This window comes from Salvelinus alpinus, chromosome 9 (assembly GCF_045679555.1).
Source record: "Salvelinus alpinus chromosome 9, SLU_Salpinus.1, whole genome shotgun sequence".
Lineage (NCBI taxonomy): Eukaryota > Metazoa > Chordata > Actinopteri > Salmoniformes > Salmonidae > Salvelinus > Salvelinus alpinus.
Genome location: NC_092094.1, coordinates 32,957,430 through 33,013,152, shown reverse-complemented (window position 1 = coordinate 33,013,152; position 55,723 = coordinate 32,957,430). Strand labels below are relative to the sequence as shown.

Below are 55,723 nucleotides of genomic sequence, written 5' to 3'. Positions count from 1 at the left end.
AAATATATACAGTGGGGCAAAAAAAGGTTTTAGTCAGCCACCAATTGTGCAAGTTCTTAAAAAGATGAGAGAGGCCTGTAATTTTCATCATAGGTACACTTCAACTATGACAGACAAAATGAGGAAAAAAAATCCAGAAAATCACATTGTAGGATTTTTTATGAATTTATTTGCAAATTATGGTGGAAAATAAGTATTTGGTCAATAACAAAAGTTTATCTCAATACTTTGTTATATACCCTTTGTTGGCAATGACAGAGGTCAAATGTTTTCTGTAAGTCTTCACAAGGTTTTCACACACTGTTGCTGGTGTTTAGGCCCATTCCTCCATGCAGATCTCCTCTAGAGCAGTGATGTTTTGGGGCTGTTGCTGGGCAACACGGACTTTCAACTCCCTCCAAAGATTTTCTATGGGGTGGAGATCTGGAGACTGGCTAGGCCACTCCAGGACCTTGAAATGCTTCTTACGAAGCCCCTCCTTCGTTGCCCGGGCAGTGTGTTTGGGATCATTGTCATGCTGAAAGACCCAGCCACGTTTCATCTTCAATGCCCTTGCTGATGGTAGGCTTTGTTACTTTGGTCCCAGCTCTCTGCAGGTCATTCACTAGGTCCCCTGTGTGGTTCTGGGATTTTTGCTCACCGTTCTTGTGATCATTTTGACCCCACGGGGTGAGATCTTGCGTGGAGCCCCAGATCGAGGGAGATTATCAGTGGTCTTGTATGTCTTCCATTTCCTAATAATTGCTCCCACAGTTGATTTCTTCAAACCAAGCTGCTTACCTATTGCAGATTCAGTCTTCCCAGCCTGGTGCAGGTCTACAATTTTGTTTCTGGTGTCCTTTGACAGCTCTTTGGTCTTGGCCATAGTGGAGTTTGGAGTGTGACTGTTTGAGGTTGTGGACAGGTGTCTTTTATACTGATAACAAGTTCAAACAGGTGCCATTAATACAGGTAACGAGTGGGGGACAGAGGAGCCTCTTAAAGAAGAAGTTACAGGTCTGTGAGAGCCAGAAATCTTGCTTGTTTGTAGGTGACCAAATACTTATTTTCCACCATAATTTGCAAATAAATTCATAAAAAATCCTACAATGTGATTTTCTGGATTTTTTCCCCCTCATTTTGTCTGTCATAGTTGAAGTGTACCTATGATGGAAATTACAGGCCTCTCTCATCTTTTTAAGTGGGAGAACCTGCACAATTGGTGGCTGACTAAATACTTTTTTGCCCCACTGTATATTGGTGCAGTGAAATTTGTTGTTTTACAGGGTCAGCCATAGTCACCTTTGAATTAAATTAGGGTTAAGAGCCTTGCTCAAGGGCACAGACAGATTTTCCACTTTTCCAGCAAAGGTATTCAAACCAGAAACCTTTTGGTTACTGGCCCAACACTGTGACCACTAGGCTACCTGCCACCTTGCCAACCTGTCAACCCCACCCTGACCCTATCCCTTACCCACACATCCCAGTTCAGCCCTACATAGCCTCAACACTAACCCCAACCATAACCCTAGTTTCATGTCCACATCGTAGCTTCCCACTGGGCACAGATGTCAATTCAGCGTAATTTCATTGAAAAAACATGGTAACAACGTTGATTCAACCAGTGTGTGCCCAGTGGGTAAACCCTTACCCTTACCCAAACCTCAACCATAACCCGAGCATCATGTCCACATCCCGGCTCAATCCTAACCCTAACCCTAATTTACCCTATGGACCACTTGCCAGCTGGTCAGCGCATGCTCGCAGTACATGTCCTGGTAATCCATCTGGCCCTGTGGCCTTGTGTATGTTGACCTGTTTAAAGGGCTTACTCACGTCGGCTGCAGAGAGCATGATCACACAGTCTTCCAGAACAGCTGGTGCTCTCATGCATGTTTCAGTGTTATTTGCCTCGAAGCGAGCATAGAAGTAGTTTAGCTCATCTGGTAGGCTCATGTCACTGGGCAGCTCGCGGCTGTGCATCCCTTTGTTGTCTGTAATGGTTTGCAAGCCCTGCCACATCTGACGAGCGTCAGAGCCAGTGTAGTATGATTCGATCTTAGTCCTGTATTGACGCTTTGCCTGTTTGATGATTTGTCGAAGGGCATAGCGAGATTTCTTATAAGCTTCCGGATTAGACTCCCACTCCTTGAAAGCAGCTCTAGCCTTTAGCTCAGTGCGAATGTTGCCTGTAATCCCTGGCTTCTGGTTGGGATATGTACGTACAGTCACTTATGCACTTATGGATGAAGCCAATGACTGATGTGGTGTACTCCTCAATGCCATCGGAGGAATCCCGGAACTTATTCCAGTCTGTGGTAGCAAAACAGTCCTGTAGCTTAGCATCTGCTTCATCTGACCACTTTTTTATTGATCTAGTCACTGGTGCTTCCTGATTTAATTTTTACTTGTATGCAGGATTCAGGAGGATAGAATTATGGTCAGATTTGCCAAATGGAGGGCGAGGGAGAGCTTTGTATGCGTCTCTGTGTGTGGCGTAAAGGTGGTCCAGAGATTTTTTCCCTCTGGTTGCACATTTAACATTTTGATAGAAATTTGTTGAAACGGATTTAAGTTTCCTTTTATTAAAGTCCCCGGCTACTAGGAGCGCCGCCTCTGGGTGAGCGTTTTCTTGTTTGCTTATGGCGGAATACACCTCATTCAATGCTGTCTTAATGCCAGCCTCTGACTGTGGTGGTATGTAAACATCTACAAAAAATACAGATGAAACTCTCTAGGTAGATAGTGTGGTCTACAGTTTATCATGAGATACTCTACCTCAGGCAAGCAATAGCTCGAGACTTCCTTAGATATCGTGCACCAGCTGTTATTTACAAAATACATAGTCCGCCGCGCCTTGTCTTACCAGACGCCGCTGTTCTATCCTGCCGGTGCAGCGTATAACCAGCCAGCTGTATGTTGATAGTGTCGTCGTTCAGCCACGTCTCCGTGAAGCATAAGATATGACAGTTTTGAATGTTCCGTTGGTAGTTTAATCTTCCGCGTAGGTCATCTATTTTATTGTCCAAAGATTGCACGTTTGCTAGCAGAATGGAAGGAAGTGGGAGTTTATTCGATCACCTACGAATTCTCAGAAGGCAGCCCACCCTCCGGCCCCTTTATCTCCGCCACCTCTTCACGCAAATCACGGGGATCTGGCCCTGTTCCCGAGATAGCAGTATATCGTTCGCGTCGGCCTTGTCAGGCTCGTTAAAGGAAAAAAAGGATTCTGCCACTCCGTGGTGAGTAATCACAGTCCTGATGTCCAGAAGTTATTTTTGGTCATAAGAGACGGTAGTAGTAACATTATGTGCAAAATGAGTTTAAAAAAAAGTTACAAACAATGCAAATAAACAAACCAAAAAACACAATTGGTTGGGTGCACGTAAAATGTCTGCCTTCTTCTCCGGCGCCATCTTTACATCTTTAATACGTGTTCTTATCTGTCTATTGGTTTTGTTCCCATATTGCTTATTGCATGGACAAGAGATAAGGTAAATGACGTGAGAAGAGCTGCATGTGAGTAACTGTTTGATAGTGTACTGTTGCCAGTGGCAGAGCTGCTGCATACGCTCACTTTTTTTTACAGGAATCCTTACATGACGCAGAACTATGGCAGGGGTAGAAGCCAGTCACCATCTCGGTTCAACCCTAACACTCAACCCTAACCCTTATCCCAGCTTTATGTCCACATCCCGGTTTGTGGTGTAGCTATAGTCATAAAAGGGGAATCCAGTGTGAAGAATGTGTAAACCCTGGGCTCGTTTATGTACCTTCTGTCCTGTATTCTTTCATTGTATATCCTGTTTCTTTTACGGTTATCTCTTAGCCCAGGGTTTCCCAAACATGGTCCTGGGGCCCCATAACGTTGGTTTCCACTAGATTCCACAGCCACAAAGTCAAAATTAGCTCTATCTAAAGACCGCTCTAACAATGGAAATACATCTCCTCAAAGATGGAAGGCAGGCGGGAGAAGGCGAGATCAGATTGGATCATTCTAGTCAATGAGAGGGCAGATACGTGTGTGAATAACAGGCCATAGAGATAGATAAAGGACTCATCTTTCTATCTGTGCCATTACAGTGTCTGCGACAGCATGGGCAGATCTCCATTTTAAAGTAGTCAATTCTCTTCTTCTTCATTGGCTGGTTCCCAACTTATAGCAATCCCCATCCAGTTGACCACTTTAAAATGGTAGATGCCCTCAATGGCAGAGTCCATGCTAAAACGCATAGTTCCAATACACAGTGCCTTCGGAAAGTATTCAGACCCTTTGACTTTTTCCACATTTTGTTACGTTACAGCCTTATTCTAAAATCAATCTACACACCATATCCCATAATGACAAAGCAAAAACAAGTTTTAATAAATGTTGCTAATTTATTACAAATAAAAACTGAAATATTACATTTACATAAGGATTCAGACCCTTTATTCAGTACTTTGTTGAAGCACCTTTGGCAGCGATTACAGCCTCGAGTCTACTTGGGTATGATGCTACAAGCTTGGCACACCTTTATTTGTGGAGTTTCACCCATTCTTCTCTGCAGATCCTCTGAAGCTCTGTCAGGTTGGATGGGGAGAGTTGCTGCACAGCTATGTTCAGGTCTCTCCAGAGATGTTCGATCAGGTTTAAGTCTGGGCTCTGGCTGGGCCACTCAAGGACATTCAGACACTTGTCCTGAAGCCACTCTTGCGTTGTCCTGGCTGTGTGCTTAGGGTTGTTGTCCTGTTGGAAGGTAAACCTTCGCCCCCAGTCTGAGGTCCTGAGAGCTATGGAGCAGGTTTTCATTAAGGATCTCTCTGTGCTTTGCTCCGTTCATCTTTGCCTTGATCCTGACTAGTCTCCCAGTCCCTGCTGCTGAAAAACATCCCCACAGCATGATGCTGCCACCACCATGCTTCACCGTAGGGATGGTGCCAGGTTTCCTCCAGATGTGATGCTTGGCATTCAGGCCAAAGTTCAATCTTGGTTTCATCAGACCACAGAATCTTGTTTCTCATGGTCTGAGAGTCTTTAGGTGCTTTTTGGCAAACTCCAAGCGGGCTGTCATGTGCCTTTTACTGAGGAGTGGCTTCCGTCTGGCCACTGTACCATAAAGGCCTGATTGGTGGAGTGCTACAGAGATGGTTGTCCTTCTGGAAGGTTTCCCCGTCTCCACAGAGGAACTCTAGAGCTCTCTCACCCCCCTGACCAAGGCCCTTCTCCCCCGATTGCTCAGTTTGGCCGGGCTGCCGGCTCCTCCAAACTTCTTCCATTTAAGAAAAGTGGAGGCTACTGTGTTCTTGGAGTCCTTCAATGCTGCAGAAATGTTTTGCTACTCTTCCCCAGATCTGTGCCTAGACACAATCCTGTCTCGGAGCTCTACGGACAATTCCTTCCACCTCATGGCATGGTTTTTGCGCAGAAATTCACTGTCAACTGTGGAACCTTAAAATAGACCCGTGTGTGTCTTTCCAAATCATGTAGAATCAATTGAATTTACCACAGGTGGACTCCCATCAGGTTGTAGAAACATCTCAAAGATGATCAATGGAAACAGGATGCACCTGAGCTCAATTTAGAGTCTCATAGCATTGGGTCTGCATACTTATGTAAATAAGATCATTTTTTATACATTTGCAAACATTTCTTGGAACCTGTTTTTGCTTTGTCATTATGTGGTATTGTGTGTAGATTGCTGAGGATGTTTATTTATTTAATCCACTTTAGAATAAGGCTGTTACATAACAAAATGTGGAAAAAGTCAAGAGGTCTGAATACTTTCTGAAGGCACTGTAAAGCAGTTTTTTTTTTTTAATTTGCCGAAATTTCACACATCCTCTTATATCAGTGCATTCGTAACAACCGTAACAACTTCTATTAGATCAAATACGCCTTACGTAGCAAATTAGCAAATTCGACACTCTCATTAACCTCCAAACAAATATTCCGCTCTTCATGGACTGATTTTCATGGACAGAATTTGGCCGGAGTAAAAGCTCTCGCTTTTCCTCTTTCTCTCTGCTATATTGTAAAAATTTAGAAAAACAAAAAATTACTTTTTGTCTTAATTTAAGGTTAGGGTTAGGCATCTAACCCTGTGTCCCTGTTGTCGCTAGGCCTACTGTTGCGAAAACTATGAAAATGAATTGAACTGAACTACTATATCTGAAGTGTGAAAGACTCATTTGGCCAACCTAACCATACATCAATAGAGAATTCAAACGTATTACCTCTTGGTCAAAGGAAAGACAATGAAATAAACAACAGATAAAAACATCAGACCACTGGGACAAAACATGTTAAAGTTGCATGTCTTGATGCGAAAGAAACGCCCACCTGTTTAGGAAAGGTGCTGGCTAGCAGTGTAGAACACTTGAAGTTGCATGTCTTTACAGTCTTTAGTTTTACAGTTTTATGGGTTTTGTCAGGAAATTATGCGTACAGCCTTGTTTGTGGAATTAATATGGGATTGCGTTTTTACCTCGAGCCGCCAAACCAAGTAACGCAGACCACCAGAAGCCGACCAAAGTGAAAAAGGGATGTGGATGGGATGTGGCTTTTGTGGTTTCGATTACTTCTGTAGTCTGGTGCTTTGGGTCGTTGTTTTGAAGTTACTGCACACAACAACCCCCCCCCGCTGGCCTGGCACAGGAGCAAAACGCATCAGCACACCGCATTTGGGTCCGCAGGCTGGGTCACCACTCACACACACATAGGCGTGGAGAGATTGACAGAACACACTGGGTGACCCCCACTCTCGGGAGCAGGGGGGGGGGGGGCGTCACCACATGACACGTGGACCTATCATTCCACTCGCTGTCATATGTATATATGTGGGTGGACGTTGCGTTACTCCCTAGTGCAGGCCGCACCCGATGTGTCGTGTCCTCATGACGGGATGGTCGAGGGGGCTGCGTGACCCTGCCCTTGGTAGCGGGATTGTTCCTCCTCTCCTCCTCCTCTCCTCATTTTGTCAAGTTATTTTTCTGCCAATCTCTGAATAGTAGTATAGTGTTTTACAGACATGATTCATAGCAAGCAGACAGAATGGGACTCCATGGGTGACCTGTGAAAGGATTAAGGTCACCAGTCCTGAAACACAATGCAGGACAGACTTAGATGTGACACAGTCAATAATTACACAGTCTCTAATTCTGATTCTGAATTGAATATATGATTTAGTTTATCAATAATTCAAAAGCTATTCATTTAATTATTATTAATATTTTCTCAATTGATCTGATATTCTCTGATTTAACAAAATAACAAAAAGTTTTCATATGATAATGACATTATACAACACCTTAGATTTCTACTTGTACCTCTCTTATTCTATTCAGTAAATGTATTTAAAACCCCCAAAACAATCCTGTTTGTCATATAAACTTTACTTTAAAAAGTGAAAGGAAGAATTTTATTGAAAGGAATGAAAACCTAATAAAATATGAATCCGGTCAAATAAAACAGGTCAATGTTTATAGTAAGTTCGTGATAGAGATCAAACTCACCCCTTAATCCTTCATCCACAGATGAATCGCTGCATCTTCCTTGAAACCTTAAACCCTTCCCCATCCTCGTCCAGTGCCGGTTGGTGCCATTTAAGATGAGGGAGGATGATAATTTTTTTATGAGCATGGCCTTATTTCTATTACATCATATTGGATGACTGTCATTCATATTCCATTCACCCAGTTCAATGTAACAGCGATAGGTTTAGGCTACTACATGATACTCAAATGTTCCCTATACACATCATGAGGCTAGGCTACAATCTAGCCTATGAATGAAAGTTACAACATACTGTAGGTGCACACAGGTCAAGAGACAAATTTGATGTGACAGACAGTGACACATGGACAGACAGTGACATTCAAAACCGCCTGCATCTAGCTGATATAGGGTGTAAACTTTAGTCCAACAGTTGCAAATGAGAGTTTCTATTGGACAAATTCAGGTAGGTTTATCTCCGTTTTGTTCCGTTTGCTGCCGTTTAAGAAACGTTTTTCAACAGAATTGGTGGAATGAATACACACCTGATCATGCATAAAAACATAGATCACTTTCATAGCAGCCACGTTGTTTTCCTTCTCGCATCTATGTGCTCTCCTCCTCTCACCTTCGCTTGTGGACTTCAGTGCACAACATATCAGCATGTACTGTATGTGACCAGGCGAAAAAACCTTTCCAAGCCAAATCACAACATACAGCCTACATAGTTGTCACCATATTAGCTAAAGTAACGTCATAGTCAGAATAGCTAATAGAACTAGCACGTTAGTGAACTCGCTACAATAATGCAGTAACTTTACAGTGTACAGTCAGTAAGCAGTTACACCGGCGGCCCCGGAGGCAATAAATTAGTAAAACTAAAAGCTTACCTTGACCTTTGAAGAGTTCCTGTGTTGCGTTGGATAGTCATAGCCAGCTAGCTAAGATAGCATCCCTCTGTTTGAGCAGGGTGTTTCATTAGGCTAAACTAGCTAGCTGCATTTGCTAGCTAAGTAAATGAAACTGAAAGTGAACAAAAAAAATGAAATCTCTGTCTACTTCTCTCTTGCTTCTCCTTCATTTTGGATGATTTTTTTTATTTTTACGGTTCAACTATTGCCTTTCTCTCTCTTTGAGTCAACTACTCACCACATTTTATGCACTGCAGTGCTTTCTAGCTGTAGCTTATGCTTTCAGTACTGTATTCATTCTCCGATCCTTTGATTTGGTGGGCAACATGTCAGTTCATGCTCCTCCGGAAGTTGTCATAATTACTGGCAGTGGGTGAGAACCATGAGCCTGCTAGGTTTTGTATTGAAGTCAATATACCCAGAGGAGGACGGAAGCTAGCTGTACTCCGGCTACACCATGGTGCTACCCTACAGAGTGCTGTTGAGGCTACTGTAGACCTTTTTTGCAAAGTATAGTTTTAATAAATTATTTGGTTACGTGAATATATTTAGTATAGCTTAATCTAAAAAGGATAACTTTTTTAATGTTTTACTTAAAAAAAAAAATGAAATTCACTGAGGAAGGTCCTCCCCTTCCTCCTCTGAGGAGCCTCCATTGCCCTCATCCTATACTCTGAACTGTCTAGCCCTGTCTGACAGCACCTCACACACGCAGCAGCCTGCATTGTGTCTGCAAGCTTTACTTTCATTTCCATCAAAGTCCATTGTTTAGTTTAAATTCTGCATTGCCTCTGCTTTTCTCAGATAGAGTGGATCTTCTTTGGTTACTATGTACTGAACAAAGACAACACAACAAAACCAAACTATGACGTGTGTGCGCTTGGGCATGTGTGCGTGCATGCGCGTCTGGAGAGGGCCGTCCTGTTCAAGGAAGTACTGTATTTACCTAACAAACAGAGGAGGCTAAACGACATGCGAATCTAGGCCTACATAAAGCTAATTAGAAAAAAGTTAAATAAAATAATGCACTGAGACTGATATTAAATTGTCAGTATGTATGAGTTTAAAGATGTGTCAAGTGGCTTGGATATTATTTACTTGCACTACACTACTAACTGTAAGTATTATTTGCGATGTTAAAACTTTGCAGCTGTTCTCTGCAATGTGGCCTCAATATCAGAGTGTATAAATACCCAAAATGACAACTACAGAACAAACGGCACAGGTAAGTTTGTTCATGTTGCAATGTTTTTTTCTATTTTTATTTAACATTTTTACATTTTCATGGAAATTATGCGTTCAGCATTGCAGTGTATTTGGGAATGCGTTTTCTTCAGCAGGCCCCCCATGAGCCGCCGAAACCAAGCAACGCAGACAACCAGAAGCCAACCAAAAAAAGAAAAGAATGGTTCTTCATCTGGCGGCATTCTAGGGTACATTTCGTTTAAGTATTCAGGTAAGTAATATAAGCTTTGTGCTTCGGATGAGCTTCATCTAGTCGTCTCAGGTGTCTTCAGGTGTCTGGTGCTTGGGTTCGTCGGTGCGTCAAGGTCGCTGCGGATCAGCTGATCTGCAGCTCCTGGCTCTGCTCACCAGGCCCGACTGACCAGGTCCTGCGAGGTCATGCTGAGGGTCAGTACCTGCTAGGGGACAGACTCCCAACACCCCCTACCAGGACATGGCCAGGGACCCAGTGACCTGCCCTTGGGAGCAGGCTTTTCATCTCCTGTCCTCCTCCTCCTCTCCTCCTCTCCTCCTCTTCACTGTGGGACAAGACTTGGTTTAGTCACAGTCAGTCCACAAGACAACTCTGACCCTACAATGTAGTATGTTTAGAGTTTCATTTAAAAATTCTATACATCTTTATTGTCCATAAAGGGTTATTCATCACCGACACATGCATGCTGTCAATGTGAGATACTTACAAGAAAATACACAGCAAGCAAACAGAGTGGGAACTCCATAGTGACCTGACAGAGGGTCACCAGTCCTGCAACAAAAGGAAGGATGCACATAGATGTGAGTGACGCAGGCGACAGTGATACATCCCCCTGGTACAGCATTGATGTTTAACAAATGCTCTTACCATGTATTATAGTCTTGTCAAAGTTATCTTGTACTATAGACATTTGACTCTAAAGAAAAAACAGTAACCTATTCTTGTAACTGTAAAAGTACAACAAAACAAACACAATATTTGGGTTTGATGATATTGAAATGTATACAAACGGAATGGCAAAGCACATAAAACAAATCACTCTCTATACAAGCTCTTAGATCTCGATGGAAAGGAAACTCACCCAAATCCTTAAGCGGAGGGCTCCGCAGGATACAAAGGACAGATCAAACATTGTAACCTCCTTTTATACCTTGAAAAAACCCTCCCCTCCTCCTCATCTGTCATTGCAATTCTGAGAGCCACAGGAAAGCAGCTAACACCCTCAGCCTGCATTGTGTGTGTGGGCGTGTGGGTGTGATCGGGCTGAGCACAGTGGCTCTTTGCCACACAACGTTTCTTCGTTCCCTTCAGTTTTGTTTCCAGCAAAGTCTGTCTAAGTTTCGTTTCTCTGCTGCCTCTCCTTTACTCAGATAGAGTTTATTTGGTTTCTAGGTTTCTACCCAGCTAGCACATTTGGTTCGTTGGAAGTTGTGGGAAAGTACGTTTTGGGTTTCCCATTGGATCTGGGAACGTAGCCATAAGTTACGTTCTGAGAACGGAAGTGAAGATTTGGCCTGTTCTGGGAACATTTATTTTTAGGTTGCAGGGAGTCTTGTGAGGCTTGTGGGGGTCATAGAGCAAACCCCAAATGGTTCGGACGCTACAGACGTGTTCGTGAGAAGACCTATTTTCAGGATGTCTCCTGGTCTAACAAAAACCCCTGTAACTCTTCCACCGCAGATGCGGAAGACGCAGCCCATGCAAAAATATGTATCTTATATTATGCTAATTATATTTACGCGCGGGCAAGGACATCAACTGTTTTCTAAAATAGAACCATGACGAAACCTGTAGGAAACGTTATGATGAAGAACTGAAATTCCCACAGGAGACCGTTGTTTCTTAACGTTCTCTGAACTATTGAGAACATTCCCAATGTCAAATCAGTTGGAGATCATTACCAAAATGTAACGTTATTTTGTCAAGTTCCTTAAATGTGCTGAGAATGTTCCAAAGCAAAGCAACTATTCTGCACCATAACCAGAAAGTTGTGGGAAGGTATGCAAACCATAGGACAACCACGCTATCACCAAGCTCTAAGAAACATGGTTCTCAGAATAAGTACCTGTTCTTTTTAGAAGGCAATACAATACAAAGCTCCTGACATCAAATCCTGTCTTTATATACTGTAACTTTCACATCAGCAACTTTACATTTCAAATTAACTTTTTGTTCCACGCTTTATTATCTGTGGAAAACAACACTTATAAACGTCCTAAAATTAAATAGACCTACTGGGCACAGACCTCAATTCAATGTAATTTCATTGAAATTACGTGGAAACAACGTTGATTCAACCAGTGTGTGCCCAGTGGGAAGTCAGTTCCTATGGCCATACCCTAAATTGAATGCGTGCCGTAACCCCATATTAATTATCATGTGATCAGTGTGTCAATTACAATAAACTGCAACAACCAACTGTTAAATATTATGTTGTTGTGAGGATGATCATTTTAAGTATTTCTTCCTGTATATTAGAAATTAATCCTGATGCATTGTTTTTTTGTTGATGCTTTTGAAGTAATGAGTAACATGGCCTATTCAAAAAGTATGTATTTGCAGTTACACAATGTTACGTTCCCCAGTTTCTGTGTGGTGTTTTTTTTGGTATGTGTGTGTTTCAGGATGGCTTCCTGAAAGTCCCCCAAGCAGCTGAATGGTCGGCCATTGCTAATTGGAGCTGACCCCGCTGACCCCATTACAGACTCCTTCTCCAGCTATAAAAGCCAGTGTTCCTTTGTAAGAGATAGAACTGAGGGCTATATCATATGTTGGTTCTTTCTCAGAAAGAGATTTACTACGTAAGTTGTTGCTGAGAGAGCTGATGGATATGTTCTGTGTTAGTTTGTTGCTCAGTCAGATAGAGCTTATTTGATGTCCTGTGTTGGTTCTCAGAGTTTTTTTGGGTGAAATTGTTTGTAATATTCTGTTTAATTTGTTCCCAGGGGGAAGGCACCTAGGGAGTGCTTAGGCAAGAGGCCTGTGGACATACATAACCCGTAGTATTTACTGTCTATACACACTAGGTAAGACCTGGGCGGACCACCCCCTGTATTTTGGTTAGCGTACCAGGTGGTGCTAAGATAGGTAAGTACTGGGTAGGCAGGTAAGGTAGGAGAGGGGGCTTTGACATTTACTTACTTTGGTTCCGTTCAGCCCCTTTCCCCCAAAGTTACCGTGTGAAGGAATAAATTCCCTGTAAATGGTAAATTCTCTGCATTTGTCATCTTTACTCGCACCTACAATCCCATACCTCTTTCACTCCACGGGGAGTTGAGTTGTAGCAGGGTGTTGCGTTCCCTCTTCCTAGATGCGTACGTAACACACAAATAAAAGGAAACTTGTGAACACTGGATTACTGTAGCATTTGACTAATCCACTTTAACAAATGATGTATCTGTCCTTGAACTGAAAGACAAATATAGCATTCTCACAGTCACATTTCATATCGATACTGACTGCTCCCACACAAACACAATGTACCCAACTTCCCCCAACAGAAATAACCTGAAGTGACACTGCACAAAATACTAAATATTTAACCAAGAAAATCCATTTCATCCTTGTTTCATCTAATTCCAGATTCACCTACACCCTGGCTGAGTGGCAATGTGCACAGTCACCCTTCAGGTTTCTCTAGTGTTGGCTTTGGAACTATGCCAGAAGGGAGGAGCTGATTCACTTCAGCCGGAGAGACCTAAAGCTTTGGGCTGCCGAACATGGAGCATGTGTACATTACACATTCCTAAACGCAATCTTCAAAGAGAATTACATACACAAACTGAAATATCCATATCATCACATTCAAAACACATGAAAAAAGACAAGCTCTGTCAATTTAAAGTTAAATCCTCAGAAAAAGACAATTTAACAGGTGAATTTATTTATACATGTTTTGAAAAACATAATTAGTTATCACATCATTCAAAAGTTGTGGCAGCTTTATGCAGTTTCAAAAAGCATCCGTCAGTTGGAATGTATGCACAGCTAAGGGAGATACAGCAGGGGTGTGTGGGGGAGGGTCAGATTAAGCACAACAACAACAGCCATCAAATATCAGAAGAGTGTGCCCAGCCACAAGCAAGCACTGCTAAGCCAAAGCATGCCACTGAACTATACAACACTGATATTGGCCCGGTTCCAAAGGTTAGAAAACACATCCTTCAGCCTTCTTCCCTTTCCTTCCTTCATTGACACCATTATTTAAAGCCAATACTTCAGATATGTAATAACCTCAAAGATGGCCGAGAGGAAAGAAAGCACCTAAGTATTTGAACAGGGCCACAGTCTGGGTTAGGAGGTGCACATTCTCACTAGACTTGACACATTTTTAAGTGGTTTCAGCTCATTTGCAGTAGAAGTTGTACTAATCACAGATCCTGGATCAGATTAACCATCCTAACCTGAATCATTAGGGGGATGGAAAAGTATCAAACACCTGTTTCAATGTATAGTGGCAACTTCTACCTACTAATTTCAGCTTCCCACAGCTTACATCGTAGCACATAAGGAAATGGGTTATTGCATAATTGTGGCCCATTTAAAAAATAAAAATACATTAGTCAAGCATCTCTTTTCTATGTGGCGAGCCCAGAGCAAAGCAACCCTACAAAAAGATGGCGAAAACTGGTAGTACCAGGAGCAAACTGTTTCCAGTGGTTCCATTGTGTTCCATTCACTGGGAGGAGTTCCATTTGGCTCCCAGTGCAGAAAGACTTCCTCAAACATCTGGAGATTTATGACATCATTGTCATTTTATTCTTCATCTCATTCTAGAAGCTTCGGTCCCTTACATAGGTGAAATCTCATGGGAGTGAAGTCACAGGGGTGAGAGGTAAAGGGCCAGGGTTGTTTCAGTGAAACTGTCCATGAGGTCTAGTGTAGCTGAACAGTTTGCAGTAGAAGTTTCCCTTAACCACAGATCTAGGATCAGATTACAACACCCCCAATCCTGATACTTAACCATAGGCAGATTTAAAAAGGTCTGACCCAGGATCAGTGGTTGGGGGTAACGTCAACCCAGCAGAACACTTTACAGAGGTGTCTCAGAGCAGCCATTTGCTAAACATGCAACTGAAAGCATCAGTTTATCTGCTGCAAAATATGAGGTTGGGAAAAAGTGAAGATTAGAGTATTTGAAGGGATAATGGTAAAAGAAAGCGAAGTAAAAATAGTAGTAAATAAGATGTTCCTATATGTATTGATTGCATTGTCCACAAGTCCTGTCCATTCTAGGGGCACAAGTTATTCAAGAACAAACTTGTCTTGATTGAAGGTGTCAGTCTATCTCTGTGGTTCTCCCTCTCCTTCTCTGCTTTTCTCTTGTGTGATGTCCGGTGTTATTGCTTGGACAGCTCGTTGGAAAGCCAGTCCAGTCCTTCATACAGTCCTGTGCCCTGGGTCGCACAGGTCGCTTGCACGTGCCACTGAGAAGGAAGAGAGCATGAGAGAAAAGGATCAACATTGAGAAAAGGATCAACATTGAGAAAAAGCATGCCTGCATGCCTATGTCTCACATACTCACCACTCTGCTGCGGAGGCTCTGCAGTCCCAGTTTGTCTGTAAGGTCGCTGACGGCCATAGCATTGGGAAGGTCCTGCTTGTTAGCAAACACCAGCAACACTGCTTCTCTCAACTCATCCTCCTGGAGCTGAGGGGAGGGGGAGAGTGATTAGATCACTAGTTGAGATAATGAGCTCTTGCTCAGAAAGTCAACACTGTGCTCTGTGATTAAATAATTTGTTTCACACTAAGTTTCAGGTTCAATGTCCACTCAATTATAAATAGACCCAGCCAAGACACTTGGCAAGTCTATAGGCCTTACGTACCATAACAGTAAATACACCCATCATTAACTACCATCAGTAAATATACCTGTCATCAACTACATATCATACATAGAGTAAATATACCTACCATTTTAGAGAGCTCCTCTGCAGACTCAGCCACTCTCTCTCTGTCGTTGCTGTCTACTACAAAGATCAGACCCTGAGTGAGGGATGAACACAGTCAGAGCAGGACAGTCAGAGGAGGAGGATGCCCTGAGGCATTACATGAGAGAAGAAAAAGAGTAGGCTGTAGCCGCACTGGTTCTCTTTTGGTGTGTGCGTTTACCTGTGTGTTCTGGAAGTAGTGTCTCCAGAGGGGTCTGATCTTGTCCTGACCACCCACATCCCATACCGTGAAGCAGATGTTCTTATACTCCACTGTCTCCACGTTAAAGCCTGTCACACATACCAAAGAGATGCATTAGGTCTAAATGTCAATCCCATGTATTATATATAAATGGCAATATATTATTATATCTATAGACTAGTGCATGAATGTGGTTAGTGACAGTCCAATAGCCTACCTAAGTCAATTATACCTTAATTTAAAGCTAACAATGGAAATCAAAGCAAGAGCAGTTGAGACTAAAAAACAGCTTCTATCTCAAGGTCATCAGACTGTTAAATAGCCATCACAAGCACATTAGAGGCTGCTGCCTACATACGACTTCAAATCACTGGCCACTAATAAATGGAACACTAGTCACTAATAATGTTTACATATGTTGCATTACTCATCTCATTTGTGTATAGTTTATTCTCTTCTACTGTATATTAGTCTATGCCACTCTGACATTGCTCATCCATATATTAATATATTCCTTTACTTAGATGTCTGTATTGTTGTGAAATTGTTAGATATTACTGCACTGTTGGAGCTAGAAAGACAAGTATTACACTACACCAGCAATAACATCTGCTAAACATGTGTATGTGACCAATACAGTTTGATTTGAGACTGGAGGGTGAAAGGTGTGTGTGTGTGTGTGTGTGTGTGTGTGTGTGTTTTACCGATAGTTGGAATGGTGGTCACTATTTCTCCCAGCTTCAGTTTGTACAAGATAGTAGTTTTCCCTGCAGCATCCAAACCCACTGAAAAAACAAACATATTTATTTTGAACATTATATCTCATTCTCACATAACTGCAAGCAAGAACGTGCATATATGCACGTTCTTGCTTGCAGTTATGTGAGAATGAGATATATATATATTAATTATATATATATATATTAATGGACACTTTTATTGTAGTTATTAACGGTGTATCTTATCCGTGTCGACAGCTGCATGAAGATACAAAACCCACAAGCAAATGACGGATAGCTAACGTTAGCTAAACAGATGGCTTACTAACGTGAGCTAGAACTAGCTTGTCACTCACGACGACAGACCAAGAAACACAATTTTTGGTAACTAACGTTAGCCGGTTAGCTTTCCATTTTTTTTTTCTATACCCGCGGGCTACCTAGCTAGTTAACATTTTTGAACTTTCTGCCGAGTTTGTTGACACAAATCAACCACCAAAAAGTTAGCTACGTAGCAGCTAACACATTTTTGGACAACTATGAACTAACGTTAGCTACTGTTAGCGAACTGGTCACCGTTACTATTCTACCTACACCATTTGGGTCCAACAAATCAACTTTTTGTTTTATATACACAACGTTATATGTTAGTTACTCACTAAAGACTCCCGTGATGTTCTCCAGTAACGTTAGCGTACATTTGAAAGCCACAGTTAGCCAGCTAACATCCGACACTTACCCATAAGTATTCTCATCTGTTTCTTGCCGAACAGTCTGGTAAAAACTGACGAGATTAGGAGCCCCATGTTGTGCGTGAATGTCTAAAATTATTACAGAAAGCTTTTCTAAATTCTTGTCGTTCTTGAGACAATTGGTCTGAATCTTTCTGTTTGTGACTCCCAAGCAAGAATCGTTTCTGTCCTCTGATGCTGCCACGTCCGGGCCAACGTGGAACTCCCAACGTCATCGATTTGACTCAACTTTATTAGCATTTGGGCCAACGTGGTGATGGACAACAGCAATATTAAACTAATGCATTTTGTCTTGAGCAGACATGATCGTAAGTAAAACGACTCTGCATGTACAGGTTCGACCGATCCATCACTACCCGTTTGTGTCACATAATGTTTTGAGGTAAAAATGTTACTTGTTGTTCACACGGATTATTTGCAGTTACATTGTGTGCCAGCAGATGTCAGATTACAACACGGGTTCGCTGTTATTGCAACGCGAACTAATGACGTCTGATCAGATAGATAGACCCTCTTTGGTTAGTATTTCTCAGCGCACCATATCTTCTGACAGCCCAATTGAACTTCACAGGGTATCATTAATTTGTTAATCCTCCTCATCATGCATGCCATTACATTCTGGTGAAGTGTGAGGGATGTCATGTGTTTGTTTCTGCAATGGGCAGTGACCAATGTCACACTTTATAGAGAGTATATGAAACATAAACAAGCAAGCACACACACACGTTCTGTGCAACAGTTGAGCAAAACCTGAGATGTAAGTGTTATCAGGAGTGTGCTGCTTGGCTAAGTAGGGCAACTACTATCACTGAGAAACGTGTTAACCCGGTGTTTAGAGTAAACAATGTTTTTACTGCATTTTAGTGTTTCTCCTTTGCAACTTGTGTGTCCCATTAAAAACTGGTGCATGCATAATGTAGCCTATGCCAAACAAATAAATAACTTATAGGCTATACAGTTATTATTATAGGATGTATAGAGTTATCTATAGCCAACTCGCTCTGGTCTTCTCCAAACCAGTATGAGACCTGGCTCATCGACTGTCCGCCATGCACGGCATTTCCGAAGGGAAATTCCTACACCTGTCCAGTGTGGGGATTTTTGCCGCAAAGGTAAATCGACATGTGACAGACAGGTCCAAGGCGCAGGCGTCTTGGTGCCGTGGGCGGGCCGCCTGTTAATAACCCACTCAGATGTATAGAAAGAATCATATCTTTTGTGCTGTGGACTTCAAGGATAACGATTAATTTTTTTCAGACACAGGACGGGTGCGCTTTGGTTAACTTTGCCTAGGTGGCAATTGTGCGGCTCATTCACTATGAGTTTGAAACGATTTTTAAGCAATGACCAGGTAAGAACAATTTTTTCAATCATTAGTGCAAGTACATTGATGTGTAGTCTAACCCTATTTACATTGTAGTTATAGCTATAAAAGCCCCATTGAAAAATCTCACAGAGCAACAAAGGAGTTAGCTATAAGCCCAGGCTCATTCTGTTTTATGGCTATTTCGGCACACTATTGAATTGATTCTGAAATGTTTTCTTTATGTAGATCACTGGTCTCTCGACTGTGTACCTGGTATCTCTGTCTATAAGGTAAGCAAAACTGACTTCACACACCCATAGGCTATCTGTGACACATGGATGTAAAGTGTTGCATGTCAGCTAAGATTTGAGAACGTTTAGGTCTAAGTGTTAGTGTTTCTAAATGTAACTGTTCTGTGTTGTGCAAATAGTCTTACCTAGGCTATGCGTTTTCAAATCAAACCAATTTATAGTAGGCTAGTCCAGAAAATATTTGAGTTTGTTTTGGTTGTTGTTGAAAATGTAGACTAGTAAATTACACAACTGAGAAGTTGACGTCACACACGTGTCATCTCATAATAACATGGTTGGCCTCCAGTCATTTTATCTTTTATTTCTGCAGTGTTGCCAGTCAGACCAATTGAGCAACTTGACATGCATGTGTCTAACGCAATTTATCATAACTTATCATAACTCAATATATAAGGCACTGTGTTGGCCATGCCTAACTCTAGCTCTTTACAGCACGACTATGCTGTCTTTTAATCCTGCATAGTAGATAAGGGGTTTGTTGTTTGGCTGCAAAGAACTGCTTGATGTGTTTTGTTTATTTAGGGTCAAGTTTGATATGTGTCATTTTGGAGACAACTTTGTTATATTTCTCGACGTATTATATTTGAAGGGTTTCATTCCAAAATGCTATATATCCATTTTCAGAAATGTTGACCAATTAGCTTTTATTGTTTAAAGAACTTATGAAAGAGATTGGTGTGTGTTTTCACTATCAAATCATGGCATGAGGTTGTTAAATCTGTCACTTGATGGTTTCATTTTAGAGAGACAAATAATCATGTTTTTGCTAAATGCTATCTGCTTCACTCAGAGAAACAAGTAGTACGGCTAGCCCACTGGGCACACACTGGTTGAATCAACGTTGTTTCCACATCATTTCAATGAAATTAATTTGAACCAACGTGGAAAAGACATTGAATTGATGTCTGTGCCCAGTGGGAGGTTTTACACAGTTAAATGTATTTTTTTTATGATACATTAGTGACATCAATATTTTTTTTAATGAATCATTTACATTTTAGTCATTTAGCAGATTCCCTTATCCAGTGTGACTTACAGTTAGTGCATTCATCTTAAGATAGCAAGGTGAGACAACCACATTTCACAGTCAAATTTACAGCAAATTAACATTCCATTCCAGCTAAAAATGGATATATAGGTTTGAAAAAAATATATATACTAACATTTTGCACACATCTAAAATCGATTAACAGTAATATTTTACACACACATGAAGGTGCCCAAAAGCAATAATTTCTAGTGAAAAAACACACATTTTGGGATATAGGGAAAGGTGATACCTAGTCAGTTGCACAACTGAATGCATTCAACAAAATGCGTCTTCCGCATTTAACCCATTCCCTCTGAATCAGAGAGGTGCGGGGGCTGCTTTAATCAACGTCCACGGCGCCCGGGGACCAGCTGTTGTTCAGGGTTAACTGCCTTGCTCAAGGGCAGAACGGCAGTTTTTTCCACCTTGTCGCCTCTGGGATTTGAACCAGCAACCTTTCAGTTACTGGCCCACCAATATTAACCGCTAGGCTACCTGCCGCCCCACATATAGCAGCGGATATAGCGTTTTAGAAATAAAATCTTCATTTGAATGCATGTAGCCTACATCTGAATGCAGAGGTCTTGATCAGTGAGTGATTCTTGAGTTGTTAGCCTCCAGTTAATCAGGACACGGCCCCACGCCCACCCAAGCCCCTGCCTCCCCTTTCAGCACCCAGTCCACTTGGACAGCTCCCCCCTTTTACTACATACCCTCAACCAAGCAGCCTCCACAGTGTATGTGTGTGTCCAGGCATATATTACCTGCTAGTTATTCTGATGGTTTATAGGACATGGTGTAGGCCTACATTACATTTTATGATTTGATATTCCTAAATTGAATTCTATTAGCCTGGATGCCATCTCTATTCAGCTATTATATTCCACTCTTGCCAGGAGTGGCAAGGAGTGGAATGCTAGCTAAAAATACTTGTACCCAGACTAGCATTCCATGTCTTTCTGTTGTAATTTGATTGCATTTATTTTCCAACACAATCTTTGTGAACATTCTGAATGACATGATTGACTGTTAATTAATGGTGCTATAATTGTGTACTATCAGTTTTTAGGTATTTGACTTTCTATTTCCAGTTTGATTGGGAGTTTTTCAGTGCTGGTGGTTTCCATTGTAAAGAGGAGCCACCTACAAGAACAGGTGGGTGGATGAGAGAAAGAGTATCTTTGACTGTGTGTGTGTGTGCGTGCCTGTACCTTTTTGTGTGTGTGTGAGTGTGATACAATTATTTCCAAGGCTGTCTCTTAGCAAAATACAGTATGTGTTTACCAGGGTCACTCTCATTAGGATGTAACTACCTAAACATTGCAGATACAGATGTATGATCTTAATTTGATCACCCAGTTGCAGGAGAACTTTCCTACAATCCAGGGAATGTAGAACTTGTAGTGTATTTGAGGTTTAAAAAGGCATCTGAAGTTTGTAATTTTCACTTTGAAATTTCAGACTTGATGTTCACTTACAAAAAATTTATCAACCCTGACAAAAATCTCCATGAATTATAATACACATAATAATTCAAATTTAATTTATTATTCTGCTGTAGCAAACAGGCTCAAATTAAGATCCTACATCTGTAGAATAGTCATGAATTGAGAGCTGACATTATTCCTTACTCTACCTGTCAGATAGAGGCATGTCTGTTCGACATAACATAATCATTCTTCTTCCGAATCTTCTGAATCGTTGTGGCCTACTGAACATGGCCCAGGCTACTCCCTTGCTGTCTGCCTGTGCCTATACTTTTTCATTGAGTCAGAGCTATAGGACTGCTCTATCTACTCTAGAAAGATTTGTAGAGGCCATTCTAGTGAGTTCACAGGGGATGGAGAAAGATTCAAATCAAATTTTATTGGTCACATACACGTGTTAGGCAGATGTTATTGCGGGTGTAGTGAAATGACTGTGCTTCTAGCTCCGAAAGTGCAGTAATATCTAACAAGTGATATCTAACAGTTTCACAACATATACCCAAAATACACGTAAATCTAAGTAAGGAATGGATTAAGAATATACATATATGTCAGAGCGGCATTGGACTAAGATACAGTGGCATATTATAGAGTACAGTATATAAACTCAGCAAAAAAAGAAACATCCCTTTTTCAGGACCCTGTCTTTCAAAGATAATTCGTAAAAATCCAAATAACTTCACAGATCTTCATTGTAAAGGGTTTAAACACTGTTTCCCATGCTTGTTCAATAAACATGCACCTGTGGAACGGTCGTTAAGACACTAACAGCTTACAGACGGTAGGCAATTAAGGTCACAATTATGAAAACTTAGGACACTAAAGAGGCCTTTCTACTGACTCTGAAAAACACCAAAATAAAGATGCTCAGGGTCCCTGCTCATCTGTGTGAACGTGCCTTAGGCATGCTGCAAGGAGGCATGAGGACTGCAGATGTCCGTACTGTGAGACGCCTAAAACAGCACTACAGGGAGACAGGACAGACAGCTAATCATCCTCAGTGGCAGACCACGTATAACAATACCTGCACAGGATCGGTACATCCGAACATCACACCTGCGGGACAGGTACAGGATGGCAACAACACCTGCCCGAGTTACACCAGGAACGCACAATCCCTCCATCAGTGCTCAGACTGTCCGCAATAGGCTGAGAGAGGCTGGACTGAGGGCTTGTAGGCCTGTTGTAAGGCAGGTCCTCTCCAGACATCACCGGCAGCAACGTCACCTATGGTCACAAACCCACCGTTGCTGGACCAGACAGGACTGGCAAAAAGTGCTCTTCACTGACGAGTCGCGGTTTTGTCTCACCGGGGGTGATGGTGGGATTCGCGTTTATCGTCGAAGGAATGAGCGGTACACCGAGGCCTCTACTCTGGAGCGGGATCGATTTGGAGGTTGTGGGTCCGTCATGGTCTGGGGCGGTGTGTCACAGCATCATTGGACTGAGCTTGTTGTCATTGCAGGCAATCTCAATGCTGTGCGTTACAGGGAAGACATCTTCCTCCCTCATGTGGTACCCTTCCTGCAGGCTCATCCTGACATGACCCTCCAGCATGACAATGCCACCAGCCATACTGCTCGTTCTGTGCATGATTTCCTGCAAGACAGGAATGTCAGTGTTCTGCCATGGCCAGCGAAGAGCCCAGATCTCAATCCCATTGAGCACGTCTGGGACCTGTTGGATCGGAGGGTGAGGGCTAGGTTAATTGATCATTAGAAAACCCTTTTGCAATTAGCTGAAAACTGTTAAAGAAGCAATAAAACTGTCCTTCTGTAGACTAGTTGAGTATCTGGAGCATCAACATTTGTGGGTTCGACTACAGGCTCAAAATGGGCAGAAACAAAGACCTTGATTCTGAAACTCGTCAGTCTATTCTTGTTCTGAGAAATGAAGGCGATTCCATGCGAGAAATTGCCAAGAAACTGAAGATCTCGTACAATGCTGTGTATTACTCCCTTCACAGAACAGCGCAAACTGGCACTAACCAGAATAGAAAGAGGAGTGGGAGGTCCCGGTGCACAACTGAGCAAGAGGACAAGTACATTAGAGTGTCTAGTTTGAGAAACAGATGCCTCACAAGTCCTCAACTGGCAGCTTCGTTAAATAGTACCTGCAAAACACCAGTCTCAACGTCAACAGTGAAGAGGCGACTCCGGGAATGCTGGCCTTCTAGGCAGAGTTCCGCTGTCCAGTGTCTGTGTTCTTTTGCCCATCTTAATCTCTTTTTTTTTATTGGCCAGTCTGGCTTGTTCTTTGCAACTCTGCCTAGAAGGCCAGCATCCCGGAGTCGCCTCTTCACTGTTGACGTGGCTAGTGATCCATTTCTAAAAGTGGCCAGTGATTACTAATCTATGTCTATAGGCAGCTGCCCCTGATTTGCTAGTGATGGCTGTTAAGCAGTCTGATGGCCTTGAGATAGAAGCTGTTTTTCAGTCTCTCGGTCCCAGCTTTGATGCACCTGTACTGACCTCGCCTTCTGGATGATAGCGGGGTGAACAGTCAGTGGCTCGGGTGGTTGATGATCGTTTTGGCCTTCCTATGGCATCGGGTGCTGTAGGTGTCCAGGAGGGTGGGAAGTTTGCCCCCGGTAATGCGTTGGGCAGACCGTACCACCCTCTGGAGAGCTTTGCGGTTGTGGGCAGTGGAGTTGCCGTACCAGGCGGTGATACAGCCCGACAGGATGCTTACAATTGTACACCTGTAAAAGTTTGTGAGGGTTTTAGGTGTTAAGCCAAATTTCTTTAGCCTCCCGAGGTTGAAGAGGTGCTGTTACGCCTTCTTCACCACACTGTCTGTGTGGGTGGACCATTTCAGTTTGTCAGTGATGTGTACGCCAAGGAACTTGAAGCTTTCCACCTTCTCCATTGCAGGTTTCATGATGTCCACGATCATCTCCTTAGTTTTGTTGACGTTGAGTGAGAGGTTATTTTCCTGGCACCACATTCCCAAAGCCCTCACCTCCTCCCTGTAGGCTGTCTCATCGTTGTTGGTAATCAAGCCTACTACTGTTGTGTCATCTGCAAACTTGATGATTGATGTGGAGGTGTGCTTGGCCATGCAGTCATGGGTGTACACACCCTTGTGGAGCCTTAGTGTTGAGGATCAGTGAAGAGGAGGTGTTGTTTCCTACCTTCTCCACCTAGGGGCGACCCATCAGGAAGTCCAGGACCCAGTTGCACAGGGCGGGGTTCAGACCCAGTGCCTCGAGCTTGATGATGAGCTTGGAGGGTACAATGGTGTTGAACGCTGAGCTATAGTCAATGAACAGCATTCTTACATAGGTATGCATTTTGTTCAGATGGGACAGGGCAGTGTACAGTGTGGTGGCGATTGCATTGTCTGTGGATCTATTGGGTCGGTAAGCAAATTGAAGAGGGTCTAGGGTGGCAGGTAAGGTGGAGGTGATATGATCCTTGACTAGTCTCTCAAAGCACTTCATGATGACAGAAGTTAGTGCTATGGGGCGATAGTCATTTAGTTCAATTACCTTTGCTTTCTTAGGTACAGGAACAATGGTGGCCATCCTGAAGCATGTAGGGACAACAGACTGGGATAGGGAGAGATTTAATATATCTGTGAACACACCAGCCAGCCGGTCTGCACATGCTCTGAGGACGCGGCTAGGGATACCATCTGGGCCGGCAGCCTTTCAACGGTTAACATGCTTAAATGTCTTACTCACGTCGGCCATGGAGAAGGAGAGTGTCGATATTATTTTCTGAAGCTACTCTGAACATACCCCAGTCCCCGTGATCAAAGCAATCTTGAAGCGTGGATTCCGATTGGTCAGACCAGCGTTGAATAGTCCTCACCATGGGTCCTTCCTGTTTGAGGTTCTGCCTATAGGAGGGGAGGAGCAAGATGGAATCGTGGTCCGATTTGCCGAATGGAGCGCGTGGGAGGGCCTTATATGCATTCTAGAAGGTAGTATAGCAATGGTCAAGGGTTTTAGCAGCACGAGTACAGCAATCAATATGTTGATAGAATTTTGGGAACCTTTTCCTCAAATTTAGTTTGTTAAAATCCCCAGCTACAATAAATGCAGCCTCAGGATATGTGGTTTCCAGTTTGCATAAAGTCCAATGAAGTTTTTTGAGGGCCGTTGTCGTATCCACTTGGGGGGGATATAGACCGCTGTGGCTATTATTGACAAATTCTCTCGGGAGATAGTACCGTCTGCATTTAATTGTGAGATATTCTAGGTCGGGTGAACAGAAGGACTTGAGTTCCTGTATGTTATCACAGTTACACCATAAGTCGTTAATCATAAAACATATACCTCCACCCTTCTGATTCCCGGAGAGATGTTTGTTCCTGTCGGCGCAGAGAGAGAGAGAGAGAGAGAGAGAGAGAGAGAGAGAGAGAGAGAGAGAGAGAGAGAGAGAGAGAGAGAGAGAGAGAGAGAGAGAGAGAGAGAGAGAGAGAGAGAGAGAGAGAGAGAGAGAGAGAGAGAGAGAGAGAGAGAGAGAGAGAGAGAGAGAGAGAGAGAGAGAGAGAGAGAGAGAGAGAGAGAGAGAGAGAGAGAGAGAGAGAGAGAGAGAGAGAGAGAGAGAGAGAGAGAGAGAGAGAGAGAGAGAGAGAGAGAGAGAGAGAGAGAGAGAGAGAGAGAGAGAGAGAGAGAGAGAGAGAGAGAGAGAGAGAGAGAGAGAGAGAGACACAAACACAAACACACCCCACAGAGCCCCAGGACAACAGCACAATTAGACCCAACCAAATCATGAGAAAACAAAAAGATAATTACTTGACACATTGGAAAGAATTAACAAAAAAACAGAGCAAACTAGAATGCTATTTGGCCCTAAACAGAGAGTACACAGTGGCAGAATACCTGACCACTGTGACTGACCCAAACTTAAGGAAAGCTTTGACTATGTACAGACTCAGTGAGCATAGCCTTGCTATTGAGAAAGGCCGCCGTAGGCAGACATGGCTCTCAAGAGAAGACAGGCTATGTGCACACTGCCCACAAAATGAGGTGGAAACTGAGCTGCACTTCCTAACCTCCTGCCCAATGTATGACCATATTAGAGAGACATATTTCCCTCAGATTACACAGATCCACAAAGAATTCGAAAACAAATCCAATTTTGATAAACTCCCATATCTACTGGGTGGAATTCCACAGTGTGCCATCACAGCAGCAAGATTTGTGACCTGTTGCCACAAGAAAAGGGCAACCAGTGAAGAACAAACACCACTGTAAATACAACCCATATTTATGTTTATTTATTTTAACTTGTGTGCTCTAACCATTTGTACATTGTTACAACACTGCATATATATAATATGACATTTGTAATGTCTTTATTGTTTTGAAACTTCTGTATGTGTAATGTTTACTGTTCATTTTTATTGTTTATTTGACTTTTGTATATTACCTACCTCACTTGCTTTGGCAATGTTAACACATGTTTCCCATGCCAATAAAGCCAATTGAATTGAGAGAGAGAGAGAGAGAGAGAGAGAGAGAGAGAGAGAGAGAGAGAGAGAGAGAGAGAGAGAGAGAGAGAGAGAGAGAGAGAGAGAGAGAGAGAGAGAGAGAGAGAGAGAGAGAGAGAGAGAGAGAGAGAGAGAGAGAGAGAGAGAGAGAGAGAGAGAGAGAGAGAGAGAGAGAGAGAGAGAGAGAGAGAGAGAGAGAGAGAGAGAGAGAGAGACACAAACACACCCCACAGAGCCCCAGGACAACAGCACAATTAGACCCAACCAAATCATGAGAAAACAAAAAGATAATTACTTGACACATTGGAAAGAATTAACAAAAAAACAGAGCAAACTAGAATGCTATTTGGCCCTAAACAGAGAGTACACAGTGGCAGAATACCTGACCACTGTGACTGACCCAAACTTAAGGAAAGCTTTGACTATGTACAGACTCAGTGAGCATAGCCTTGCTATTGAGAAAGGCCGCCGTAGGCAGACATGGCTCTCAAGAGAAGACAGGCTATGTGCACACTGCCCACAAAATGAGGTGGAAACTGAGCTGCACTTCCTAACCTCCTGCCCAATGTATGACCATATTAGAGAGACATATTTCCCTCAGATTACACAGATCCACAAAGAATTCGAAAACAAATCCAATTTTGATAAACTCCCATATCTACTGGGTGAAATTCCACAGTGTGCCATCACAGCAGCAAGATTTGTGACCTGTTGCCACAAGAAAAGGGCAACCAGTGAAGAACAAACACCACTGTAAATACAACCCATATTTATGTTTATTTATTTTAACTTGTGTGCTCTAACCATTTGTACATTGTTACAACACTGCATATATATAATATGACATTTGTAATGTCTTTATTGTTTTGAAACTTCTGTATGTGTAATGTTTACTGTTCATTTTTATTGTTTATTTGACTTTTGTATATTACCTACCTCACTTGCTTTGGCAATGTTAACACATGTTTCCCATGCCAATAAAGCCAATTGAATTGAGAGAGAGAGAGAGAGAGAGAGAGAGAGAGAGAGAGAGAGAGAGAGAGAGAGAGAGAGAGAGAGAGAGAGAGAGAGAGAGAGAGAGAGAGAGAGAGAGAGAGAGAGAGAGAGAGAGAGAGAGAGAGAGAGAGAGAGAGAGAGAGAGAGAGAGAGAGAGAGAGAGAGAGAGAGAGAGAGAGAGAGAGAGAGAGAGAGAGAGAGAGAGAGGTTTCCGTGAAGCAGAGTATGTTACAATCCATGGTGTCCCTCTGAAAAGCAACTCTCACCTTGAGAGAGATTGGACATTAGCGAGTAAAATACTTGGGAGCGGTGGGTGGTGTGCACGCTTCCTGAGTTGGACCAGAAGACCGCCTTGAGTACTTCTCCTTTGCTGGCGTTGTTTTGGGTCAGCCTCTGGAATAAGTTTGATTGCTCTTGGGAGAGCAAACAAAGGATCCGCTCCAGGGAAGTCGTAATGCTGGAAGTTCTGGTGAGTTACCGCCGCTCTAATATCCAATAGTTCTTCCTGGCTGTATTTAATGACACAAAACAATTCCTGAGCTAATAACTTAAAAAAATAGTACATAAACAAACAAAATACTGCAGAGTTGCTTAAGAGCTAGTTGCGATGCTGCCATCTCCGGCGGCACCATTGTTTTTAAAATTATATTTTTTCTTTATTCTCCTTCTTATTCTCTTCCTTTATTTTTTATTTTCTTTATTGCTTTCTTTATGTATTTTTTTTACATACTTAAACGATAGAAAAGGGAACAAACAGTACCAGTACAAACTATTAACTGAATGTCCATGGACCCTAAATATACAGTAACTCACCCCAGAACACTAGTAAAACCACCAACATGGCGTAGCAGTCGGACGTCTGTTTTGTCTTGTCTTGTCCCGTCCCGTGTATTTATTGTATGTTTTTTATATTTTTAATCTCAATTTCCATCTACGGACTGAATGGATCTGCTATTTTTTTATACTTTAGAACCGGAACCCCCATCAGAAGCTAGCCAGCTAACTAGATAGTAGTCAGTTAGCCCGTTTAGTGGTCATCACCGTTATCTTGGACATCAGCCAGCCTCAGCCCGGTCAATTCCTGCTAGTCTGCACAGCGCGATATCAACCCAGAGCATATCGGCCTGCTTTTTCTCTACCTCATCTCACAATTCCTACCGCAAGCTCTGAACCTTTACACTGGATCATCGCAGCTAGCTAGCTGCTATCCGAGTGGCTACTCCTGGCTAACATCTCTGTCCCAAAGCAAGCACCAGTTAGCCTGGAGTTAGCCTCGAACTAGGCCCATCTCCCGGGCTAGCCTGAAGAGATCCACCAGCCAATTCCTCGGCTACAATACCTCTTTTGCCAATTGGCCTGGACCCTTTACTGCCAACATGGAGCCCTGCCGATCCATCACGACTGGTCTGCCGACGTAACCGTCCGAGGGGGTTTCAACAGGCTCTTCCGATGCAACGGAGGCCCATCTGCTAGCCCCGGCCTGCCAGCTGTCTGAATCGCCACGTCTCCAGCTCTCCTAGCTACTCACTGGACCCTATGATCATCGGCTACACATGCCTCTCCTTAATGTCAATATGCCTTGTCTATTGCTGTTTTGGTTAGTGATTATTGTCTTATTTCACTGTAGAACCTCCAGCCCTGTTCAATATGCTTTCGCTAGCTTTTTTGTTCCACTCCCCCACACACACCATGCCTCTAGAGACAAAACCTCTCTCATCATCACTCAATACCTAGGTTTACCTCCACTGTACTCACATCCTACCATACCCTTGTCTGTACATTATGCCCTGAATCTATTCTTCCGTGCCCAGAAATCTGATCCTTTTATTCTCTGTCCCCAACGCACTAGACGACCAGTTTTTATAGCCTTTAGCCGTACCCTTATCCTACTCCTCCTGTGTTCCTCTGGTGATGTAGAGGTTAACCCAGGCCCTGCAGTCCCCAGCATCACTCCAATTCCCCAGGCGCTCTCATTTGTTGACTTCTGTAACCGCAAAAGCCTTGGTTTCATGCATATTAACATTAGAAGCCTCTTCCCTAAGTTTGTTTTATTCACTGCTTAAGCACACTCCGCCAACCCGGATGTCCTAGCCGTGTCTGAATCCTGGCTTTGGAAGGCCACCAAAAATCCTGAAATTTCCATCCCTAACTATAACATTTTCCGACAAGATAGAACTGCCAAAGGGGCGGAGTTGCAATCTACTGCAGAGATAGCCTGCATCGTTCTTTCATACTATCCAGGTCTGTGCCCAAACAATTCAAGCTTCTATTTTAAAAAATCCACCTTTCCAGAAACAAGTCTCTCACCGTTGCCGCTTGTTATAGACCCCCTTCAGCCCCCAGCTGTGCCCTGGACACCATATGTGAATTGATTGCCCCCCATCTATCTTCAGAGTTCGTACTGTTAGGTGACCTAAACTGGGACATGCTCAACACCCCGGCCGTCCTACAATCTAAACTAGATGCCCTCAATCTCACACAAATGATCAAGGAACCTACCAGGTAAACCCTAAATCTGTAACCATGGGCACCCTCTTAGATATCATCCTGACCAACCTGCCCTCTAAATACATCTCTGCTGTCTTCAACCAGGATCTCAGCGATCACTGCCTCATTGCCTGCGTGCGTAATGGGTCCGCGGTCAAACGATCTCCCCTCATCACTGTCAAACGCTCCCTAAAACACTTTAGCGAGCAGGCCTTTCTAATCGACCTGGCCCGGGTAACCTGGAAGGATATTGACCTCATCCCGTCAGAAGAGGATGCATGGTTGCTCTTCAAAAGTGCTTTCCTCACCATCTTAATTAAGCATGCCCCATTCAAAAAATGTAGAACTAAGAACAGATATAGCCCGTGGTTCACTCCTGACTTGACTGCCCTTGACCAGCACAAAAACATCCTGTGGCGTACTGAAGCTGTAACACCAAGGCTATGAATTATATCACGTTTATTCCCACCTGCGTCAAGCACATTAGACAGGATATATTCTATGGCTAGAGATGTACAATGTTATTGTCACGTTCTCTTAGTTTTGCAAACACACAAATGCCTGTGTCTCTTTAGGTGAATCCCCTGGTCCAGCTGGCTCTAGCTGATCTGTTTGCAGCAGTCACCCTGATGTTCACCAGCGCAATGAATGAAACACACACCTTCACCCCCAGTGTGTTAATCTGTGAAAAACTACTGCCTCTGTCACTGGTGAGCCAGTCTCATGTGGCTATTATACTGTATGTAGGGATAATGCACTATAATGATCCTAATCTTAGAATGAACATTCTGTAAATGCAAAAGAGTTTGTTAAACAGTTTAATTTTGTCCTTATTCCCTCAAATACACTCTATAGCTTTGACGAAAAATTTATAAAATAGCTTGTGTGAGCACCTCTAGACTAAGGTATACATAAGGTATAGATGTAGATATACATACAATCTGTCTTTGAGTGCTTCAGCGTGATCCAATTGTAATAGCATTTTTCGTGTGTAAATCAGACAGAATTTGTGTTGGGTGAACTGTTCTATACTGTGTTATGTCATGGAGCATGACACTATCTCTAAAAATGACATCGCATAGTGTGACGACGCAAAGTTTTACTGCTTGTCCTTTCTATTATAGACATTTAACTGAAGTGCTCTTGACACTTTACTGTGTGCCATTTGCTATTATAATTATTTAACAGTGTGTGTGTGTGTGTGTGTGTGTGTGTGTGTGTGTGTGTGTGTGTGTGTGTGTGTGTGTGTGTGTGTGTGTGTGTGTGTGTGTGTGTGTGTGTGTGTGTGTGTGTGTGTGTGTGTGTGTGTGTGTGTGTGTGTGTGTGTTCTCTGTTCCAGATGTTTTACTTTGTGTCATTCCTCCTGATGATAGTGTATGCCTGGGAGTCAAAGCATGCAGTCGAGGGATGGAGGGAGAGACCAAGAGAGGAAGAGGTGAGGACCCAAGCATCCACCAAGGGCTCCTACACACGCATGCACACACACATACACACATTCACACACACCTCAACTTTGTTTGATTTATTCTAAAATCAAATATCCCTCTCTCTCCCCAGTCCCAGTGTAGACAAAGGGTGGGGGTTGTGCCTGTATATGCTTGTGTGTGGTGAGTCAAACTATTTCATTTTCAAATAGAAGCATCCCTGCTTTTAACCACACTGCTTTGCGTAGTGGCTTAAAAGCAACATACAGTATGCCCCTGACTGTGTGTGTGTGATGCCCCTACAGGTTTATACCGTTGGTGATGTACTTTGTGTACGTGATGACTTTAGTCCTGGCACCACCCAGCCACATGACGGCAAACAACGGTGAAGCTAGCACATACTGCAACAGGTGTGTGTGTCTCTTTGTGTGCAGCACAGGCCAGGGTTCATCATGGCGCATTTGCATAATGCTTATGACACTTTAATGAGAGAAAATGTACATACTCTAGCAAAACATTTCTTATGAGTGTCTCACATCTCTCTGTGATTGTGTGTTCCTCTTAGCTGTATCCTCTTCCTGCATATCTGGAGGGACAACTGCTCAGATATAGTGAGTAAATACCTTGTTCCACACATGTTGTATCTGTCTGTTCATAAAGGGATTGGACAGCATAAAGAATGAGACCTTGTTTGTGTTGTTTTCCAGGAACATATCCATGATATCTTCATACAATGCTTCCTCTTCGTCAGTGTGATACCAGTTTTGGTGTGCTGCACAGTAAGTACCATAGATCTTCACTAACATGGGTTAGTTTACAGTAGTTACAGCCAATAGAATGATGATCATGAAAATTATGAGCTAAGGTGATGATGATGATGTACCTGTACAGGTGGTTTACTACAAGGTGGGCAGCTGGTATCGCAGGTATGAGGAGGAGGGACTATTTCCTGTGGAGGGAGATGGACGTTCCAGGAAACGGCTGAGGGGTATGTTCTCCACTGCTCGCTACATGATGGTGGTCATCATCTTCTGCTGGACCCCAGGTACACAAATTCATCTCCCCACCCACGCACGCACGCACACACACACACACACACACACACACACCCTGTATGTGTGTAACTCTGTAACTCCAACCTCAGGACTAATATAATCTATGTTGTACCTTCCCCAGCTCTTGTTCTGGTTGTCCTGTCTGTGATACCAGACATACCTCAAGTAAATCTCTTCCCCCTGTATGTTATACAGGTCAGTATTTCAACTATCTCACTGATGATTGCAGACATAGCCCTTCCAAGATACCATCACCCAGAATGAATTGCCATTTTCCCCTAGAGAGCCTTCTTTAGCTATGTAAAATGAATAATGACACTAAGATAAGCACCCATAATGCTTTATCCTTACCCACTATACTCCATCCTGATTCAGAGGGGTTGGGTTAAATGCGGAAGGCACATTTCAGCTGAATGCATTCAGTTGTGCAACTGACTAGGTGCCCCCTTCCATTTCCATCCTGGTGTCTCTGCAGGCGGTGATGTTGTCTCTGCAGGGCTGTCTGAACAGCGTGGTCTATGCCTGGAGACGACCAAACTTCAGAGACGCTGTGCTCGGAGAGAGGATGCCCCTGCTCAGCCAAGACGTCCCTCTGCCCTTCTTTGACGAATCACTGAGGGGGCCGCATGGACCCTTAACCTCTAACTCCTGACTCTAGAGAAGCTGCTATGCTGCGGGTGGAGTTCTCCCTCTGGCACAGAAACAGTTTACCCTCCTCAAATACTAACCTTTACCACTGAGGGAAGCAATGCAACACTGACCTCAGATCAGTATCTTGGGATAACTTCATTCTACTACTCCTACTGGGATGGTTGTCCGGAACCAAGACAATGGTGTACTATGGACGTAGGGGTCGATTCAGGCTCAGGAAATGTATGCCTTTCCTATGCACTTCTCAGTAGTTGGTATTCAGACTTTCCTTATGCAGGCGTGTAACGGGCTTTGCAGGCGTGGTTTCCTTGTAAATTGATAAATACATTTCATAGAACTCATAAAATCCTCCCACTTGCTGGCCAACAGACTTTCTCATCGAGTTTTCATTCAATAGAGTTTTCTGTACATTCATCTAAAGCCATCCCTTTAAATACGGTGTACCTTTAATTCGAATTTGGTCGACAGACTCACTAGAATACATTGAGAGAAAAGCTTCAGAGTATTAGAGATCAATGGAAGGAATCCATCTAAATATATGCATATTTGTTACAGTTTCAGCACCAACTGGTTAAAAAATATTCTGGTAGATTATTTAGGCAAATATTAGGGTTAGGAAGGTATGTATGACATAAACTGGTTTGGTGAGCCTTTATGCACAAAATATAATATTTTTATTTTTTTAATTTTATTTTTCACCTTTATTTAACCAGGTAGGCTAGTTGAGAACAAGTTCTCATGTACAACTGCGACCTGGCCAAGATAAAGCAAAGCAGTGCGACACAAACAACAACACAGAGTTACACATGGAATAAACAAACATGCAGTCAATAATACAATAGAAATGAATCAAAAATACAGTGCTTTGATTCATCCTGAAAGTTGCCATATTCAAATTCAATCCATAAAATATTGGAAGGTGAAAAAAGTGTACAATAGGGGTTGAACAATAGGCTAGTCCGATAAATCAACCATAATCCTTACTAATAATTGAACTGTAATGACAACGGTCCAGTCATTGTGAACCGTGCGCCAGGCTCCAGGGTTAACCTGCTACGTGCGGTCTGAGTTCCATAATGACTCAAATAGGCTACATACCCCAAATTATTGCGCAACGTTAGCCTATTGGTCCACTACTGGAAGATACTGTTCTCACCTCACCACTGAAGAGACTGGAATAACACCTTTACTCACAGAGTTCACCTGGTATTCTACATAAAAGGCTACGTTAAGTGGTATGTCACAAGACACCATTTGCAATTCAGAATTTTCCTGGACCTCAAAACGTGTGTATGAATGTGATTTCTGCAGCACCATTGTTTTGTGTTATTTAGAAGAATCTACAATGATATATTCATTTTTTAGTACAATGCTATTTCAGTAAGATGAGCGAATGAGGTGATTATTTTGATGAGTTGTAGAGCCAGATGGGCCAGAGAACAACATGACTTGACAATGACCATCGTTTGATTGATTGGATTAATTGAATATGGTTTATGAAGCGCTTCCTTATGGTGTTGGGGATTTCCCTCTTTCCAGTAGATACTGTAGCTAGAGCAACTGTCAGTGATTGTGTACAATATAGCAAGCAATATAGCTAGCAACCATAGCAAGCTATCATTTGTACACATTCAGTGTTTTTTTATCAGGTTATATAGTATCACCCTATGAACATAATTAATTCAAATCAGGGGTATAATTTTTATTCAGTCATTTGACATGTGTATAGACTAAAGACGAAAAAGCACTCAAGGACTAAATGTACTGTACTGTATTTTAGCATGTAGGTGTTCTTTGGTAGGCATTAAAATCACAGGATAACATCTCCCTCATATGTTTATGTTGTTATGATGTTTTATTTGTGCAATAAATGGCCTCTTACCCAGTCCCATTTTAACTGACATTCTCCTACTCTCATTTATTGTAAGCTCAGAACAAAATGGTTTAGTCCTATGGTGACCTTGTTTCATAATGACTTCAGACATGTTTCATGATGGTCACCTGTTGTAATACATAGTTCAGATAAAATATAAACTTGTACTCAGTCATTATGTGTGTCACTTAAAGGGACTGGGAGTGCTGAGTCAACTGGTGACAGAGACGAGTGATGTGTTTTCTGCAGTGTCATGCCCAGTCACTTGTGACTATAAACGTTAAAGTGTGTGATGAAAGATATGAGAGTTTAAAAGGTTGAGGTCACAGACTTGTAGTGGCAGGTGTTTCTACTCTAGGGTATATTCTGACCTCACCTCTGACCGCCTCCTCCCCCTCCCCTCATCCCTCAGTCCCCCCCCCCCCCCCCCCCCTCACACTCACCTGTAGCAGCCCCCTCATTCCTAACACTAGCTTACTCATTCTTAACCCCCCCTACCTTCCATTATGTCAATATCCCCTCCACCCCTTTATTATCCACTCCACATACAGTGGGTATCATAAGTATTCACTCCCTTTGGATTTCTTCACATTTTCTTGTGTTACAAAGTGGAATGAAATACATTTTATTGTGATTTTGTGTCATTTATCTAGACAAAATAATCCATAATGTCAAAGTGAAAAGAAAATGCTACACATTTTTACAAATGAATATAATTTTTAGAAGTAAAATATTGTCTTTGCATACAGTACCAGTTAGAAGTTTGGACACAGCTACTCATTCACGGGTTTTTCTTAATTTTTACTATTTTCTACATGGTAGAATAATAGTGAAGACATCAAAACTATGAAATAACACATGGAATCATGTTGTAACCAAAAAAGTGTTTAACAAATATAAATACATTTTATATTTGAGATTCTTCAAAGTAGCCACCCTTTGCTTTGATAACAGCTTTGCACACTCTTGGCATTCTCTCAACCAGCTTCACCTGGAATGCTTTTCCAACAGTCTTGAAGGAGTTCCTACATATGCTGAGCACTTGTTGGCTGCTTTTCCATCACTCTGCTGTCCATCTCATCCCAAGCCATCTCAATTGGGTTGAGGTTGGGTGATTGTGGAGGCCAGGTCATCTGATCCATCACTCTCCTTGGTCAAATAGCCCTTACACAGCCTGGAGGTATGTTGGGTCATTGTCCTGTTGAAAAACAAATGATAGTCCCACTAAGCGCAAACCAGATGGGTTGGTGTATTGCTGCAGAATGCTGTGGTAGCCAAGCTGGTTAAGTGTGCCTTGAATTCTAAATAAATCACAGACAGTGTCACCAGCAAAGCACCCCCACGCCATCACACCTCCTCCTCCATACTTCACGGTGGGAACCACACATGCAGAGATGATCCGTTCACCTACTCTGCGTCTCACAAAGACACAGCGGTTGGAACCAAAGATCAAACATTTGGACTCATCAGACCGAAGGACAGATTTCCACCTGTCTAATGTCCATTGCTCGTGTTTCTTGGCCCAAGAAAGTCTCTTCTTGCTGGTGTCCTTTAGTAGTGGTTTCTTGGCAGCAATTCGACCATGAAAGCCTTATTCACACAGTCTCTTCTGAACAATTGATGTTACTTGAAATCTGTGAAGCATTTATTTGGCATTTATAGAGGCTGGTAACTCTAATGAACCTATCCTCTGAAGCAGAGGTAACTCTGGGTCTTCCTTTCCTGTGGCGGTCCTCATGAGAGCCAGCTTCATCATAGAGCTTGATGGTTTTTGCGACTGCACTTGAAGAAAGTTCTTGACATTTTCTGGATTGACTGACCTTCATGTCTTAAAGTAATGATGGACTGTCGTTTCCCTATGCTTATTTGAGCTGTTCTTGCCATAATATAGACTTGGTCTTTTACCAAATAGGGCTATCTTCTGTGTACCACCCCTACCTTATCATAACACAACTGATTGGCTCAAATGCATTACGAAGGAAAGAAATTCCACAAATTAATTTTTAACAAGGCACACATGTTAAATGAAATGCATTCCAGGTGACTACCTCATGAAGCTGGTTGAGAGAATGCCAAGAGCGTGCAAAGCTGTCATCAAGGCAAAGGGTGGCTACTTTGAAGAATCTCAAATATAAAAATGTTGTATTTGTTTAACACCTTTTTGGTTAGTGCATGATTCCATATGTGTTATTTCATAATTTTCTACAATGTAGAAAATAGTAAAAATAAAGAAAAACCCTGGAATGAGTAGGTTTGTCCAAACGTTTGACTGGTACTGTAAGTATGCACACCCTTGTTTTGACCCCCAAAAAATAATCACATAATAAGTTACATGGACTCACTGCGTAAAATAATAGGGATTGACATGATTTTTAATCACTACTGTAACGATATACACAGAGAGTCGGGAAGCAATTTCAGGGAGTGAATACATTTAATTAATAAATGAACAAAACAAGAAGCACAAACAGGGAAACCGACGTGAAACAGGAAGAGAAACAATGACGACTGGGGAAGAAACCAAAGGGAGTGACATATAAAGGGCAGGTAATCAAGGAGGTGATGGAGTCCAGGTGAGTGTCATTATGTGCAAATGCGCGTAACGCTGGTGACAGGTGTGCGCCATAAACAAGCAGCCTGGTGACCTCCTCGGAGAGGGAGCACATGGGACAACTACCCTCTTCCTCTGTCCCCCATGCCAACATTTGTAAGGTCCCTAAGTCAAGTATTGCATTTCAAGTACAGATTCAACTACAAAGACCAGAGAGCTTTTCGAAAGCCTCATAAAGAAGGGCAGTGTCACGTCTACTCCCGCTCTTACCTCCCCTATATCTGTCACTCCCTTCGTTCCATTCCCCAGGCAGTATGGGTTATTTGTTTCCTGTTGAGACGCTACTCTTGTTTTGTATTGTTCCATGTTTATTGCTTTATTAAACTCACCACCTGCACCTGCTTCTCAAGTCCCAGTGTCTCCGTTACAGAGTACTGTCTCAACAAATGGAAGAAGCAGGGAATCAGACGGTCCACGAACAGGTTAACCTACTTCATCAACACCACGACCAGCTGGCGCAACTGGGGATGGCTGTGGATGAGGTCCTTGGTTCTTCAACATCTCGAACATACCCGGGCGGCATTGCCTTCAACTAGCGGAGGATACTCTACAACCAGTCGACTCAGCGAGCCAGCACACCAGTCCATTCAGCAGTCCGCCCAGATCAGCGATGTCCATTTGTCCCTCCAGGACAAATATGACGGAACCTCATCTAAATGCCATGGCTTCCTACTCCAGTGCTTCCTCTATTTTGCTCACCAGATGGGAGCCCCACCACCGAGAAGTCCAAGGTTGCCACGGTTATTTCTCTGCTGACTGGGCGGGTGTTGGAGTGGGCTACGGCCGTCTGGGAGAGAGGAGAGGAGGAGCTGGCTTTGTATGAGGGGTTCATGGCTTTGTTCAGAGGTATCTTCAATCATCCACCGGAGGGCAGAGAGGGGGGTGTGCGCCTACTCCAACTACGGCTGCCAAGTACGCACTCACCTTACAGGCTGCTATGCCGTCCCGACATGCCAGTTCCATCTGGACCTCCTTCTGGAGCTTCTGTGACACAGAGAAGAGTGGTCTCAGTTGAGTAAGCCGCCTTGAACCCTGACTGGTTTGAACCCTGAATAGTTTGGCTGATCTGAAAGAGATAACGATAGAGTTGGTCAGAGACAGCACGCTCAAGTGTTTTGAAAAGAAAGTGCAAAGAACCTTGGCGTGTCCCTGGACCTAGAAGTCCTGTCATTCTCTGCAAACATCAAAGCAGTGACTCGCTAGGTTCATGCTCTTCAACATCCGTAGAGTACAACCTTTTCTCAAACAGGAAGCAGTGCAGGTCCTAATCCAGGCACGTGTCATCTCCCGTCTAGACTACTACAAGTCTCTGTTGGCTGGGCTCCCCGCTTGTGCCATCAAACCCATGCAACTAATACAGAATGCCGCAGCCCGCCTGATGTTCAACTTTCCTACGTTCTCCCATACCAACCTCACTTCTCCGTATACTCCACTAGCTTCCAGTCGAAGCTCGTATCATCTTCAATACCCTGGTGCTTACCTTCAGGCTATGCTCAAACCCTACATCTCTAGGCCTTCCCACCCCTACGGGAGTTCAGATCCCGCTCAGCCCAGTCAAATCTGTTCTCTGTCTGGCCTCCTGAGTGGCGCAGCGGGCTAAGGCACTGCATCACAGTGCTTGAAATGTCACTACAGACCCAGGTTTGATCCCAAGCTGTGTTTCAACCGGCCGTGATCGGGAGTCCCATAAGGCGGTGTACAATTGACCCAGCGTTGTCTGGGTTAGGGGAGGGTTTGGCCGGGGGGGCTTCACTTGACTCATCGCGCTCCTTCTGGCGGGTTGGGCGCCTGCAGGCTGAATATGGTTGTCAGTTGAACGGTGTTTCCTCTGACACATTGGTGCAGCTGGGTTAAGCGGGTGGGTGTTAAGGAGCTCGGTTTGGCGGGTCATGTTTCGGAGGATGCATGACTCGACCTTCGCATCTTCCAAGCCAGTTGAGGAGTTGCAGTGATGAGACAAGATCGTAAATGGGGGAAAAAATAAGCTGTTCTCTGTCCTGGCACCCCAATGGTGAAACAAGCTTCACTCTAGTCAGGACAGCGGAGTCCCTGCCCATATTTCAAAAACATCTGAAACCCTACCTCTTTAAAGAGTATCTTAAATTACTCTCACAGCACTTCTCTTTTCCCATTAGCACTGACTTTGCTGATAACTACTTTAAAAGGGAAACTGTACTTGATACGATTGTGATGTGTTGTCTCGCCTAGCTATCTTAAGATGAATGCACAAATTGTTAGTCGCTCTGGATAAGAGTGTCTGCTAAATGACTAAAATGTCTATGTAAAATGTACCTTCCCTGTAAGTGTTAAGGTTGTATGATGTAAGGAAAATTACTTGGTACATTATGTCTACACAATAATTAGACTAAATCATAGAGCGTTAGTTGACTTACAAGTATCTGGTATTTACATGTATACAGCTTCATTTTACAGCCTGTCTACTTTTAACCTACACTGTAAGTGTGAAGGTGGTACCATGAGACAACAGGGTAAGATCACGGACAGATTTTCTGTCGTCTTTATCAGATGGAGTCATCCAATGTGGTAGTATTTTACAAGTAACCTCATTGTATATACCAGGAAACAGACATCACTTAATTTTACAGACCTTTTAATACAAACATACTATGCATTCGGAAAGTATTCAGACCCCTTGACTTTTTTCACATTTTGTTATGTTACAGCCTTATACTAAAATGGACTAAATAATTCCCCTCCTCATTAATCTACACACAATACCCCATAATGACAAAGCAAAAACAGTTTTTTTTTTTTTATCTTTGAGAATTTATAAAATAAAAAAAACAGAAACATCTTATTTACATAAGTATTCAGACCCTTTGATATGAGACTCAAAATTGAGCTCAGGTTCATACTGTTTATATTAATCATCCTTGAAATGTTTCTACAACTTGATTGGAGTCCACCTGTGGTAAATTCAATTGATTGGACATGATTTGGAAAGGCACACACCTGTCTATATAAAGTCCCACAGTTGACAGAGCATGTCAGAGCAAAAACCAAGCCATGAGGTCGAAGGAATTGTCCGTAGAGCTCCCAAGAAAGGATTGTGTCGAGGCTTAGATCTGGGGAAGGGTATCAAAAAACTTTCTGCAGCATTGAAGGTCCCCAAGAACACAGTGGCCTCCATCATTCTTAAATGGAAGAAGTCTGGAAGCATCAAGACTCTTCCTAGAGCTGGCAGCCCGGCCAAACTGAGCAATCGGTGCAAAGGGCCTTCGTCAGGGAGGTGACCAAGAACCCGATGGTCACTCTGACAGAGCTCCAGAGTTCCTCTGTGGAGATGCGAGAAATTTCCAGAAGGACAACCATCTCTGCAGCACTCCACCAATGAAGCCTTTATGGTAGAGTGGCCAGACAGAAGCCACTCCTCCGTAAAAAGCACTAGACAGCCTGCTTGGAGTTTGACAAAAGGCACCGAAAGGACTCTCAGACCATGAGAAACAAGATTCTCTGGTCTGATGAAACCAAGATTGAACTCTTTGGCCTGAATGAGAAGCGTCACATCTAGAGGAAACCTGGCACCCTCCCTACAGTAAAGCATGGTGTTGGCAGCATCATGCTGTGGGGATTTATTTCCGCAGCAGGGTCTGGGAGACTAGTCAGGATCAAGGGAAAGATGAACGAAGGAAAGTACAGAGAGATTTTTGATGAAAACCTGCTCCAGAGTGCTCAGGACCTCAGACTTTTGGTGAAGGTTCACCTTCCAACAGGACAAACGACCCTAAGCACACAGCCAAGACAAAGCAGGAGGGTCTTCGTGACAAGTCTCTGAATGTCCTTGAGTGGCCCAGCCAGAGCACGGACTTGAACCCGATCCAACATCTCCGTAGAGACCTGAAAATAGCTGTGCAGCGACGCTCCCCATCCAACCTGACAGAGCTCGAGAGGATTTGCAGAAAAGAATGGGAGAAACTCCCCAAATATAGGTTTGCCAAGCTTGTAGCGTCATACCCAAGAAGACTCGAGGCTGTAATTGCTGCCAAAGGTGCTTCAACAAAGTACCAAGTAAAGGGCCTGAATACTTATGTAAATGTGATATTTAAAAATAAATTGCTAACATCTTTTAAAACCTATTTTTGCTATGCCATTATGGGGTGTTGTGTGTAGATTTAAACAATTTAATACATTTTAGTATAAGGCTGTACTGTAACAACATGTGGAAAAGTGAAGGGGTCTAAACACTTTCCAAATGCACTGTACATGGTAACTAAAGGCAAAGTACATATAAACATTGTGAGAGAATACCAACGTCAGGATGATTGACTTGAAGGTATTTATGTGGTAAGTACATGGTAAAAAATAAATAAAATATCAGATGTTGTTTCTAGGTATTTACATAATAAGTACCTTGTACTTATAAGGTCCTTAATACATTTATTTTGGAATAAAGTGGACTACTATATAATTACATTTTGTTACTTTGTATTTCATAAGTAGTTTTTACATGCTTGGTTCCTAGTAAGTATGTTTGGGACTAAATAGTTACTATGTATTTTCTTTTTGTTGCTAGGTATTTACCTAGTAATTACCAGACTGTAAAATGAAGGGTTACCAACACCTGTAAGGTCCCTCAGTCTAATATTGAATTTCAAGCAACGATTCAACTACAAAGACCAGGGAACTTTGTGAAAGCCTCATAAAGAAGGGCAGTGATTGTAGATGGGTAAAAATAACAAATCAGACATTTAATATTTCTTTAAGCATGGTCAAGTTAATAATTGTGACCGACCGGCTTCGATTCGGTCTTATCTAGCAAAATTAGAAATTGTGTTTTTTACATTGGATAAAAGTAGAGACTCAGAGATAGAAAATGGTATATCATACAATACAGTTGAGGAACAATGGAAAAGTAATTCTGCTTGGAAAGTTGATAAACTTGTTACCTCACTTTTGAGAAAATGGGCCTTGAATGTTTTGGTAAACCTACTGGAGAGCTCTTCTTTGTCTACACTCATTCAGCATCGTTTACACCCTCTTAAGCCTTAGCGCCACCCATCTCTATAAGGATTTACATGTGAGGCCATGTACTAAACAACCCAAAATTTCAAGACTAAAGGCTGGTTTATACTATATCTATCAACAGATGTCGCAGTGACATCATGAAAATTCTATTGTCGTCCGACATCAAACTTGTCGTTATGAAAAAGTATAAACAAAAAAGCTACAGGCTGTGTGACATCAGTAGCCTGGTGGCCCTAAATAACATAACTACTGTATTTTAAAAGACAATAAATCCACCCGTTTAAAAATGATTTTAGTTGACCATATCATATAGCTGACAATGTCTTCACTTTAGCTCTTTTGTCTTCCTTATTACAGGAAAATAAACTCACAACAAGATCATTATTTACAACTTAATGGTGAGCAAATGACAGAAAATAGTTTACGGTTGTGAGTGTGACAAAATAAAAGCAGGGGATTCTACCGGAGAATTTCTTAACTTGGACACTGTCTCGTTGGCCTAATGTTATATCCTAATTTGACTTTGGTGCAAGTCATGTTCTTCACATTACCGTCTCTGGTAAACATACTATATCAAATAAAAATCCAATGTTATTTGTCACATGCACAGGATACAGAAGGTGTAGTGAAATGGTTACTTGCATAGTGGAGTCTTTTGTTTAGACATGTAGCTAGCTAGCTAAACATTTAACCATAATCCCAACTCATAACATTACTACCCTGCATGAATCTGCATGTAGCTAACCAACCAGGTTCAATGTTAGCTAGCTAGCTAACATTAGGCTATAACTAGCAATGCAAATGGCTCTGCGATACAAATAATATTACTACACAGACCATACACGTAACGTTAGCTAGCTAGCTAACAGTACACTTTAACTTGAAATGCAAACAACTTTCTGACAAAATTAGAAACGCATAATATCTGAAAATGTAGCTTGCTAGACTATCTTACCTGTATACATGAATGGACGCTTCTCCCTCTCTGTCACGGATGTCATGGCTGCCCTTAGTTTGAAGATGTAATCTGGAGACAGGTATTTTATACAACAGAATTCGGTGTGTTCTCTTTTTGACTCCCTCTGTTTATTTGCAATCAAACGCAATAAGTTTCTCCATCTCCTTAGCTATCATACTCTAATTCCACCAAGCATTCCACTGATTTAAAAATTCTGTCCTCCAGAAAGTGGAGAGCAACTCATTTGCAATTCTACTACGTGATATCTTTCAAAAAAGCAGCGTCAGAAAGGATTACCTACAAATACTGAGCAGCTCATGTTATAGACAGAAGTTTGCTACATGGCAGACCAATCTGAACTAATCTCTCGGCATGTCCAGCCCATCCATTATCTCAGCCAATCATGGCTAGCGGGAAGGTTCCTTATGCTGCTGCTACTCTCTGTTTATCATATATGCATAGTCACTTTAACTATACATTAATGTACATACTACCTCAATTGGGCCGACCAACCAGTGCTCCCGCACATTGGCTAACCGGGCTATCTGCATTGTGTCCCGCCACCCACCACCCGCCAACCCCTCTTTTATGCTACTGCTACTCTCTGTTCATCATATATGCATAGTCACTTTAACCATATCTACATGTACATACTACCTCAATCAGCCTGACTAACCGGTGTCTGTATGTAGCCTCGCTACTTTTATAGCCTTGCTACTGTATATAGCCTGTCTTTTTTACTGTTGTTTTATTTCTTTACTTACCTATTGTTCACCTAACACCTTTTTTGCACTATTGGTTAGAGCCTGTAAGTAAGCATTTCACTGTAAGGTCTACAACTGTTGTATTTGGCACACATGACAAATATACTTTGATTTGATTTGAAACCAACTAGGCTCATATTTACATATTTACAGAAGGCATAGAAGTTTGTTATTAAGGCACATGAAAGTCCACATGTTCCAGAAGGCATATCTGCAAAAAAAACTAATTTTGATCATTAAAAAAAAGGTTACGTTCAAATGCCTCTCCTGTGAAGTAGTGATGCGCAACAAATGCCTAGTTTCCTGACGGGTCACAATTATGCTGTGGATGATGTATTAAACCACCCAGACACATCAAAGAGGCAGTCGTCTTTCTGAACTGAGCTGCAGGACAGGATGGAAAGAGTTCAAATGCTGTGATGGGAGAAACCTGAGGATGGACCAACAGCATTGTAGTGACTCCACAATAATAGCCTAAATGACAAAGTAAAAATAAGAATAAAAATGTACAGAATAGAAATATTGCAAAACATGCATCTTGTATGCAACAAGGCGGTAAAGTAATACTGCAAAAAAAGACAGCAAAGGAATACACTTTTTTGGCCTAAATGCAAAGCCTTATATTTGGTGCTAATCCAATACAACACATCCCTGAGTAATTACCTCCTTATTTTCAAGCATAGTGGCGGCTGCATCATGGTTTAGGTATGCTTGACATAGGCAAAGAATGGGGAGTTTTTTTAGCATGAAAAGAAACGGAATGGAGCTAAACCTAGGTCAAATCCTAGATGAAAACCTGCTTCAGTTTGCTTTACAACAGACACTGGGAGAGGAATTCAACTTTCAGCAGGACAATAACCTACAACACAAGGCCAAATCTACATTGGAGTTTCTTACCAATAACACAATGAATATCATGATCCCCAATACCTTGATTCAGGAGGAGGAGACTTATCTAATCAAGCTATATTAGTGTTCTGGTTTTTATTGATCTTAAAAATAATTTGTAATCTTTTTTCCACTTTGACATTACAGAGTATTTTATGTAGATCATTGACCAAAAATTACAATTAAATCCACTTTAATTTCACTGCAATAGAATAAAATGTATTTAGCCCCCCCCCCCGCAGACATAACAGTGGTTCAAGTCGAGAGTTCACTCTATATTGGCCATTTTACTGTTAATGGTTAGACAGAGAGGCACATGGAGGGTACTATATGACGTTTTGTGTTAATGGTTGACCAGGACAAGATATGGTTCTTGACTTTTATAAAACACATCATCTGACTACTGATAAATCCTGGGCGGTGTCTCTTAAAGACACACATTGGAAGATACTGTATGTATAGGCACATTATTGAAAAGGGAAAGTTCAATAGTACGTCTTTGTCATTACCTACTTTGCCTTGGTACATACTCCCTGGTACTTGACATGGTAAAGCACACTTTATAAGGACATTTTGTTTACCAAATCCCTTAGGGGCAGATTCTGACCCGAGTTAAGCACGTGTAAATAAATCGTCATTCCTTTTTATGCACTTTTTTTCACTATGCTTATTCTGACTTTGAACTTAAGCATGAGAATAGCATGCTATTCACCAGCTATTTGTTCAGGTAGAGATCTAAGAAATGAAGGTGTGGTGGAGGTGTGTCTACAGATAAGCCATATTCTAACCGTGACCTAATTCCCTCATAATTCCTTCACCATTATGCAGGTGGAAACCATGAATAAGGTCGAGTGAACCAAGTGGAAAAAGCATCTACTAAAGTGGGAGGGTTTTTAGATGTTGAATTAAATGTGTATGTTTTTCGAAATATGTACAAATTAATTTAAAATTAAAAGCTGAAATAGGAATTTCACCATGAAGCCAATGGTGACAGAGTTTAACAAAATTGTAGTTACTCCACAATATTAACCTAATTGACAGAGTGAAAAGAAGGAAGCATGTATAGAATACAAATATTCAAAAACATGCACCCTGTTAGCAACAAGGCAGTAAAGAAAAACTGCAAAAAATGTGGCAAAGGAATTACCTTTTTTTCCTGAATACAAAGCCTTATGTTTGAGGCAAATCCAATACAACACATCACTGAGTACCAGTCCAAATTTTCAGGCATAGTGGTGGCTGCATCATGGTATTCATATGTTTGTAATCATTAAGGACTGGAGAGTCTTTCAGGATAAAAAGTTACGTAATGGAGCTAAGCACAGGCAAAATCCTTGAGGAAAACCTGGTTCAGTTTGCTTTTCACCAGACATTGGAAGATTCATTCACCTTTCAGCAGGACAATAACCTAAATCCCAAGGCCAAATCTACACTGGAGTTGCTTAACAAGAACACAGTGAATGTTCCTGAGTGGGCGAGTTACAGTAATGACTTAAATCTGCTTGAAAATCTATGGCCAATGATCAACACCCAATTTGACAGAGCTTGAAGAATTTAAAAAAGAATAATGGTCAAATATTGTACAATCCAGGTGTGCAAAGCTCTTAGAGACTTATACAGAAAGACTCACAGCTGTAATCACTGCCAAATGTGATTCTAACATGTATTGACTCAGGGGTGTGAATACTTATGTAAATGGGATATTTCTGTATTTAATTTTCAATCATTTGCCCAAATAATATTAAACCTGTTTTCACCTTGCCATTATGGGGTATTGTGTGTAGACCAGTGGCGGTCGGTGCAGTTTAAGATGAGGGAGGATGATTCTTTTTTTCATGAGCATGGCCTTATTCCTATTATAGCATATTGGATGTCATTCATATTCCATTCAACCAGTTCAACGTAAAATTGATAGGTTTAGGCTACTACATGATACACACATTTTCCCTATACCCATCATTAGGTTGCTACAACCTAGCCTAAGAATGAAAGTTTATAACGTAGGTGCACACAGGTTAAGGGAAAATGTTGAGGTGACAGGCAGTGACACATGGACAGACAGTGACACATTCAATACCGCCTTGCACACTTTTGCCTGCATCTAGCTGATCTACGGTGTAATCATTCGTCCAACAGTTGCAAACAAGAGTTTTTAATGGACAAATTCAGGTATGTTTATCCCCGTTTCGTTCAGTTCGCTTCCGTTTAATAAACGTTTTTCAACTGAATAGGAGGAATGAATACACCCCTGATCACACGTAAACACAGTTCACGTTCATAGCAGCCACATACAAATAGCTCGTTGTATTGCTTATCGCATCTATGGGCTCTCCTCCTCTCACTTTTTCCCTTTGCTTGTGGACTTTAATGCACAACACATCAGTTGTCTGATGTGTAACATAACCACTAACCGCTACACACAGCCTACATCATTGTCACCATATTAGCTAAAGTAACATCATAGTCAACATAGCTAATAGAACTAATGCATTAGTAAACCCGCTACAATCATGCAGTACAGTCAGTAACCAGTTTAGCAGTTACACCGGCGGGCCCCGGTGGAAATTAATTAGTAAAGCCAAAAGCTTAACTTGACTTGGAAGAGTTCCAGTGTTGGATAGTCAAAGTCAGCTAGCTAACATAGCATCCTCTGTTTGAGCTGGGTGTTTGTGTAGGCTTAACTAGCTAGCTGCATTAGCTAGCTAAGTAAGTGAAAGGTGAAAAAAAATGATATTTCTAGTTATCTCTCTCTCTCTCTTGCTCTTCCTTCATTTTTGAATAAATTAATTAGTTCAAAACTGTTCAACTATTGTCACCACATTTTATGCACTGCAGTGCGAGCTAGCTTTAGCTTATGCTTTCAGTACTAGATTAATTCTCTGATCCTTTGATTGAGTGGACAACATGTCAGTTCATCCTGCAAGAGCTCTGATAGGTTGGAGGACGTCCTCTGGAAGTTGTCATAATTACTGTGTAACTCTATGAAAGGGGGTGAGAACTGTGATCCTCCTAGGTTTTGTATTGAAGTCAATGTACCGAAAGAAGAACGGAAGCTAGCTGTCCTCTGGCTACACCATGGTGTTACCCTACAGAGTGCTGTTGAGGCAATTACTGTATTTGGTGACGACAAGTCAAAAGACTCCGTGAAGGATTACTATCGGAAGGAAAGCTTCGGTATGGACACACGCTGGATATTTTTATATTTATCATTGCATTCAGACCGCAAGGACAGCTCGCTTGGAAGGACTTGAACTCCTAGAATTCGCCAGCCGTGAGTAACCTCTGCAAATGAATGAGCTGCCCTGTTCAATGCAATCGTTTGATCAAGCATATTATGGAAGCGCAAATGTGCTTATAATTGGAATGTTAACTTGGAAATGGAATTCAAAACACAGCGCTGTGAAAACAATTAAGAAGTTTGAGTTTGGGAAACACTGAGAACCAATGCACAATGTGGCCTAATAAAAATGTCTAATATTAGGCCTAAAGCGGAAATACAATGCATCAATGGAACGCAACTAAAGGATCTAAAGATACTGCGTGTTTAAACTTAATTAAAGGGGACAAAACCTATAATGGGATGAAATGTTTAAACGCATCTAAAATGCCGAACTTACACATGTTCAATGCAAAATGGGTCCATACGCTGAAATGGATGACTGTGTTTTAAAGCATTAAAGGAGGTCTAAAGGGGCATTGCATTTAACAATCAAACCCACAACTGTGTCATTGTAAACCACACAACTATTGTACACAACCACACAACTTCTGACCACATCTAATGACCACGACAACACAACTACTGACAACAACCACAAAACTTCTGAACACAACCACCCAACTTCTGACCACATCTAAGGACCACAACCACACAACTATTGACCACAACCACACAACTTCTGACCACATCTAGTGTCCACAACCACACAACTCCTGACCTCAACGACATAAACTTCTGACCGCAACCACACAACTACGAGCAATCAATCAATAATTTTTTTCACATTTATAAACACCTGCAAAATGACAATACAAATTTTTGGGACGTGTAAAGTCCTGCTGACAGTGAATTGTTATGAAATATATCTATGCTCTGTCTTATCAGTGAAGTATTTCTGGTTGATGTGTCTTAAAATTCCTTGGCTTATGGGAGACCTGTGTTTTATTCCCAGGCTTATATCAGGTAATACACTTGTAAGCAGCTCTGCATCCCTAAATAATGAAAATAAATTGTTGCTTGTATATTTCACACATTTATTTAGGAGAGATTGAAAATAAATACAGGCCATACATTTTAACTCCCAAACAGATGTTGTAATGATTAATCATTGGATAACTATTCACACCATCCAACCACTGCATACAGTATAGTTCTGTAAAAGTTATACGTACAGTGCCGTGAAAAAAGTATTTGCCCCCTTTCTAATTTTTGATACTGAATGTTATTAGATCTTCAACCAAAACCTAATATTAAATAAGGGGAACCTGAGAGAACAAATAACACAACAATTACATACTTATTTAATTGATTTCATAAACAAAGTTTTGCAACACCCAATGCCCCTGTGTGAAAAAGTAGCTGCATTGACTCCAACCACACGCTTCCTGTAGTTGTTGATCAGTCTCTCAAGTCGCTGTGGAGAAATTGTGTCCCACTCTTCCATGCAGAACTGCTGTAACTCAATGACATTTGTGGGTTTTCAATCATGAACTGCTCATTTCATGTCCTGCTACAATATCTCAGTTGGGATTAGGTCTGGACTAGGCCATTCCAAAACTTCAAATTTGTTGCTTTTTAGCAAATTTAATGTAGACTTGATTGTGTGTTTTGGATCATAGTCTTGCTGCCTGACCCAGCTGTGCTTCAGCTTCAGCTCACAGACGGGTGGCCTGACATTCTCATGTAGAATTCTCTGATACAGAGCAGAATTCATGGTTCCTTCTAATTAGGCAAGTCATCCAGGTCCTGAGGCAGCAAAGCATCCCCAAACCGCCATGCTTGAGTGTTGGTATGAGGTTCTTACTGTGGATGTGGAATGCAGTGTTTGGTTTTCGCCAGGCATAATGGGACCCATGTCGTCCAAAAAGTTATACTTTTGAATCATCTGTCCATAGAACATTCTTTGAAGATTCTTGATGATCATCCAGGTGCTTCCAGGTGCTGCCTTTTGGCAAACTTTAGTAAACTTTTTGGAAGACGTGTCCCATTATGCCTGGCGAAAACCAAACACTGCATTCCACAGTAAGAACCCCATAAAAACGGTCAAGCATAGTGGTGGTATTTGTATTTATTATGGATCCCCATTAGCTGCTGCCAAGGCAAAATTAAGGCAAGCAATAAATTGCCGCAAAACACCAGTCTCATCGTCAACAGTGAAGAGGCGACTCCGGGATGCTGGCCTTCTAGGCAGAGTTGCAAAGAAAAAGCCATATCTCAGACTGGCCAATAAAAAGAAAAGATTAAGATGGGCAAAAGAACACAGACACTGGACAGAGGAGAAGCATCCCAGAGTCGCCTCTTTACTGTTGACATTGAGACTGGTGTTTTGCGGGTACTATTTAATGAAGCTGCCAGTTGAGGACTTGTGAGACGTCTGTTTCTCAAACTAGACACTCTAATGTACTTGTCCTCTTGCTCAGTTGTGCACCCGGGTCCTCCCACTCCTCTTTCTATTCTGGTTAGAGCCGGTTTGCGCTGTTTTGTGAAGGGAGTAGTACACAGCGTTGTATGAGATCTTCAGTTTCTTGGCAATTTCTCGCATGGAATAGCCTTCATTTCTCAGAACAAGAATAAACTGACGAGTTTCAGAAGAAAGTTCTTTGTTTCTGGCTATTTTGAGCCTGGAATCAAACCCACAAATGCAGATGCTCCAGATACTCAACTAGTCTAAAGAAGGCCAGTTTTATTGCTTCTTTAATTAGAACAACAGTTTTCAGCTGTGCTAACATAATTGCAAAAAGGTTTTCTAATGATCAATTACAATGATAAATTTGGCTGATAAAATGCCTTTTAAAATTATAAACTTGGATTAGCTAACACAGTGTACCATTGGAACACAGGAGTGATGGTTGCTGATAAAGGGCCTCTGTATGCCTATGTAGATATTCCATTAAAAAATCAGCCATTTCCAGCTACAATAGTCATTTACAACATTAACAATATCAACAAACAAATTTTTTTATTTGTCACATGCGCCGAATACAACAGGTGTAGACTTTACAGTGAAATGATTACTTACAAGCCCTTAACCAATGATGCTGTTTTAAGAAAATACCTAAAAAAAATATATAATAATAAATAAGTAAGAGATAAGAAAAACAAATAATTAAAGAGCAGCAGTAAATAACAATAGCGGGGCTATATACAGGGGGTACCGGTACAGAGTCAATGTGTCAATGTTCGGAGGCACATGTGTCGAGGTATTTGAGATACTTTTGTACATACAGGTAGGGTTGTTAAAGTGACTATGCCTAGATAATAACAGAGAGTAGCAGCAGCATAGTGGGGGGGGGGGGGGTGCAAATAGTCTGGGTAGCCATTTGATTAGCTGTTCAGGAGTCTTGTGGCTTGGGGGTAGAAGCTGTTTAGAAGCCTCTTGGGCCTAGACTTGGCGCTCCGGTATCGCTTGCCGTCCGGTAGCAGAGAGAACAGTCTATGACTAGGGTGGCTGGGGTCTTTGATTTTTAGGGCCTTCCTCTGAGACCGCCTGGTATAGAGGTCCTGGATGACATGAAGCTTGGCCCCGGTGAAGTATTGGGCTGTACGCACTACCCTCTGTAGTGCCTTGCAGTCGGAGGCCGAGCAGTTGCCATACCAGGCAGTGATGCAACCCGTCAGGATGCTCTCGATGGTGCAGCTGTAAAATCTTTTGAAGATCTGAGGACCCATGCCAAATCTTTTTAGTTTCCTGAGGGGGAATAGGCTTTGCCCTTAATTCTAAGCAATGTTGTGCTGCTATTTTAATTGATTTGGCCAAAACTTTTGATACGGTAGACCATTCCATTCTTGAGGGGTCTTTGGCCTGGTTTGCTAACTACCTCTCTCAGAGTGCAGTGTATAAAGTAAGAACATCTGTTGTCTCAGCCACTGCCTGTCACCAAGGGAGTACCCCAAGGCTCGATCCTAGGCCCCACGCTCTTCTCAATTTACATCAACAACATAGTTCAGGCAGTAGAAAGCTCTCTCATCCATTTATATGCAGATGATACAGTCTTATACTCAGCTGCCTCCCAGGATTTTGTGTTGTACACTAAGAAAACTTTGTTGAAGAGTGTTTAACAAGCTTTCTCTGCCCTTAACCTTGTTAAGGGTTGGTAAGAAGAATGCCCCTCTCCCCACAGGTGTGATTACTACCTCTGAGGATTTAGAGCTTGAGGTAGTCAACTTATACAAGTACTTGGGAGTATGGCTAGACGGTACACTGTCCTTCTCTCAGCACATATCAAAGCTGCAGGCTAAAGTTAAATCTGGACTTGGTTTCCTCTATCGTAATCGCTCATCTTTCACCCCAGCTGCCAAACTAACCCTGATTCAGATGACCATCCTACCCATGCTAGATTACGGAGACATAATTTATAGATCGGCAGGTAAGGGTGCTCTCGAGCAGCTAGATGTTCTTTATCATTCGACCATCAGATTTGCCACCAATGCTCCTTATAGGACACATCACTGCACTTTATACTTCTCTGTAAACTGGTCATCTCTGTATACCTGCCGCAAGACCCACTGGTTGATGCTTATTTATAAAACCCTCTTAGGCCTCACTCCCCACTATCTGAGATATCTACTGCAGCCCTCATCCTCCACATACAACACCCGTTCTGCCAGTCGCATTCTGTTAAAGGTCCACAAAACGTATTTTCAGTTCGCTGCCGCTAGCGACTGGAACGAGCTGCAACAAACACTCAAACTGTACAGTTTTATCTCAATCTCTTCAATCAAAGACTCAATCATGGACACTCTTACTGACAGTTGTGGCTGCTTTGCGTGATGTGTTGTTGTCTCTACCTTATTGCCCTTTGTGCTGTTGTCTGTGCCCAATAATGTTTGTACCATGTTTTGTGCTGCTACCATGTTGTGCTGCTACCATGTTGTTCTGCTGCCATGTTGTTGTCATGTGTTGCAACCATGCTGTGTTGTCATGTTTTGCTGTCTTGCTATGTTGTTGTCTTAGGTCTATCTTTATGTAGTGTTGTCTCTCTTGTCGTGATGTGTGTTTTGTCCTAAAGTATTACTATTTTTATTTTATTTATCCCAGCCCACGTCCCCGCAGGAGGCCTTTTGGTAGGCAGTCATTGTAAATAAGAATTTGTTCTTAACTGATTTGCCTAGTTAAATAAAAAATACATTTAAAAAATACACTACGTGGTTATGCTGTTCTGATGGGATGTTGATGTGTAAGACATATTTCCAGAAAGCGATACAATACATACAAAATAATAATAATAATTATTGTTATCATCCCACCAATTCACTCAGCTCACACCAAGACCCCAGATCTACTGTGGGGAACAGGCTGACACAGTGAGATTTAAATGAGGCCCTGCATGGGCTCCTCATTGGCTTTAGTCTAGGAATCTGCTAAATCAATAAGCTACATGTGAATGGTCAACACTCACATTAAGTCTCACCTCTTGCATCTTCTTAAAAGCAAGTGAATATAATTAAATATGGTGGTAATGATAATGAAATGGCAGAGTTATTTCCTCAAGGACTAGTCATTGTAAAATATACAATACATTTACATCAGAGAGATACAAGAAGATTGTCCTTACCAGTTTCTTAGTCTTTTCTACACAAATATAATATAATTGAACATTTTACATTATTGTTCACTACAAATATTTTAAAACAAACAATATGTGCAACATACAAAAGTCAAATGGTCAATAAAAAAACATATACAGAGCCTCTTTCCCAGATCTTGGACTAGATTATGTTGTTTTTCAAATATAATCTCATAAAAGACTACTTTCACCGTTGGTCCTCCTGAATATAGGGCCTCGTACAGCAGTCTCATCTGTTCCTGGCAGGGCCTGGCATCACGGATTGTATTGTACATTTATTTTATGAAGCATGTTTCTCTGGATCAGTTCATCTGCTATGGGAATCACCATGGTTACCCTGTGAATTAGCTCAGCCCTTTGCTCATCCCCAAACTGGACACCTTCAGTAAGAGAGAGAAAGGTAAAGTTATTAAGCCAATATTAAATCATTTCTCAGTGAATCTGACACAAAGATAATAAGACAAGGTGGGTGGTACATTTAAAATGTTGTTTTCACTAATGTTTGACAAACATAGCATGTATCTGTCAGTGTTATAATAACAATAATACTTTGCAATATTGGTATTATGGGTCTTACTCCTTGCTACAACTAGCTAAGTAATTGTTTCATCTGTGAATGATTTAAACCAGTGTCACGGTTTTCTTCCTGGGATGAAGGAGAGGACCAAAATGCAGCGCGGCTAGTGTTCAACATGTTTAATTAGACGTATAAACGGTAACCGTATACAAATAACAAAATAACAAATGTGAAAACCGAGACAGTCCTATCTGGTGCAGACAAAACACAGAGACAGGAAACAATCACCCACAAAATCCCAACACAAAACAAGCCTCCTATATATGATTCTCAATCAGGGACAACGATTGACAGCTGCCTCTGATTGAGAACCATATTAGGCTGGACACAGAAACAGACAAACTAGACACACAACATAGAATCCCCACCCAGCTCACGTCCTGACCAACACTAAACAAGCAAAACACATAAGAACTCTGGTCAGGACGTTACAACCAGTGGGTTAACTGTTGAGACTACAGCAAATCTTGGAGAGAGTACTTAATTCGGGAGCATCTATTAACAATTTTGAGAATGGATAAAATGTTATATTGTTCTTTCTCTACTAAAGTAGTAGACTTTAACCTCAGAGTTGACCCCAAAAGGAAATATGTCACCTTATCATACTTTTCTGAACATGGTTGGAAGAGGACTGGAATGGAGAGAAGCAGTTCATTCTGAGAGAGAGAGGGAGGTTGGGGATGGGGAGAAAGAAAGAGACCGTTAATCCTCCCCATTTATAAACTATAAACTAAAGGTTAAGTAAACTTGAGGTACTGTAGCAACTGTAGCACTCCTCTAAATCTTCTTTCTTTCATTTGTCCCGTTTGTCTTAGTTGGTAGCGCATGGCACTTGCAACACCAGGATTGTGGGTTTGATTCCCCCATGGAAAATGTATGTACTCACTAGCCTACTATCGTG

At 42.0% G+C, this 55,723-nt stretch overlaps 2 protein-coding genes and 2 long non-coding RNA genes across 4 annotated transcripts in view; 1 reads left to right on the top strand and 3 right to left on the bottom strand.

The window, feature by feature from the left end:
- Nucleotides 1-9,594: 9,594 nt before the first annotated feature.
- On the bottom strand, nucleotides 9,595-10,972 carry LOC139584669 (uncharacterized). The gene is made up of 3 exons (XR_011676805.1): nucleotides 10,665-10,972; nucleotides 10,290-10,354; nucleotides 9,595-10,127 (listed from the first exon to the last, which is right to left on the bottom strand). It is a non-coding gene; the product is annotated as an uncharacterized lncRNA (long non-coding RNA).
- Nucleotides 10,973-13,416: 2,444 nt separating this feature from the next.
- On the bottom strand, nucleotides 13,417-17,403 carry LOC139584668 (ADP-ribosylation factor 4-like). The gene is made up of 6 exons (XM_071416787.1): nucleotides 17,177-17,403; nucleotides 16,423-16,503; nucleotides 15,698-15,807; nucleotides 15,500-15,571; nucleotides 15,108-15,233; nucleotides 13,417-15,009 (listed from the first exon to the last, which is right to left on the bottom strand). Exons 1-6 carry the CDS (start codon nucleotides 17,241-17,243, stop codon nucleotides 14,923-14,925), a joined length of 543 nt encoding a protein of 180 aa, XP_071272888.1. The 5' UTR covers nucleotides 17,244-17,403; the 3' UTR covers nucleotides 13,417-14,922.
- Nucleotides 17,404-18,118: 715 nt separating this feature from the next.
- LOC139584667 (transmembrane protein 116-like) lies at nucleotides 18,119-35,281 on the top strand. Its single transcript, XM_071416786.1, has 13 exons — nucleotides 18,119-18,301; nucleotides 18,447-18,540; nucleotides 18,742-18,785; nucleotides 20,928-20,991; nucleotides 30,824-30,958; nucleotides 31,588-31,683; nucleotides 31,806-31,855; nucleotides 31,978-32,082; nucleotides 32,238-32,283; nucleotides 32,380-32,451; nucleotides 32,564-32,717; nucleotides 32,849-32,922; nucleotides 33,203-35,281. The coding sequence occupies exons 2-13, from the start codon at nucleotides 18,508-18,510 to the stop codon at nucleotides 33,377-33,379; spliced, it is 1,050 nt and encodes a 349-aa protein (XP_071272887.1). The 5' UTR covers nucleotides 18,119-18,301; nucleotides 18,447-18,507; the 3' UTR covers nucleotides 33,380-35,281.
- Nucleotides 35,282-51,969: 16,688 nt separating this feature from the next.
- The window catches only part of LOC139584666 (uncharacterized), a 20,315-nt gene continuing 16,561 nt past the window's right edge, over nucleotides 51,970-55,723 (bottom strand). Inside the window, exon 3 of the long non-coding RNA XR_011676804.1 lies at nucleotides 51,970-55,478. This is a non-coding gene — a long non-coding RNA (uncharacterized lncRNA). The remainder of the gene's footprint in view (nucleotides 55,479-55,723) is intronic.

Coding starts and splice junctions, on each gene's coding strand:
- LOC139584668 (XM_071416787.1), bottom strand. CDS start 17,243: ATGGGGCTCCTAATCTCGTCAGTTTTTACCAGACTGTTCGGCAAGAAA. Junction 16,504..17,176: donor ACAGATGAGAATACTTATGG/GTAAGTGTCGGA, acceptor TTGTTTTTTCAG/TGGGTTTGGATGCTGCAGGG. Junction 15,808..16,422: donor GACCACCATTCCAACTATCG/GTAAAACACACA, acceptor TATGTGTGACAG/GCTTTAACGTGGAGACAGTG.
- LOC139584667 (XM_071416786.1), top strand. CDS start 18,508: ATGAGTTTGAAACGATTTTTAAGCAATGACCAG. Junction 30,959..31,587: donor AACTACTGCCTCTGTCACTG/GTGAGCCAGTCT, acceptor TCTCTGTTCCAG/ATGTTTTACTTTGTGTCATT. Junction 31,684..31,805: donor AGAGACCAAGAGAGGAAGAG/GTGAGGACCCAA, acceptor CTCTCTCCCCAG/TCCCAGTGTAGACAAAGGGT.